Source organism: Neofelis nebulosa, chromosome 5 (genome assembly GCF_028018385.1).
Source record: "Neofelis nebulosa isolate mNeoNeb1 chromosome 5, mNeoNeb1.pri, whole genome shotgun sequence".
Taxonomy (NCBI): domain Eukaryota; kingdom Metazoa; phylum Chordata; class Mammalia; order Carnivora; family Felidae; genus Neofelis; species Neofelis nebulosa.
Genome location: NC_080786.1, coordinates 8,111,936 through 8,170,233, shown reverse-complemented (window position 1 = coordinate 8,170,233; position 58,298 = coordinate 8,111,936). Strand labels below are relative to the sequence as shown.

At 47.2% G+C, this 58,298-nt stretch overlaps 1 protein-coding gene across 6 annotated transcripts; it reads right to left on the bottom strand.

The window, feature by feature from the left end:
* Positions 1–328: 328 nt before the first annotated feature.
* ENTPD3 (ectonucleoside triphosphate diphosphohydrolase 3) lies at positions 329–39,299 on the bottom strand. Of its 6 annotated transcripts, none has more exons than XM_058729492.1 (12): positions 39,202–39,278; positions 38,194–38,245; positions 37,625–37,824; positions 32,633–32,760; positions 24,814–24,931; positions 16,409–16,559; positions 13,685–13,844; positions 12,463–12,696; positions 5,972–6,244; positions 5,687–5,797; positions 4,139–4,276; positions 329–1,655 (listed from the first exon to the last, which is right to left on the bottom strand). In XM_058729492.1, the coding sequence occupies exons 3-12, from the start codon at positions 37,737–37,739 to the stop codon at positions 1,419–1,421; spliced, it is 1,665 nt and encodes a 554-aa protein (XP_058585475.1). In that variant the 5' UTR covers positions 37,740–37,824; positions 38,194–38,245; positions 39,202–39,278; the 3' UTR covers positions 329–1,418. The 6 variants fall into 6 exon arrangements, with proteins under 6 accessions (XP_058585475.1, XP_058585473.1, XP_058585477.1 ...); XM_058729490.1 differs by lacking the exon at positions 39,202–39,278 and adding an exon at positions 38,740–38,755; XM_058729494.1 differs by lacking the exon at positions 37,625–37,824 and having other exon boundaries at positions 39,202–39,299.
* Between the last annotated feature and the right edge of the window lie 18,999 nt (positions 39,300–58,298).

The window sequence follows — 58,298 nt, the reverse complement described above, 5'->3', positions numbered from 1 at the left end:
GGGGCACAGGCAAAGGTGCACTTTAGGAAGGGAGCAGCCATTCTGGGTAGGCGTCAAGAACTGAGTGACAGGTTCTAACTTCCCCACTTTTGAGTGTCAAATAAGGTACAGAAATGTGTGACTCAAATATCTCAAGGAGCCAACGGCTTTTATCAAAGGGAAGCACTTTGACTTCTCGCGAATGAAGGTGACATTAAGGCATAATTTTCTTAGCTCAGGAAAGTCTATTCTTAAGAAAATTTTCCTCACTTTAAGAACTTCCTCTCATAAATGCCACCTTGGGTCCTTAGGAGAAAACAAAATACTGTTTGCAAGGTCACACACACGCTGCCAATAAAGAGTCCTTTATTCCACATGCAGCTAACAAACAATAATCTGGAATAATGTTGATTTTCAGTTTGTAGCCACTTGCTGGATTCTTTCTCATCCTCTATCGGAAGGAGATGTCCCTGCAGTCTCCTCTTCTTTCCCCAAAGTGAAGAAGGATGATGCTGTCGCACAGAGGCCCTGCCATCTAGGAAGGCGGTAAGCAAGGGGATCTTGGGACAGCGGCAAGTACCCGTGCCGGAATGGCATATTGTAGCATACACACCATGACCCAGTGAGAAAACAGCCCGAAGCGAAAGCCTAGCAAAGGCAAAAAGATCTGGAACATGGTAGCCTCGCTAGGAATAAATGTTTTATAGGAGGACACAGCAACGTGAAGGGGAGGTGAGAATGAAGACACACACAGGCTGCAATCTACCAACCAGAGCCCTGAATGGGACTCCCACTGCAGTATCCTGGGAGACCTTCCGTGCGTCTCTGTCCTTTGGGTTCTGCCTGAATGACAGGGCCTGGCCATGGCCACTGTCCTCGGGGGAATGGAGTCTTCTCCCCCAGATGCTATTATGCTAGTAGACTGAGGGAGCTCAATGCTTATGGGATTGCTACGTTTTAGTTAAGAATCAATTGGAGGAAACCATAAAGCGTGTGAAATGCTATATGGTCAAATATCTATCTGTGTCAAATGCTTCATGGGTGCCTGCCAGCTTCCAAACTTGCCGGGAGGAATATGGCGTTTCTGTGGAAGGAGAAATGCAAACTGAGCCCTGAGGTCAATTCTTCAACATTAAACTGTCATAGTCTCAATGCACTGTTCCTCTAGGGCACTTGGAATAAAGAGCCTGACTTTGATGGCCTGTCTCTCCTCTGTTCCTCAGTAGGTCAACAAGTGCGTGGTAGGGTCTTTGGAGGAATAAACAGTTGAGAGACTCCCCAAGAGGTGCTTTGGCATAAATTAGTTATCGGAGAGGCACGTAACCTAGGTATTTGACTTGAGTCGCATTTCCCGAAGATGGACATTTCGCCCACGTTATCTGTTGCTACCCAGGCTGGTTCCGGGCAGCCCTCAGGCTCCAGGAGCTGCTTCAAGAGGCTCACTCAGAATCCACTGTGTGGTCGAAGGCATGCTGGGAGCGCCTCTGCTTCCCGGATGAAGCGCACAGGTACACGAGGAACGCCAGACACAGCAAGGCCACTGCCGTGAAGAAGGCGAGGGTGCCCACAAAGGCAGGTGGGTCCATGGGCAGGCGGATCAGGGGGCTTTCGGCTGGGATCTGGTTGGTCAGGCTAAGCATGTAGCCCAAAGACCAGGCTATGCTGCTGTTCCCCACCTGTATGATAGAAAGATGGCTTCGTTCTCAGGACGGGGCTCGAGGCAGAAGTTACACACATACACCACTGTCATCCTCGTGAACCGCCCACCCGAAGCTGTGGCCTAGGGTCAAGGGACTTGCCCAAGTTCAGACACTGCAGAGACTGGGCTAGAACGCAGGTCACTGAGACCACAAAGGCTCAGGGCCCTACCCTCTCTGCACCGTGGAGAAAAGCCGTCAGCATCCTCCCAGCCTCGTCACAGCCAAGTGGAATGTCGGCACAGTTAATAACAGCAAGAGTGTTTCTACTGTTGGGTCCACAAGTGTCTGTGGCTAAAGAAAGAGGGTAATGAGCAGCTTACATAAATCTAGAACCAGTTTCTAAGCCCAGGGGGTCAGTTTAAACAAGCAGCACAGACTCTGGCCATTTCTTACGTTAGTTCCATCAGTTTTCATTTCCATGTCTTCAGGCTGTTTTATTAGATACAAAAAAAGTCTAGAATTTACAGTCTTCAGAATGGACTCTGTATCATTATGTTGGAATCCTCTGTATCTTTTTTTTTTTTTTTTAAATTTTTTTTTTTCCAACGTTTTTTATTTATTTTTGGGACAGAGAGACAGAGCATGAACGGGGGAGGGGCAGAGAGAGAGGGAGACACAGAATCGGAAACAGGCTCCAGGCTCCGAGCCATCGGCCCAGAGCCCGACGCGGGGCTCGAACTCACAGACCGCGAGATCGTGACCTGGCTGAAGTCGGACGCTTAACCGACTGCGCCACCCAGGCGCCCCATGTATCTTGAATGATCCTCTTAAAGACTATTTGGTCAGGTATTACAGAGCTCCACTGAAATTTGAAACAGTCAGTTCCACCCCTTTTCTTGGGGTAGTGTTTGCCTGATAGTTAAAGAAAACTTTTTAACTTTGAATCTTTCCATGTCCTTATGCTTAACGCCTAAGGGTTTTTCTTACAAACAACATATGCTTGATTTTTAAAAATCTGATCTGACAATATCTGTCTTTTCACCGGTAGGTTTAGTCCATTTATACTTATTTTGGTTATTGATATATTTGGGCTTCCGTCTAATGTCTTAGTTTTAAATTTTCAATCAGTGCTATTTTCCTATATTTATTTTTTCCATTCTTGCCTTAAAAATGTTATATATCTAAAGGCCTCCTTTACAAGATGAGCATTTTAGGCCACTGTTATGACCCCTGACCCTGCTCCCTTCACACTGGATATTAGCTATACTTGAATTTTGGGTTGTTATGGATGGTTACTTCTCTTTTACTTTCCTTTGATGTAAGTTTTCTTTTTTTAAAAAAACTTCAGGGCACCATATCACTTATTCTGACTGCCTATATTTTTATAACATCCTCCTGGATTTATTTCTCTCCGTATTTATTTCCTCCACAAATATTTTGGATGTCTTTGTGTGGCAAATCTTCTAAGTCTTTTTTATGCCTTTACATTTGAATGCTAATTTAACTATATATAAACTTCTTTATGAATAAAGGAAAGGGACTTGAAAGCTGGGATTCTGTATCCATCCAAACTGGTATTCAAGAGGAAGTCACTTTCCGTTCTCTTAATGTACTTTCCTGCTAATTAGATTCATTACAGGCAAAGCTTAGAGAGTGCATGCCATCAACAGTCCCTGTGTCTCCAGACAGCCTCATCTTTTGTGGGATGACTCAATTTTATTTATGTAAAAGTAGACAATCACAGGCCTCATGCTGGATATTGATTGGTTTATCCTAATTATCGCTAAAGCTAATATTGAACATACTGGCTTCAGGCTTTATATCAGCTATTCCTGAAATGAGAATATTTTCCCCAAACCTGAACATAGTGCTGCGTGGACATGTCAGCAAGGCTGAGTCCTGCCTGGAAACAAGGCCCGGAGGGTGACAGACCGAACAGTCACCTGGTAGCAGCTATGACTGCAGCTTCAGACCGTCCCCGGACACTTGACGTACATACGGTGACCTCAGGCACATTCCAAGAGAAATTCTTACTTACTGCTGCTATGAATCCCTAATACCCTCCGTTACCCTGACATCTGTGTAGAATGGAGAGCAGTTAGTTACTATCCTCTTTAAAAATTACTGTTATGTTTAAAGTTTCTTTTCAGTATGAAAGGTCTAATCCTTAACATATTTATTTATACACTCGCCAAACATTTAAGGAAACACCTTCTAGGTTCTCAGTCCCGTGCTGAAGGGTAGGAGTATGAAAAGAATGAAACAAGTCCTGCGCTCGGGGAGCTCAGGGTCCGTGGGCACCTGGCCTCTGACCGCTGCCTCGTCTGGAAGGGTCTCCAGCGACACCTCCTCTGAGTTCACCACTGTCGTTTCTTTGGTCACGAGGGACCGAAGTCTCCTCAGCTTCCCTTCAGCAAACTGAAATCACCACTCCCCCTGTCAAGTCTACATTTCTTTCGCACGTCTACACACAAACCTTTTGAGAGCAAGGGGAGGAAGCAACCCGTGCCTTGACTTACTTCTTTTTTAAAGTATATTTGGGGCCAGGTCTCCTCGGTGAATCTGTATCCATTCACCAGCAAGTGGTAGATATAGTGGGCGGAGAAGCAGTAGGAGCGGGCGTACACCTCGTCAAACCTGGGCAGCAGCAGCGGGAGCTGAAAAGGAGGTTCCAAACAGATGAGGCAGGCATGCTTGGAAAATGCACGCTCCAGAACACCGCGTTTTATTTAAAAAAAAAAAAAAATTTTTTTTTAACGTTTATTTATTTTTGAGACAGAGAGAGACACAGCATGAACGGGGGAGGGGCAGAGAGAGAGGGAGACACAGAATCGGAAGCAGGCTCCAGGCTCTGCGCCATCAGCCCAGAGCCTGACGCGGGGCTCGAACTCACGGACCGCGAGATCGTGACCTGAGCCGAAGTCGGACGCTTAACCGACTGAGCCACCCAGGCGCCCCGAACACCGCGTTTTAAAGAACCTCACCACCTAGAACTTCATAAGACAATCACCACGAAATAATCGAATTGTATCATATCGTACAGCATCACGCGATAACCATCTCTAAGTTTACCGAGTGCTGCGTCTGTTACCACACGCTGTTCTCACCATCGTGTCTGTGGCTGGAACGTTAATCCACAATGCAGGTGTGAGGTGGGTTCCCTTATTACCCCATTTTATGGATGTGGGGAAGGTAGAATGGCATGAAATCCAAATTCGGAACACACACGTGCTCACAAATGGAACATACTCGGATCTACTCCGTGTTTTGTACTGGTGTTGCCCTTTTCTCTTTATTTTATTTGTTAATTAATTAACTAATTAATTAATGTATTTATTTTAATTAAAAAAGATTTTTTTAAACGTTTATTTATTTTTGAGAGACAGAGCATGAATGCGGGAGGGGCAGAGAGAGAGGGAGACCCAGAATCAGAAGCAGGCTCCAGGCTCCGAGCCATCAGCCCAGAGCCCGACGCGGGGCTCGAACTCACAGACTGTGAGATCGTGACCTGAGCCGAAGTCGGATGCTCAACCGACTGAGCCACCCAGGCGCCCCTATTTTATTTGTTAATTAATTAATTAATGTATTTATTTTAATTAAAAAAGATTTTTTTTTAACGTTTATTTATTTTTGAGAGACAGAGCATGAATGCGGGAGGGGCAGAGAGACAGGGAGACCCAGAATCGGAAGCAGGCTCCAGGCTCCGAGCTGCCCGCACAGAGCCCGACGCGGGGCTTGAACTCACTATCAGTGAGATCATGACCTGAACTGAAGTCGGACACTCAACCGACTGAGCCACCCGGGCGCCCCTCTCTTTCCTTTTTTTTAATGTTTATTTATTTATTTTTGAGAGAGAGACTGAGCGAGTAGGGGAGGGACAGAGAGGGGGGATAGGCAATCTGAAGCAGGCTCTGCGGAGCTGGAGAATCTGTGCTGTCAGCAGCAGAGCCTGAAGCAGGGCTCGAACTCGTGAACCGTGGGATCCTGACCTGAGCCAAAACCCAGAGTCTGGCACTTAACCGACAGAGCCACCCGGGCACCCTGCCCCTTTCTCTTTAAATACTGACCTGGCTCCAGCTCTCTGAGCAGAAATCCCAGCTGCTTGAGTTGAAGGCACTGAGGGAGAAGCTCCCTGAGAGATTGAAAGCGCTGGCTGTGTAGTAGAACCCTGCAAATGCCTGGAAGGATGTAACACAGAAGGAAGTTAGTTCTCAGAATGGGACACACCATGGAGCTTTCAGGCTAGGGGAATAAGAGAGGGGGAAGCAGGTCAACAGAAGAGAAACAGAAAGGTGAGAAGTAAATACTCACTGGGGGGAAAAAGGACGCTTTTGGGCAGGTTTTGCTCTTACCACAAATGTCCCTTTAACTTTTGGCTGATAGACCCCATCAAAGGAACAGGCTTCCTGGTCACGGCAAGCTGTGAAGTCAAACAGGGAAGCCACCTTTTCCCTACACAGCGATGGGTCCCCGGTTCCTCCAACAGTGATGATGTCGTCAGGGTTGTAACTGACAGGCCTCAGGTCTGCTGTGCACAGGCTGTCAAATATGTAGCTCCCGGTGAAGGTGGTGAGATAATTCCGAGGGTAGCAGGGGTTGATGAGATTGGTTTTGGTGGGAGAATCCTGCAGGTACAAGAGTGAGGTGTCAGAAACCACTTTTTGGTGGGGGGGGGGGGTGGGGGGGGGCAAGTGTTCCCCTCTTGCAAATTCTCACTATTGTTACCCTCCAGTGCCAAGAGAGAAATGGATGAAAACATGCCATTCTGGGTCAGCCCGTGCCTGAAGGCAGCTCCCAGGTTGCCTCGATACGTCCAGTGGGGGTGGGTGAACAGTTAGCCCTGCACCAGCCACCACGCTGGGCTCTCGCTCACGTTACCGGACCCACGCCCCACGACAGTCCTGTGAAGCAGGTTTTAGGAAATCCATTTTGAGGAGAACACAAGACATGTTGAGATTAATTGATCATTTGGAACAGAATATTATCTATCCACCTGACAAAATGACCCAGAAGTTTGCAAATAAGTATATTGTGAAAATGAGGGCTCCCTCCCCACCATGTCTAGCCACGAGATCCCCTCCTTAGAAGTAACCACTCTTGCCAGTTTTCGTGATTTCCTACCAGAGATTTTGTGTATACTTCTTGTATGCATACACAAATATCTTTTCTTCTCCTCCCTCTTCCTTCTTCTAAAAACTATAAATGGTAGTACTCTATACACAATTACACCCGTTGCTTTTCTTACTGAAAAACGTATCTTCAGATCTTTCCGTTCACTGTACATATAGAATGGCCTCTTCTTTTTAGTAGCTGCATAGCCCTCCGCTGTACAAATTAACTACAATTTGTTTAAGGTATCTCCTCTATGTGAACATTTAGATGGTTTCCGATCATTCTGCCATTATAAACAACGCTGCAACAAATATCCTTATTCATAAAAATCTTTGATCCACTTGTAATTTATTTGGCATAAAGACTGTTGTAGAGACCTGACTTTACTTTTTCCAAATGACTATCCAATATTTTACTTACTGGTGAAAAATGCTCCGTTTTATCTTATGCTAAATTCCAAAATGTGTAGGGTTCTATTTATGGACTCTCTTTTCTAAGGAATTGTATTTGAACTTTGCCCAATTTCAAAACCACTCATTTTGACTCAGTCACATTTTGGCTTCAGACAATGTTTATTCCAACTCCTTTAATTTACTGATGAGTAAATTGAGGTACGTATCAAGGTAATGCAATCATTTAACAAAGGTCAGCGACAGGAATTCACACAAAATCCTACAGAAGTCCAACACTCATCCAGTATAACTCTAATGAGTGTCCTCCAGAAAGATCTTACTATGACTGAATCTGTGAAGGCAGCAAATAGGTTCCTCTCTGCTTCAATGGTATGAAAAAAAATCCATGGTTTCCAAAAATTGTTATGTGTAATTTGTAACATGTCGCACCAGGGTCACCCTGTGGTGGAAATACTATTTTAAAGGGAAAAAGAAAAGAAAAGAAACTAATACCTGGTTATTTAATTTCCCCCTCCAAATCTGACATGCTTTTAAGATACTTAAAATAAAATACATTATTTCTGGCGTGGCCTGGACAAGAAGCAAGATATAAATTGTTTCTGGCTTGGAACATAGAAGCAGCTCAGGAAAGATGATTTCTGTGCTCTTTTTGGAGTTTGAATTATTTGTTATGCCTTCTTCAAATATAATTTGCCAATGGGCCAAGCTGTTCAGGCCCTCAACATGGAACAAATCTCGCCTGAACTTAGTATTTGCAGGACATTGGCACTAAAGGGTCAACCATTAGGCTTGAGAGCAAAAAAGGCCACTGGAAAACTATAGCATAACTTGATCTTAGGGTAAATCCTATGAAAAGTGGAAAAACAGTGATAGGAACTATTCTTAATATTGATAGAAACTATTAAAAAACACATAGGAAACTAATTTAAAAGAAAGGTACAGGACCCATAATGAAAACGATAAGTTTTACTGAAGGATGCAAACCAAGAACTAAATAATTGGAACAATATTTTATAATTCTACACAGAAATTCCTAATATCATTAATAAGCCAGTATTTTACCAAACTAATTTGCAGTCAATGCAACTGCAATCATAATCTCAATGAAAAAAAAGTTCCTCTTTGTTGCCACTTTAAACGATTTTGAAGCTTAAAATAAATGTCTGAGGGGCGCCTGGGTGGCTCAGTCGGTTGGGTGGCCGACTTCGGCTCAGGTCACGATCTCACGGTCCGTGAGTTCGAGCCCCGCGTCCGGCTCTGGGCTGATGGCTTAGAGCCTGGAACCTGCTTCCGATTCTGTGTCTCCCTCTCTCTCTGCCCCTTCCCCGTTCATGCTCTGTCTCTCTCTGTCTCAAAAATAAACGTTAAAAAAGAAATTAAAAAAAAAATAATAAAATAAAATAAATGTCTGAGAGTAGAAAAACAAACTTTTGCAACTAGAATAACATGATACTGGCTCAAGAATGGAAAAACGGGTGACTATACTAGGGAGTTCAGAAGCAGATCCTCATTATCCAAGGACTTATTAATGGAATGGCTCAGGATCCCTAAAATTCTCAGATTGCAAAAGGTCATCACAACATTGTTGGTGGGAATCTGGATGGTTTTGTGTTGGAAGATTGCCTATTTACCCACTTATATGAGAAATATACCTATCCTTCGATTTTATCCTCTGGAAGTAAAGTCAGTAGTTCCTAAGGTTACGTGCACAAGAAGGTTTACGGTGTTATTGTGGCTGCAGCAAAACAGGACATAGCCTGTTGTCCATCAGGATCGGAATGGTTGACAAATTGTGAAATCTTAAAGGATCAAGAAAACCAGTTAGATATTGATCTGGAAAGTCTAGAATAACAATGTATCAAGCTGTGAACAGTGAAGACATTAGGTGACCAGCATTGGAAAGTCATTTTGACTTCAATGCGTTTTTTGCATGCTTTGACAGTTTCACAATAAAAATGCACTTTCTTTTATAAGAAAATGACCTATCTCGTTTTTCTTTTTAAATAATGGTGCCTGGAATATTATGCGTCCATAAAAATAGTAAGTTCAGAGGCTACTGAGCAACACAGGCGATTGCTCATGATATATTGTTAGGTAAAAGAAAAAGCCGGAGGGGCGCCTGGTGGCTCAGTCGGTTAAGCGTCTGACCCGATTTCGGCCCAGGTCATGATCTCATGGTTTGTGAGATCAAGCCCCGTGTCGGGCTCTGTGCTGACAGTGTGGAGCCTGCTTGGAATTCTCTCTCCCTCTCTGCCCCTCCCCTGCTCATGCTCGCTCTCTCTCTCTCTCTCTCTCTCTCAAAATAAATATATAAACATTAGGAAAAAAAAGGCTAGATATGAAACTATATATAGCATATGAAGCCAAATTTGTAAATATACATATTCATGCATGAAAAAAAAAACTGCAAGAAAATGCAACAGTATGTTTATGGTGATTAATTCTAGGGTTCTTTGGTTTTATTATTTATATTTTTGTGTGTCTTTGTCTGCATTTTCTAATTTTTTTTTTTTTTCACTGAACATGTTTTACTTTAAAAATAGAAGAGGGGCGCCTGGGTGGCTCAGTCAGTTAAGCGGCCGACTTCGGCTCAGGTCACGATCTCGCGGTCCGTGAGTTCGAGCCCCGCGTCGGGCTCTGGGCTGATGGCTCGGAGCCTGAAGCCTGTTTCAGATTCTGTGTCTCCCTCTCTCTGACCCTCCCCCGTTCATGCTCTGTCTCTCTCTGTCTCAAAAATAAATAAACGTTAAAAAAATTGTTTTTTAAAAACAGAAGAAAACGTCTTAAAGAGGGGAAGAAAGAAAGCGAATGCGCGTCCTTAGCATCTACAAATGCTGTCACCCTGGGGCCACTGGAGGCTTGTTCATATGACAACAGGCTGCAAAGTATGGCTCCAGGTACCATCCACACCAGACTGGGACACATGAGGAAACCAGATCCAGACCTGGTGGAATTTACTCAGCCAGTGTTCATGATGTAATCATCTTTGTGAACCTTCTAGGCCGGGGCTTGGCAACATGTATTTGGCACATGGAAGTACTGGCCAGGCAGGTCGGGACGTGCGTTTGTGGGTGATCGTCAGCACACTTGGATCCTTTCCCTCACCTGAGTCAGAGGGCTTTGCGGGCAGAGCCACCTTCTCAGGCATCTGGAGCCTACCAGGCAAGTTGGAGAGCTGCCCCTGTCCCTCTGAACGGACTGTCCACATTACTGCCTGAGCCACACGGGTACCCCGACATAGATAATCATTCTTTTTTTTTTTTTTTTTTTTTTAATTTTTAATGTTTATTTATTTTTGAGAAAGAGAGAATGAGCAGGGGGAGGGGCAGAGAGAGAAGGAGACACAGAATCCGAAGCAGGCTCCAGGCTCTGAGCTGTCGGCACGGAACCCGATGCAGGGCTCGAACCCATGAGCAGCGAGATCATGACCTGAGCCGAAGTGGGACGTTCAACCGACTGAGCCACCCGGGCGCTCCAATAATCCCTCTTTAATAAACTTTGTAAAAATAAACACATGCACACATTTTCCTCAGGGCCAGTCGAATTTAAGAGGTTAGCTTCTCTGGCCTTCACTCCCGCTGGGAAAAGGATGATTTCACCTGCCCCCTCTCCTGTTTCGAGTTCAGAGGAGCCCCCTGCCCTCTGCCCCCACTAGGGTCAGAACTGGAGGGAGAGGCATTAAGCACTGCCAGAAATAAAAGGAGATGGAGAAAAGAGGTGTTTCCAGAGTCTCTCTCCTGGACAGAAGAGCATGTTGACTGAAGTATGTTAGCAAGCGATCAGGGATGAGTAGAGGTCATGGAGACCTTGCTAGGGAGGATCGATCCGGTTCCCTGTGGGGCTCCCTTTGGCCAAGTGGGGGTGGTGTGAGTCTGGGGTGGGCACTGGGTCTCCCGAGCCCCAAGGGCTGCCTGCAGGGTCCCCCACTCTGTCCTCCCCAGGCAGTGTGCAGCCTCTCCCAACAAGGCCTGTCACATTCACGTGTACCGGGGCTCCAGCCTTTCCTGCGAGGCTCAAAGTTTTGGGGGGCAGCCGGATCTGGAGGTGAATTCTCACGCACATCCCTGCATGACTACTCAGTAAATGCAGGGTCTGAAGATGTCAGTTTTGCCGATGGCACTTTGCTGAGCCAGCCCATTGTTCCCTCAGGCTAGTGGCGGGGGGGGGGGGGGGGGCACTGCTTCCTTCCTCAGCTGCCCAAGTAGGCGGGAGGGGTGGGGATTAACCAATGGTGCTGTGTCCACTATGTTCACAGGCTGACCCAGCCCGTGTCCCCTGCCCCTGGGTCTCACCAGAAGCCAGGATCTGTGGCCTCTGGCTGGCCTCATGCCCCTCTAGGTGGTCAAAGTCCCTTTCTTTCATTTTCATTTTCCCTGCTCAGCCATGCATGGTTGAGACTGATGTCCCCCGGGCACTGGAATTTGGGGTCTAGGGTATCCCTGGAGTCAGTGCTGACTGACACACACACTACACTAACACTGAGTTTATATTAACGGCAACCTCGGGGCGCCTGGGTGGCTCCGTCGGTTGGGGTCCGACTTCGGCTCAGGTCATGATCTCACCATCCGTGGGTTCGAGCCCCGCGTCGGGCTCTGTGCTGACAGCTCAGAGCCTGGAGCTTGCTTCGGATTCTGTGTCTCCCTCTCTCTCTTCCCCTCCCCCGCTCAAGCTCTGTCTCTGTCTCTCTCAAAAAAATAAACATTAAAAAAATAATAATTATATATTAATGACAAGCTTCCAGTTGATGCCTGAAAAAGCCGTCTGGGCCAAGGGACAGTTACTGTGTCAATTACTGACCAATGTGATGGCATTCAGTTACTCCCAAATCCCACCATACAAAGGGCATCAAACCTACCTAATATAGGCCCATCTAAAAGGAGGCCGCACCCGGGGAGGGCTCAGTCCTCTCCCCTGTCAGCAAGTATTTCTCTTGGGACCATTTTCATTATCTTGTCAGCACTCGGGGGAGTCACAAGATTCTCAGGTTTATTTAGCTGTTGGTTTCAAGCCGCTTGTGTCCGTAAAGGGATCCCCAGGTCTTGCATCGTTTGCCAAACATCTGGTGCCCTGTAATTTCCCTAGACTTCGGACTCAAATACACTGGAAGTGATCAGTACAACACAGGGAGCGAGCGAGCAAGCTTGGACCCCCGTGAGTGAACTGGCAAACTGGTCTTGTTTCCGATCCCATCAGAAGATGGATGGGCAGACCCCAGAAGGCGCCCTCCCCTCCAGACCCCCAAAGGAACGCCTGCTGCCCGCCCCTCCCCTTCCCCTCCCCCTGCCCTCCCCCCCTCCCCACCCCCCCGGCTCAGGTACCTGAAGAAGTATGGCCAGAAACCTCTTCTCAGCCTCATTGCGGCCGTAGCACTGGAAGCTATGTGTGTAGAGCGAGTACACATAGCCGTAGAGGGACACTTTCATGATATGGCTGCTGTTCAGCCCCACCTTGTCTCCGGCCGCGAAGGATATTTGGGTAGAGGCACCGCCTAAATCCAGGGCACCTGTGGTCTCCACTCCATTTGGATGCACCCACATATGCCACAGGTTCTTCTGCACGGTGGGGAAAGGAAACAAGAGAAAAGGCCAGAGGCACCATCTCTGTTTGCCCGGGACTCTCCACCCAAGGCCCAGCTCTTTTTGCTAAGAAGTCTGACATGAGCATCTGGAGGCCAAAACGCTCTTTTATTTCAAGGGTGGCGAACTCAAATGCCTCCAGGGGCTAGACAGGCAACATGAACGAATGAGGTAGGTTAGGTGGGGACGAAAGGGAAGGTTAGGTGGGGGACTGTGGCAAACTGGGGACCGCACGAGCCACGTTCTGTTCCGGTCTAGCCACACTCTTCCGGTTGGTTATTGCCAACGTGAGCCCACTGGGACCAGTGCTTCCAGCTTTTGCAGGTTGTGGGGGTCAGGGAAAGCTAGAAATGTGCATTTGTATGTGACATTTCTTTGTGTGTGTGTGTGTGTGTGTGTGTGACATTTCTAAAATATGAACTGTTGGCAATTAACTAAAATTTAAGAATATATCTGAGGGGGAACAAGATAGGTGTTGGGCTGGATAAGGCTCATGTCCTCTGTAACACGGTGACTGTCCCTTGGGGTCGGCTTTCCTTTGCACAAGGGGCAGGGCAGGGTAAGGGACCCGGGGACACAGGATGGTTTGGGAAGCAGACTGCCTGAGGGCTCTGGAAGTTCCAGAGGGCTGTGGAGCTTCTTAGAAGAGTCATTCTCCAGCTACCCTTCAAAAAACCCATAGCCTTTAGATTTAGATCCCCCCACCTCCAATTTCTTATCAGCTAGTAAAGTGATGATATTCCCTCTCCCCTGTGCATTTGGTCCTATTTACGATGCAGTGTTTTTGCCCCAGCTCTATGTGTATTTTCTTAACTATTGTCTCATCGTTGTTTCCTCAATGCAGTAGATGATAGGGATGACACAGGACAGATGCCCCTGTCAGCATGCACCTCTGCTTAAGTGACCACCCACAGGGGACGGGATAGATAGCAAAATTAAAAACCATGCATTTGTTTTCACACACCTCCAGGAAATTTCCCATTAAATAGTTGGCTGTAATCCATCCATATATCCCTTCCTCTTGCCCAGAAATGATTTGAGCACCCCTAAAATCAAAGGGCTGGGACTTGAAGTAGTTTTGGATGCTGGCAAGGACTTCATTAGCTGCTGTTTCATTTTGTAACCTATGCAAGGCACAGAACACAAAAGGCTGAGTGCCTGGACAAGAGAGTCTTCAAATAATGTCACTCAGGTGAAAAGGCAAACCTCCCCACCCCTCTGCTGGCAGGGATGATTTTCCAGATGTGTGCAAAACTGGCAACGTTTCGCAAGTCAAAACCTCCCAGGCAACCAAGGAAGATGCCCTTGTTACCTGTCACACCGCCAAGCAGACAGCTTTACGTAAAAACACCCCTTGTTCTCTCCTCCCCTACCTGTTCCTATCTCGTTCGCTAGCAACCCGCTGGTCAAAAGGGCCTTCTGCTTAATCACCATTGCTCTGTCTCAGATCAGCACAGGAAAGGGGGTTGGTGAAGGCATAGGGGTGGCATAAGGAATCCGCTGGGGGCATCATATAGAGGAGCCCTCATCAGGCCAGAAGGAAGGGGGATCTTTAGGAGGAGGGGGGAAAGAAAGAGGGTTAGGCGTTCAGCAGTCTCTGCTTTGCTCTCAGGGAAGGCTTCATCATGAGGGTATATAACGGCTATCATGGCCGTCATTGGATTGGAATCCATCAGTGCGCTGACCCACGGGAAAGTGGAAACATAGTATTCTAATATCACCCATGACAGGGCATTATACTATTGTTCATTGGCTGCCATTTTACCTTATGGAAGCACATTCACTTGGGAGGGTACCTCCCCTTTCATCACGGTGTTAAGAAAACCGGGGCACTGGCTCACTATTGGCTCAAGGAGGAGAAAGAGCCACGCCACAAGCTGAGGTCCATTCTAATTCAGCCACAAGCGATCACTGTTTGGAAAATAATCCAAGAGTCTTCCTAGTTTTATCAGTTCCCCTCCCAGAGGATTCTCATTAAATGCTTTTTTTTTTCTTTTTTAATAGTTGACTTTTCTCTCAATGGAAACATCAGCTAGATCCTCAGAAGGAATGGATTACCATCAGAAAGTTTTACAAGGAGGAGTTAATATTTAATTTATTCAAATGGGACATTCACTGTTTTCCCAAGTGGCGAACTTCCTATTCCATGGTTTTTGTCATGGCCTGTAAGTCACAGAGTCTTCTAATTATTCCTCACTGAGAGGAGTGGGAGAAAAAGCAACTAAGAGAAAGTCGGATGCTTTGTTTCCATAAAAAAGGAAAAGGCAGAAGGAAGGCATTTCTGTATCATTTCTTTCAGGTAAACGCAATCATTTTGAAACACCCTGCAGATTCCAAGCGGGGCAAAGACATGCAACTTTTTCCCACGTTCTGTTCGGTCAACGAGGATAGAGGGATAGAAACAAGGAGAGGAAAACCTCAAGGAACAGGCCCAATCCAACCGAGTGATTTCTTTTAATCATCATGTTAAAGTGGCCCTGTTTGTTTCGGTGTATCTTCTTTATGCCCACACATATAATTTTATGTTACTGACACCACAGACAAAGTGGCTTTGAAGCAATATGAGTGTCATCTTTGGGGGATAAAGCCTTATTTTCAAAGTTCAGAGCAGGCTTTACCCTGGGTAGATTTAAGTTTGATTTTTAAAAAAAAAAAAACTATTTTTCTTGGGGCGCCTGGGTGGCTCAGTCGCTTGAGTGTCTGGGTCTTAATTTCGGCTCAGGTCATGATCTCAAGGTTCGTGAGTTTGAGCCCCACATCAGGCTCTGTGCTGACCATGCAGAGCCTACTTGAGATCCTCTGTCTCCCTCTCTCTCTGCCTTTCCCCTGTGAGCTCTCTCTCTCAAAAATAAATAGACATTAAAGAAAAAGAAATATATTCTCTTAAAAAATAAAAATAAAAACTATTTTTCCTTTATTTCAAGGTCAAGGAGCTATAATAATGGGGGAAAAAAAGAGAGATCGAAAGGGCACTTGAACACAGTGCAACTGGGCTAAAAGTCATGGCTACAAATCTAGAAGGAACTGCTAAATTGAATGAAATGAGCTGTTTGTTTCCTAATAGCTGCAAAGGCTTTGCCTGAGGTGAAGTGCAGAAATTCCACTAATTTTTTTAGAGGGAGGAGAGGGGCAGAGAATCCTAAGCAGACTCCACATCAGTGTGGAGCCTGACATGGGGCTCGATCTCACAACCGTGAGATCGTGAGCGGAGCTGAAATCAAGAGTCGGACGCTTAACTGACTGAACCACCCAGGCGCCCCAGTGAAAAACCACTCTTGTAAAGCAGATTGCAGTGAGATCGTGTACGCGAGTAGACGCCACGTAACTGTGGGTCGCACTCAGGGTGGCTGCTAGCACACCGGGGTCAGAAGACCAGGCATCCAAAACAGTTTTTACTTTTCTAAAAAACTAGAGGTATACCCCACGGGATTTCACGTCACCTGCCTTTTTTTTCCCCAGAGTTCTCGGGAAAATCACCAAGGTGGAGGGAATCCATTTTAGAGCAGTTTCTTTCTGGGTATTAAAATAAAGACTAAAAGCGTCCCAACTTTTAAAGCCTAAATTTATGGCAGAATATGGGCTTCTTTCTTTCGGATCTGTCCCCAGGCAGAGAGTTACATTCTTGGCAAGGCTCCACACATTCTTGATTTCGGTCAGATGGGCTCCGTGGGGCCACCCCAGCCCTTACCTCAGCAAGCGCATCCCCGCCGTGGCCCCCAGGTAAATGCGGGTGGATCTATGGAGGTGGGCTGGAATCTGCCCCTGGACTTTTTGCATGCAGTCCTCAAAGGCTTTGGGCACATCTTGGGGGCGTTTCCCATAGCTGGAGATCCCAGAGCCTGAGGAGCAAGCAGTCAGCACTTCTTAGCATTCCCAGGAACCAACAAGAGCAACACAACTTCGAAATAAACACCAAATCGGCTTTGGGAATCAGTGGGCTCGAGTGGGGGGATGAAAACAGGTGGATGTGCTGAGTCCCGTGTGGTCACACTGAAGTGTCAACTCCCCAAATACGGAAGGAAGGAATTACAAAAGTGAAAAAATGAAACAGGAGCCGCTTAAGAAAAAGGTCTCATTACGGAAATTTCAAGCATCAATAAAAGTAGGGAAGAAGGTATAATGGACCCCCTTGTACCCACCTCCCAGCTCGCACAATGATCACCTCTGGTGTCGTCTGTTCTCTCTCCCCACAGAGCGAACTGCAGAGATGGTATCATTTCATTCTTTTTTTTTAAATTTTTTTTTAACGTTTATTTATTCTTGAGACAGAGAGAGACAGAGCATGAACGGGGAAGGGGCAGAGAGAGAGGGAGACACAGAATCGGAAGCAGGCTCCGGGCTCTGAGCCATCAGCCCAGAGCCCGACGCGGGGCTCGAACTCACGGCCCGTGAGATCGTGACCTGAGCTGAAGTCGGACGCTTAACTGACTGAGCCACCCAGGCGCCCCTCATTTCATTCTTGAAATACTTCACTATGTTTCACTAAAATATACAAATAATTCTTCTTCTTCTTTTTGTTCAGCAATAATCATATCTGCTTTTTGCCTCTCTAGTCTCCTTTCACACGACCTGCCTTTTGGAAAGTGTACTTGTGTTTTGGTTTAAGATTTTATTTAAAAAAAATTTTTTTTTTAACGTTTATTTATTCTTGAGACAGAGAGAGACACAGCATGAACGGGGGAGGGGCAGAGAGAGAGGGAGACCCAGAATCGGAAGCAGGCTCCAGGCTCTGAGCCATCAGCCCAGAGCCCGACGCGGGGCTCGAACCCGCGGACCGCGAGATCGTGACCTGAGCCGAAGTCGGAAGCCTAACCGACTGAGCCACCCAGGCGCCCCAATTTAAAAAATTTTTAATGTGTATTTGTTTTTGAGGGAGAGACAGAGCATGAGTGGGGGAAGGGCAGAGAGAGAGGGAGACACAGAATGTGAACCAGGGTCCAGGCTCTGAGCCGTCAGCTGTCAAACTTGGGAACAGAGAGATCATGACCTGAGCCAATGTCAGATGCTCAAACTGACTGAGCTACCCAGGCGCCCCTAAAGATTTCATTTTTAAGTGATCTCTACATACAACACAGCGCTCGAACCTACAACTCCAAGATCAAGAGTCACACGCTCCACTGACTGAGCCAGCCAGGTGCTCTAGTAAATTCACTTCTTCACAGAACTTCCACCCGATGGGTTTTGAGACACAGTAAAAGGTGGGACAGGAAAAATGAAACAAAAATTCAAATCTATTCCATGTGTGCAAACATAGAGGGGAAAAAAGGAATCTTGTCATGATTTATCTTCAGGAAACGTTGTGGCATAACGATATGTGATTTAAGATGTTATCCTAAACATTAAATATGAAAGAGTACCAAAAAGTCCACATTTATCGATGTCGACAAGAAATAACACAGCTAGAGAGACCTATAACTCAAACAAACCCATGACAGGGTTCCTCGGCTTGGTCAGAAATCTCCATGAAGCTGAAATGAACGATCACAGAAAGAATTGAAAGTAGAGTTAGGCAAGAATTCTTTTAAAGCAGCGTGAGCCCCTGCCTGCTATGACGCCTGTAGAAATGAACAGAACCAAATTCTAGTTAAGGTGCCCATTTTCTCCTTTTCCCTCCCTCTCTCCCTCCCCCCACCTCTCTCTTTTTCTCTCCCAGTTTGTTTGAATTAGAGTCCAAATAAATTCCATCCATTCCAGTTGGCTTGTGTGTCTCTTGAGTCTCTCTTTTTTAAAAGATTATTTATTTTGAGAGAGAGAGAGAGAGAGAGAGAGAGTGCACGCATGCACAAATGGAGGAGGGGAAGAGAGAGGGAGAGAGAGAGAGAGAGAGAGAGAGAGAGAGAGAGAGAGAGAGAATCCCAAGCAGGCTCTGCACAGCCAGGGCACAGCCCCATGCAGGGCTCAAACCCATGAACCCCGAGATCATGACCTGAGCCGCAATCAGACGCTTAACCGACCGAGCCGCCCAAGGTGCCTGGGCTCTACTTTCAAAATACCTCTCAGATCTGAGCACTTCCTCCCCTCCCTCCAGAGCACTGTTCTAGATCCGTTTCTGCACACTGCCACTACCCCCGTTTGGGGCCGGACAGTTCTTCGCTGTGGGGCCGTCCTGCGCACTGCGCAATGTTTAGCTGCATCCCTGGCCACCACTAGATGCCAGCAGTATCCCCAACCCCAGTGGGGACAACCAAAAATGTCCCCAGACATTGTTAAATGTTCTCTGGGGAGCAAACTCACCCCACGCTGACAAGTACAGTCTCTGCCAGACCACCATCACGTCACAACTTCATGACATCATAACTTCATGACGTCATAATAGCCCTGGTGACCCTGCTTCCGGTCGCAGCCTCTGACTCCATGTTCTACATCCAGAATGCTCCGTGAAACGTAGAGGTCATATCCGTGTTAGTCCCCTGACCAGAATCTCCTAGTGGCCTCCCAGGATACTCCGAGGAAGCCGCATCTGAGCGCAAGTCAGACGCCTCACTGCAGCTCAGGGCCTCCACGAGCTGGCCTTGGCCGAAGTTCTGGCCTCATTTCTCACCTTTCGTCCTCCTATTCATCCTGCCCCAGCCACACTGGCCCCTCTGCCTTTCCTAGAAAATGCCGAGCGGCTTCCACCCCTGGCCTTCTCCCTTGCCGGGCCCTCTGTTGAGCACATTCTTCCCTCAAAAATGTGTACGGCTCACACTTTGCCTCTGCGTAACTGTCCCCTCCTTTGTCCTTCCCTGATGATCCTGTCAAAAACAGCAGGACCGCTCTCTGTCCGCCTACCTCGCTGCTTTCTCCGTACAGCACTTCTCCCTGACGTGTTTCATACCCATTTATTTCTGATCTATTGCCTCGATTCGAATGCAAGTTCCACAACAGCACAGACTGTATATTTTATTTACCTATTTATTTATCTTTTATTTTTAATTTATTGTTATCTATTTTTTTAAAGTTTTTATGTTTATTTTTGAGAGACAGAGAGTGCGTGAGCAGGGGAGGGGGAGAGAAAGGGAGACACAGAATCGGAAGCAGCCTCCAGGCTCTGAGCTGTCAGCACAGAACCCGACGCGGGGCGTGAACTCATGAACGGTGAGATCATGACTTGAGCCGAAGTTGGATGCTTAACCGACTGAGCCGCCCAGGCGCCCCTATTTTTTATTTACTTTTAAATAAGCTCTGTGCCCAACGTGGGGCTTGAACTCATGACCCCAAGATCAAGAGTCAGATGCTCCACCGACTGAGCCAGCCCGGTGCTCCTGTATATTTCAGTTTGGAATCCCCAGTGTCAAGAACAGTTACCAGCAAACAGTTGGCACTCAATACATATTTATGAAATAAATGAATCAATCAATCAGTCAATGAGATTTTCAAACCAGTATGAAACTCTATACTAAGGGGATCATGCAGTTCAATCTGGATCAGCCAGAGCTAGTCTCTGGAAAGGGACTGGTTAGGAACCTTGCTGGAATGTCAAAACTTGGGGTATCTGAGCATGTCACCTGAGACCTATTTGCATAAGGTCCCATAAGCCTCCTAGAGGGAAGACGGGATTGGGCTCATGGGCTCATGGGCTCATGGGATCCTGGGATTCACAACCCTAAGAAAGGAGGGTTGGAACTGCTATTCCAATCTGGAGAAAGGCGGCTGGACAGATGACACAAAATTTACTCGAGGATATGTACCCAAGCAAAGGATGCTTTCAAAACTGTAATGGCCAGGTCCCCAAAGGAACTCCTTAAGGCATTTCAATGGAGGAGATGGCTATACTTAGGCCCCAGTAGAGTTCAAGCACTGGTTTAAAGGGAACACGTGAATGTCCTTTGTGGGAGGAGATAGCAGCAGGCTTGAGAACCGCACACCGAGAAAGACAGGAGGGGCGTGTAGGGGACCGGTGCCCTCCAGGGAATGGCTTTACGACAAGCAGCCAGAGCTTCAGACACCAGCATGGGGACCAGCAGCTAAGGCAGCACCTGGTGAACTCAGGAAAAGAGCGGCAAGTGAGGAGTGATGATACTCACCAGGTCCCTCCTCGCCCACAAGAAAAAAATCTCCAAGAGCCTGGGTATCCGGGAAACACTGCAGGGCAAGCAAGCGTTCACCACCCCCTCAGACTGGCCAAGGCAGGGGAGCCCTGGGAAATTTGCAACTGGGAAACCAGAAACCCAAATTATCCTTGGAGAAGCCACGTGTCTTCAAGGCGATGGCACTTGCCAAACTTCAACTCTGTATTTTGCGATTTAGTTTGTGGTCTTCTGGTCATTTGGAGTATATATATGGATCCCCGAGGCTACTACGATCAAAGGGAAGACTCATTTATGGATATGGTGTGGGCTCCATGACCCTGCCCCTCCCCTAAATCACATCCTGGGTGGCCAAGGGCCCCTCCCATGAAGGTCACATCTCCCCCTACAGCCAGAAGATCATCAGGACTGACCTGGCTGAATTGCTCTCCGGGTCTAAAGACAGATCTGGGACAGACTAACTTCGTGGCAAGAATATCCAGGAGCTCTAAACCGTGCCATGAATAATAACAGCTATCACTTACTAAGTGCTTACCACGTGCCACACATTTGCTACCTGCTTTGCACATATCACGTCATTGAATCTTCAAATGATTCCCAGGGGATGGGCGTTACTATTCTCATGCTTTGTATTTTAGAGATGAAGAGGTCAAAACTCAGAGAGGTCAGAAACATCCCAGAACTCACACAGGAGGGATGAGGTGAAGTCTTAACGACTACCCTACACGACCCTCTCTTGTCTGGAAGTGGCTGGTCTCACCTTTCAAAATGAACATCTGGCTGCCCTCTTTCACGCTTGAAGGGGAGGAGATGGCTCAGAAGTGAGGACAGCAGAGAGGGGATCTCCGGCTGAGCTCCGAGCAAGGCCGTGGCCACCCGTGTCTTGTGGAAAACAACGCAATCGGTACTCAGAAAACATCCGAGTGCCCCGTTGCGAGAGAGGCCAGGCAGACGCCCCTTCAAATAAAGGCTTAGGGTCTCCGCTGTCAGCTCCTTCATGGTTTGCCTTAGCTGCAGACAGCTGCCTGGCTCAACGTCTTGCTCTTCCCAGGATGCCGCCATCCAACAACTGAGGGCAACGGGGGTGTCGCAGCCCAGCCAATTTGGGCCATGCAAGATAACTGATCGCCCGGAGGTCCGTCAGGCCCACGTGGCAGTACGACTTCTCTTTCTGGCCAGTCCTCCTCCTTCCCCCTTCCCCCCACAGGTATGGATCTCTCACAATTACCTTGCAACCCAAACTCTGTCTCAATATCCGCTCATCGACAACCTAACCTGGACACCTAGGTACCGGGGTAGGTGAGCTCCTGGCTGCCCTCCATCGAAAGGCAGATGATCAGAATTCACCCTGTTATTCAAAGATCTCTGTTAGTCTCCCTGTGGGAAAGGCTAATTCTGCTTCCCAGCTTTTTCAATGCCATGACCCCCAGAGATGATTATCTTTGGGCAGATCATGGAGGCAAATGAAGGAGGCTGCTTGGGGCCGGGGGAACCGGTCCAGGGTCTCTAACCTGTTGTCCGTGGGCTGAGGGTATACCTCAGTAACACATTCAGGATGTGTTAACATCCTGGTCAGGAAGCTCCAGGCCAAGTCAGAGATCATGATGCTCTGAAGAGGGTGGTTTTTAGAAAGGCACACACATAAGGGATGGATCACTGGGTTCTACTCCTGAAACCAATACTACACTGTGTTTGAATTTAAATACATAATTTATTTAAACAATAAGTTATTTAAATAAATACATTTAAAAGAATAAAAAGGCACACACAGACACACACTCACTAACTGGGGTTGGTTATGTGTACCAAAGACTTAATTGTGGGGTACGTGAGTGGCTCAGTCGGTTAAGTGTCTGACTCTGGGTTTCAGCTCAACTCACGATCTCACGGTTTGTGGGTTCGAGCCCCACACTGGGCTCTGCACTGACAGTGTGGAGCCTGCTCAGGTTTCTCTGTCTCCCTCTCTCCCTGCCCCTCCCCCCACTCGTTCTCTCTTTCTCCCCCCCCTTCTCAAAAATAAATAAGCCTTGGGCGCCTGGGTGGCTCAGTCGGTTAAGCAGCCGACTTCGGCTCAGGTCATGATCTCGCGGTCCGTGAGTTCGAGCCCCGCGTCGGGCTCTGTGCTGACAGCTCAGAGCCTGGAGCCTGTTTCGGATTCTGTATCTCCCTCTCTCTGACCCTCCCCCGTTCATGCTTTGTCTCTCTCTGTCTCAAAAATAAATAAATGTTAAAAAAAAAAATTTTTTTTTAAATAAATAAATAAACCTTAAATATAAAAGACAAGATTATAAAACTTTCACTGAAGGATATCTTTATGATCTCAGGCTAAAGGATTTCTTAAATACACAAGAGCAAAACCATAAAAGAGAAGACTGATAATTGTGCCTACATAAAAAGAACTCCTATTCACCAAAAGACACAATGAAGAGACTGAAAAAGACAAATCATTAGCTGTGAGGAAATATGAGAACAAGATAATAATGATGCTAGCTGGGCACTCATATTCACAATATGTATAAAGAACTCCGGGGGTGCCTGGGTGGCTCAGTTGGTTAAGGGACCGACTTTAGCTCAGGTCATGGTCTTACAGTTCATGGCTTCGAGCCCCACGATGGGCTCTGCGCTGACAGCTCAGAGCCTGGATCCTGCTTCGGATTCTGTGTCTCCCTCTCTCTACGCCCCTCCCCCACTCACACTCTGTCTCTCTCAAAATAAATAAACCTTAAAAAAAAAAAAGAACCCCAATAAGTCAATGAGAAAAAGTCAATAGGAATTTCACAAAACCAGAAATGGTCATGTGACATATAAATATAAAATACATAAACATATTTATAACTTATAATGTTATAAGTAAATTAAAATATAAACATACTCAACCTTATCCCTTCCATAATCATGGAAACACAAATGCCCATCAATAGGGAAGAACGTATGAGCTTCCTCTCCTCCCTATTAACACACATGGATCTTAAAAACCCGACGTCCATAAACGAAACAAATTACAGAAGAATAAATGTTGACTCCATTTATGTGTATACGTGTTTGATCCCGCTTTCAAAAACAGGAAAAACTAAACGCATAAGGATGAAACTGTAAGAAGGACCAAGGAAACAGTGAATGTAAAATTCAGGCTATGTTGTGGAGGGTCATTGAAGATGCCGAGAATGTTCTGTCTCAAGGGTGGGCATCTCTCAGGCCAAATCCAGGTCATCACCTTTTATTTTTTTTTTTGTACAGCCCGTGGGCTAAGACCGTTTTTACAATTTTAAATACTAGGGAAAAAATTAAACGACTATGTTGTGACACTTGAAAACTATATGAAATTCAGAATTTCAGGGTCTATAAATCAAGCTTTACTGGACCCGAGCCATGGCCGTCTGGTTATGCCTTGTCCATCTATCTCTACCACCGCCAACCCCACCCTGACATACACGGCCAATTAGAATACAATTCCCCTACTGGAATACAATTTTCCACGACTCCCTCATGTTTCTGCATGTCCTACGAGCAGAAGCCCCGACTGCCTTTGCTCTGGATTATACTTTCAAGGCTCAGAAGATAGAGACAGTGTTTGCCCCCAGATCAAGAGGCAGGCATTATAAATGTCTCAGATTCCCTAATCTCGGGGTTCCTCTTCTGTAATACGACCCACCGTGCGAGCAGATACTATCTGGCCCTCCTTACATCACCTGGTGCAAAGTGAAACTCAGAGAACCAGCACAAGAAAATGCTGATACTCTGCCTACTGCTATTACTGTGAGTAAGAAACCATCCTTTGTTCTGACCCAGGAGACTCGTGCCTTCCGTCAGCATTCAAGCAAGTGTGGCAGGGTAAAATCTCACACCACGCACCGCCATGTTTTAGACACGAGAAAACTGAAGCCCAGAGGAAGGGGGTGACTGGCCCAAGGTCACTGCATGGATGGGGAGTGCCACTACCATTGGATGACATATGTTCCTGACGCCCAGTGCAGTGCTCATTCCTGCCTCCAGGCAGCTTCTTGGGATCCCTCCAGGCCTCCGAAGGCCCTTAGGACTCTCCCTTGCTTCCCTTTGGGCCTCCCGCACACAGTCCGGGCCTTACCTTTCACACTACACTTGAAGGTTTGACTGACCACTCCAGTATTATTCTCTTTCTCCGCTGGCCACTGATAGACGTAGACGGTGGTTCTGGAAGACCCGGCATCGAGCACGATTCCATACTGAACAAAAGGGGGAAGGGAGAGTCAGAAATGGGCTGGGCCTCTCTGAGGACTCTTTTCCAATGGGCCACCGAGAACCCCGAATACTCTCCAGAGGGTAATCCACACTGCTTCATTTGGGGAGGGGCTGACCAAGGGGAAAAACCGAGTTTCTCCAAACCAACTTTGTCTCCTTGGGCTGTGGGGGAAGGGGATGGGGGTGGGGTGGGTCAGGTGTTCTGGGGCATGGTTCTCACTCTTGGCCCACATTAGAATCACTTGGGGAGTTTTGGAAACTCCCAGGGCCAAGGCCACATCCCAGACCCATTAAATCAGAATCTCCGGGAGTGGACCCAGGCATCCGCAGTTTCTAAAGCTCCCTTGGTGATTCCAATATGCAGCCAAGGTTGAAAATTAATACTCCGAGGATCTTACTTGTTCCCTGATTCTTCCTCTTCCAGACCTCTGAGGTGGGGGACAGAAGCCACCTGGGCCTCAGGAGGGAAATGAAAATAGTCACCTGCTGCCCTCTGTTCTTCAAACTTCCAGGCCAATAAGCCTGAAGTAACTATAGGAAATTCTCACAAGGGTGACACACGTCAATACCCGCACTGGCCTGCAGAATGAAGGTATTCACAATTAAGGAGGAAAAACCCCAAAATGCCAACTAACGCTGACATACTGTCCCCCTTTGGTAACACGGTACATGGACAGACAGGGGGGTCTGCCAGAGCAGTGCCAGGACTAGCTGTGCTCAGGAGAGCAGGCTAGGAGTCCTGGGCCATGTCCCCACCTTGAGGCAGGCACCAGGAAGCTTCCTCCCCTGAGGGTGTGGCCCAGCCCAGGCCCTGGACCAAGCCTGAGCAGGAAAGGGCATGCGTTAGCAGCCTACGGGGATTGGAATGAGTAATGCTGACCTAGGTCAGTATGTGCGTGGGCCCGGAGTCAGCCCAGGGCAGTGGAGGCTTCTGGAGCTTTTCTCCAATTCCACTGCTGTTGGGTTAAGCTAGCTGGTCTCAGGGGGGAAGATGAATTTGGGTTCTGGAAGCAGGTTGAACTCAGACGGATGCTTGCTTGCTTTGCGACCCTAGGTAGCAAGAGGCCTAACGTCTCTGGGTTTCCTCGTGGGCAGACAACTTAACTTGCAGAAGTAAACAGACCCTATGCCTAACACTCGTGGCTGCTCAATAAACACAGGCGATATGGAAAGATCAACAAAGCAAAATAAACAAAACCACAAAGACCAGAGGAAAGAGAAGTAAATAACACCCCTCAAATCCCACCATTGTTATAACACCTTGTTATATATCTTTTCTAATGGCCGCCTGTGCATACAGCTGCATATATGAAAATGCGGTCAGACATATGTTTTCAATTCAACCCAGGATTACACTGCACGTAGACTTTTCCAACGCTCTGTTCTTACATAAAAAGTGTATCATGTACATCTCTCGCCGCCAATAAAAACACTGATATCGCTTTCAATACATTCCCCACCTCTTCCGTGAGATGTACAATAATCCATTTAACCAATTCCCTGATGCTAGCCATTTGGGAGGGCTCCAGCTTTCCACTGTCCACAAACGCTTGTTTCATTTGAAACAAGGGGACCGAATAAAAACGGGTGGCCCTAGCTCCTCAATCGCAGCTTTCCCATTATATTGAGACGGAACATCCTGCGTCTGTCGGTATTTGAACTTAGACACGCTGCTAATCTCAGCCTTCAGTCTGACGAATGCTGACGGGGATCCTGACATGACGCCCCCCCCGGGGGGACAAGGAAGGCATTGTTCACAGCCTGCTCACCCGGAGATAACGCACAGGTGGCACTGAAGGAAACCGGGCACTCAAGCGATCTGAGCCTCCCTACCAGTCCGCTTTCTCTCCTCCCTCCTGCTGCCGACCCCCCACCAGCCCAGCACCGGCCCCTGGCCCCTCCACACCGGGTCCTGACTACAGGAGGGAGCACACGTGAGCAACCACTCCGCAGGGTCCCCACCCTTCCCAGATCTGCTGGATCCCAGCTCTTCACAAAGAGTGCGTTTTCCCTGTGAAGGAGGCTTGGGGCTGCTGTGCCAAGCTCAGGAAGGAGGAAGAAGGGCCACTTTCACGTTCATCGTCATCCCAGCTGGCATCCAGTGTTCACCAAGGTGGGAGCAGCTGGCCCTCCCCTCGGGCACCTGCCGGATGCGCCGACAGGGACCAGCCCTGAGCCCGGGGCTACTCCTGAGGACTAGGTATCCACCCCACCACTGTTCGCTGACGTTTTCCAAAGTGGAAAAGTTGGTCTTTTCGAGAGCTCCCTTACCTAAATCAGCGGAACTCAATGTGGTTTGATGGAGTGGGTGGGATGGGGACTGATTTCATTCAGCTCAGCTGGGCAGCGAGTAACCCCCTGTCCAACGCAGTGTCAGAAAAGAACGTGGCTTGAACGTAGAACCGGAGACACACGCAGTGGGTTAACCGAAAGGAAACGGTCTTCCGGGAGAAGCCCATGATCCAAAACTTGAGGGATGTGTGAGCTTCTAACAAAAGCAAAAGTCGTAAGGACAGTTTTCTTAGATTTGTTATTGGCACTGTGTCATCATCATCCATGGCCATCACTATCATCATCCCTCTTGGCATAACAAGAGGGATCCTAGCAGGAATACACATTTGTGGAGCACTTCTAATATGCCAGGCATTGCCCAAAGTGCTTTAGCGTTGCATCTACAGGGCAGGTGTGGTCATCCTTCCCACTTGACACATGGGGAAACTGAGGCTCACAGAGGTAAATCATTGCCCACAGTCACAGACTTGGGCCCGAGCTTGGTTCTAACTGGCCGTCAGACCTCTACACACAGCCCCCATGCTTGCACTGAGTTCCAAGGAAACCAGGTCCAACAGGGTTGACTGTTTAGTAACGAGGTGCCGAGGGTGCCTCAGCAGGGAGTCGGTCGAGCACCCAGTTTTGGCCCAGGTCCTGATCTCACAGTCTGTGAGCTCGGGCCCCGCCTTGGACTCTCTGCCGTCAGCTCGGAGCCTGCTTCAGATCCTCTTCCCCCCTCCTCTCTCTGCCCCTCTCCCACTCACATGCACACTCTCTCTCTCTCTGTCTCTCAAAAAAAAAAAAAAAAAAAAAAAAAAAAGATGCCTGGTGCGTAGAGCAGACTTTCTTTGTTCAGACAAAAAGTCCCTCAAAAGCAAGCCTGTAGCTAAGTAGTAGGCAGATCTGACTACAGAGGAGGTGGACCGATGTGATGAAGAAGCCACATCTGTCTGGAAAGGAAGAAACTAATTATCCAACTTTCGCTCTCTAAGGGGTAACCAGGGAGGGCCACAAGGCACCAGAGATCCCGGCTGATGACTGATAACCAATGAGGGTTACAAGGGAATGTTTGTTTGTTTGTTTTTGAGAGACAGACCGAGAATGCAAGTGGTGAAGGACAGAGAGAGAGAGGGAGAGAGAGAATCCCAAGCGGATTCTGCACTGTCAGCGCAGAGCCCAAGGCGGGGCTTACACCCACGCAGCATGAGATCATGACCTAAGCCAAAATCAAGAGTCGGACGCTTAACCGACGGAGCCACACAGGTGCCCCTACAAGGGAATGGTTTTAGCACAGCCTGGTCTCGTGGTTGTGCTTTGGAGAATAACGGCCAAGCACGGGAGCGTGACTCAATACGGCGATCTCATGGGACCTGAGCGGGACTACGTAGGCCCCTCTTGGACACTGATGTCCTGTGGCTGCACGGGGCAGTGGCAATGGGGTACTGATCATCCTGGACTGAGAAACTCCAGGGCTTCTAGACAGTTGTGATTGGGGCTGGGGAGGGAGAAGTCTCGAGAGGAAGAGATTGGACTTCATGAGAAGGAAGCAGGTGGGGGGCCGAGTGAAAAACAGAAGTGATGCCACCATGTTTACCCTTCAGGCTGGTGGAGCAGGTTGGACCAGCAACAATGAAAATGGCACTGGGCACGCATTGACCCTTGACTGAGTTTTGATACTTCTGCTCTTAAACTCCGATAGACCACGGTTAGGTAAGCCAAGGTTGCATGTAATAGCCAGCTATCATGACCTTTCATTAGGGTCTTAAGGAAAATTCCAGCCCCCCCCACCCCACCCCCCACAGGCCATTGTGGAGCCGGCGCTCGTAACCAACTGTCATTTTTACACAGAGGCAAAACAACGTTCAAGGTTATAAAAACACAAACATAACAACGTAAAAGCCCTTGAATTCATTCAGCTTCACTTCCACAACTGCCCTTCCCACCCCTGGCACACACCGAAGAGCCAAACACAAGAGGCTTGTCCTCAACCTGAGAAGGGCTGCATGTGGAATGTTCTTTCAAGAGGCCGTTCCGCTCCCGGTACCCCCGGCTCAGAACATCTGTCTTTTCTCACATTTAATCCACCCAGCTAAGCAGAAGGAGTCCTCTGAGTCAACATTCCAGGGTTATACAACCTCTTGTCCCCTGCAACTGTGACTGGGGCCTGGCAGCGAGATTCTGAGCAGATTACAGATCCCCTCTTTGAACGAACTGTCTGCTAATCGGTAAGCGTGGTGCTTCTGGTCCTTCTAAACCCTCGTTCGAGGCCCTATTTTCTGTTCTCTTCTGTTTCTTAGGTCCCACGTCTGCCGTTTCCAGTGCGAGCAACGGTGAGAAGCGACCCACCCTCTCTGCTCCTCTGTTCTCACCCGTGAGTAATCATATCCACGTGCAATAGTCCTGGAGGGTTCCCTGCCCACACTCCTCAGGCCTTACCGCTGTGCTGTCCAACCATGCGCTTTCCACGCGCCTAAAGCCTTTCTCTAGTGGCCGAACCCACCTGAGCATACAGCGTGCCAGAAATACGAGGGGGTTAGCGTCTCCCAGGGAGCAGCCACTCCGCCAATGACTAGTGGAAGTTGGTCGTGTAAGTATGTCCTTGAGTGGGATACCTGTGAAGCGGGTGTTCCAGATGCCCTTTGGTAGAAGACTCACCTGAGGATGTTTTACACTGGCTCCCAGACTGAGAGTCCTCCCCAGGACTGAGCCCCCACTGCCCACGGTGGTAACCTGCTGGGTGGCAGGCCCTCCAGGGGCTGCCTTCCCTCCTGTCTCACCTCCCACCCCCTACCTGTGTTTCCTCGGGTCATTCCCAGATGGCCTGCTTTTACTCACATCTTTGATCAGGGGAACCCACCTGACCCAGGAGCCTGAGACATGTGTGGTCCTCTCTTTCAATGGTAGCCTCCTTACTGCCCTGGGGTCTACTTTTCTCTATTCAGTTTACTCTTCTAGTCTTCTAATCCCTCCACGCCCCTCCAGTATGAACAGAGGACTTACCTCTTACCTCCTAGAACAAGTGGAAGCTAGTGGCTGTCAACTGCCTTAACCAACCCATCCCAAACTTCTGCAGGGCCTGAGGGAAAATTTTTTAAATGAAGACTTTTACTCTCCCTCCAAACTTCCACCCGTCCTCACCCCACACCCCTGGCAAATCCACAGAGCAAAGAGCCTCACGCATCTGTATGCTGACTATAGAAGGTGGGACAGCTCCGACCCCATATCCACGCCCTGTCTACACTTCCTGCAAATGGCTGCCCCTTTGCCACCCCTCAGATCACCGGTGAGGCCGGTCCTCAGGAGGAGGTCCACACAGACCCTGGCTTCTGGAGTCTCAGGCACCACAGCACATTCTAGAAGGGGACGCATGACTCTGGGTGGGCACATTCCCTTGCGCCATGGAGAGAGATAAACCTGGAATACAGCTAGAGCTGGTTCCTCTGAAATATGGGGTGTAAGAGTGGTTCCTGGGGTTTAAGAGTGGCATTAGTCTTGCCCCCAATGGGGGGGTACTTCCATCCCCCCGTTCAGCAAGCCTTCCTGCATCTGCACCCACCCTCCCCCCACCCATCCCTCCTGTGCAAAGGAGGATAAGTTCTCTAGTCAAGGTCAGTACCTCCTCCTGGGTCCCTCATTCTGAACTTAGGATCAGGGAGAGGAGGGAGGTAGTGAAGAAAGCCCTGGCCTTGGGAACAGGAGGGACAAGGTTTCAGTTCCTGTCCTGCCATCCACTGGCCAAACCCATGGTTCCTCACTTGCAAAGTGGGGGTGACAATGCTTGCTTTGTCCCCCTGCTATCGCTGCCACAAGGGTTACATGAGATAATTCAGGGAAAAGTGCTCACCAAGCTGAAAAGTTTACAAAGCATAAGGAGATGGTGATTCTCCTGGTTGCAATCCTGATGTTATGCAGTTTAGAGAAGAAGACAGTGCCCGGAAGTTGGGAAAATGGCTTCTCTTGGCCTTGGCTATTGTCTTTAGACAACCAGATAATTTGGTTTTCTCTCGTCACTGGACAGTTGCATAAGGTTTTTTTGTTTTTTTTTTTTTTCTTCATGTTATTCATGGGGGCCTGAGATCTTTTTAAGTTTATTTATTTTGAGAGAGAGAGAGAGAGAATGAGCACGGGAGAAGCAGAGAGAATCCCAAGCAGGCTTCATGCTGTCAGCGCAGAGCCCAACTCGGGGCTTGATCTCATGAACCGTGAGATCATGACCTGAGCTGAAATCAAGAGTCGGTTGCTTAACCGACTGAGCCACCCAGGCACCCCTGGAGTGTGGGGGGGGGGGGGGCTGAGATTCTTAAGTAAAATGTCTTATAAAAGAACCAAATGCCATCATCTAATGGAGTTTTACTTTGATCCTTCAGAAGAGCAGCCTCAGAATGGTGGGTCTAACTCACCCACACAGCCGAGGCAATATTACTTTCTTTTTTATCTTGTAAAATTAAAAAAAAAACCTTCTATTTCAAATACAGCCTTTGAATAGTCACTAAGAGCAGGAAGATGTAGACAGGATTCTTGAGATCAAGGGTAAAGGCTAAATGAGATTCAAATAACAGTTGGTTTTCTTGACAGCTATGGCCCTATAGCTAAGAAGGGTTTGTACATTTTTAAAGAGTCATAGGAAAGAAACAAACAAAAAAAGATACATGACAGGGACTATAATGACCTTTAAAGTCTAAATATGTAGTACTTAGCTCTTTACAGAAAAATTTTGCCAACCTCTACCCAAAATGACTGAAGGACTCTTTTCCCCTTCGTCTGACAGTCTTGCACAGGATCACCTCCCATCACCCTTACATCCAAGGCTGGGGTGATGTATATGGTTCTCAGACTGTCAGACATCATTTGAGAGGTCATTTGGGCACTTATCAAAAGGGCTAAGAGTAGCCTCTGAAACTGAGCATGGGTCCTGAGTAATTTTTCAAGGGGAAGAGTCAGAGGGATCATGGCACACTTTTAGACTCAAGAGAGGTTGCACAAATACAGCTCAAGGGGACCTTTTCAAGTCATTGATGTCTTGTTTACCAGATCAGGCCAGAAGAGGAGGCTGGGTGTCCCTGTCTTCACTCGTGGTCAGGGTTGTGTGGTCTTGGGAAATGTACAAGCTGCTAGATCTCTGGCAGCCTTCTGGAATCCTTGACTACAAGGTCTAGCTTGGGCTCCAACAGTCAGGAGTCAAAGCAAGGCCACACGGTCCTTGGAGAAGGGTCACCATTATCAATCTGTAGTGTCAAACAGCACAAAGCCAGTATGTCCAGAGCTTCTCCCCTGGGTCTTATGTCAAGGATCCTTGGGTTCTTCCTTGGGTCTTCCCCCACTGGAGATGGGGTAAAGGGTTTTCTTCTAACTCATGGCCTTAGAATACCTGACGTCATAGCCCATCCCTTCAGTGCCAATCCCTTCACACTTACCTTCAGTCCTGGAAGGAGGACCTCTTTCTGGTGAAACTGGATGAGTGTGATGGTCACAAGCACCACAACACTCAAAATCAAGACCACCAAGGCGATGATGGCTGGGGTTCGGGAGAGGGCCTTGAGGCCTAAAATGGAAAGACCCAGAAGACACATGAGGGGAAAGTAGGAACAAGGCACTGGCCTTCTTTGTAGAATCCAAGGACTGGGTGCACGACTGCATGCCTACAGCACTTCCTCTGGCTTTAGTAAGGCCAAGACTTTTTAAGGCAGAGGAGTGATTGGGCTCCAAAGCCCATTTATCTTTTCTCCAGAGAGGGAACTAAAACGGCATTCGCAGAGAAGGGGTGTGTGGTTTAGTTTCCTGGTATCTCCCGAAACGTGTTATGCATATTATCGGTCAGCCCTGAGATGCTTTACAAATAACATTTACTTCAACGTAGATGAAAAAATATGGGTTTTCTATTAATGCCAGCGGTATAATATTTCATTTAAAAATAACATCAGGCAAAGAGAAATGAATACTACGCTTCAGATATAGTCAGTGATTATCAGGCTCAGTACTCAGTGACATACTGTCAAGGAAACAGTAACATGTATGAATTTCTGAAATATTTGAGTTTCCAGTAAGACGTCAACCTCAGCCATTTTTCCTGTGTCTGCAGTGAAGGTATAGGGTCTCCCCTACATTCACAAACAAAGAATCACTAGACCCACGTGTTCACTCCCAAAGGGGTCATGTCATCTCTGGTACTCGTAGTTTAATCACAACATGGAAACTATACTCATTTAAAAGCAAAACAAAACAAAACAAAACAAAAAGAAGCATATGAATCATCTTCATCTAAATACATAGCCTCTGAATAAAGATAATTATATCTGTATTGTATAAAGGTACATGATTACCATAATGGACTAATGATTAACTAATATTGCTTAACTAGATCACTTAAAAAATGTTTTTCATGCTTTATTTATTTTTGAGGCAGATCGTGAGCTGGGCAGGGGCAGAGAGATGGGGGAGACACAGAATCCAAAGCCAGCTCCAGCACAGAGCCTGACGCGGGGCTCGAACCCACAAACCATGAGATCATGACCTGAGCTGAAATTGGATGCTTAACCAACTGAGCCAACCAGGCGCCCCACTTAACTAGATCATGTTGAGCAGATATTTACTTGGGTCGTAAGAAACCAGTATGGGCTAATGGAAATTTCATAAACGCAGGAGCAACAGATTTTTTTTTTTTTTAAAGAAAGAAACAAATACTGTTCTGTACCAAAATGATTCCATTCACGTGAAGTTCTAAAACAGGCAGGTGACTAAGATGAGAACAGTGACAGTCTAGAGGGCTGGGGCAGGGGTTCCCCGGGAAGGAACACAGGGGCACTGTCTGGGGTAATAGAAATGCCCCATATCTTCACAAAATTGTGGAGTATATGGGTGCGTGCTTTTGTCAAAATTCATCAAAACTTTCAAAGTCCTTTGAGGAAAATGTGAAAATTAAAGTAACCAGCTCCACACTTTACACACTGTATGTCAGCCAATTTGACAATAAGTTATATTAAATAAATAAATAAATAAATAAATAAATAAATAAATAAATAAGTAAGTAAACCCTTCTGGGGGGAAATTTAAAAAAAAAGGTTTAAGAAAAATAAAAGACTGACAGAATTCCCCAGGGCAGAAAATAAACAAACAAACAAACAAATAAATAAAGTAAACCACTCCTTAGGTATAATTTCCCTTAAAAAATTTTTTTTTTCAATAAATTGCCCCATCCTGGGGTGCCTGGGAGTCTCAATTGGTTTGATTCTTGATTTTGGCTCAGGTCACGATCTCACGGTTCATGGGTTCGAACCCTGTGTCAGACTCTGTGCTGACAATGTGGAGTCTGCTTGGGATTCTCCCTCTCTCTCTCTCTCTCTCTCTCTCTCTTCCCCCCCCCTCTCTCTCTCCCTCTCCCCTGCTTGTGTTCTTTCTCTCTCTCAAAATAAATAAATAAACATGACAAAAATTAAAAAAAGAAATTGTCCCATCCTAAAAACATCCCCTTTTGGAAGACAAGGGTACCCAATTTAGGGGCACAATTTAAGATCTATCCATTTCACTGTATATAAATTATACTTAAATTTTTTAAACATAAAAAGGCATTCAATTAAAATATTGACTTGGGGATGCAAGCTGGTGCAGCCACTCTGGAAAACAGTATGGAGGTTCCTCAAAAAATTAAAAAAAGAACTACCCTACGACCCAGCAATTGCACTACTAGGCATTTATCCAAGGGATCCAGGTGTGCTGTTTCAAAGGGGCACATGCACCCCCATGTTTATAGCAGCACTATCGACAACAGCCAAAGTATGGAAAGAGCCCAAATGTCCATCGATGGATGAAAGGATAAAGAAGATGTGGCATATATATATACAGTGGAGTATTACTCAGCGATCAGAATGAAATCTTGCCATTTGCAACTACGTGGATGGAACTGGAGGGTATTATGCTAAGCGAAATTAGTCAGAGAAAGACAAATATCATATGACTTCACATATATGAGGACTTTAAGAGACAAAATAGATGAACATAAGGGAAGGGAAGCAAAAATAATATAAAAACAGGGAGGGGGACAAAACAGAGGAGACTCTTCAATATGGAGAACAAACAGAGGGCTACTGGAGGGGTTGTGGGAGGGGGGATGGGCTAAATGGGTCAGGGACATTAAGGAATCCACTCCTGAAATCACTGTTGCACTATATGCTAACTAATTTGGATGTAAATTAAAAAAAATATTAAATTAAAAAAATATTCACTAAATAATAGTCTTGGTAAAACTATGACATAAATGTAAATGGTGATACCCAATTGGCTGAAATATGATAAACACTAGCATCACAGAAGGATCACTGGATTCAGATAATCCCAATATGTCTCTTATCAATTGGGCATTCTATTTATTTATTTATTTATTTAATTTTTATTTTTTTTCACATTGTCAAGTTAGCTAACATACAGTGTATACAGTGTGCTCTTGGTTTTGGGGGTAGAGTCCCATGATTCATCGCTACATACAACACCCAGTGCTCATCCCAACAAGTGCCCTCCTCAATGCCCAACCCCCATTTTCCCCTCTCCCTGACCCCCCATCAACCCTCAGTTTGTTCTCTGTATTTAAGAGTCTCTTATGGTTTGCCTCCCTCCCTCTCTGTGTGTAACTATTTTTACCCTTTCCCATCCCCTGTGGTCTTAAGTTTCTCAAGTTCCCCATGAGTGAAAATATATGGTATCTGTCGTTCTCTGACTGACTTATTTCACTTAGCATAACACCCTCCAGTTGCATCCATGTTGTTGCAAATGGCCAGATTTCATTCTTTCTCATTGCCAAGCAGTATTCCATTGTATATATAAACCACATCTTCTTTATCCATCCATGTGTTGATAGACGTTTGGGCTCTTTCTGTAATCTGGCTATTGTTGAAAGTGCTGCTGTAAACATCACCAATTGGGCATTTAAACGTAGATGAATTAATCGGGGCACCTGGGTGGCTCAGTCGGTTAAGCATCCAACTTTGGTTCATGTCATGATCTCACGGTTCCTGGGTTCGAGCCTCGTGTGGAGCTCTGTGCTGACAGCTGCTTCGGCTGCTTCGGATTCTGTGTCTCCCTCTCTCTCTGCCCCTCCCCTGTCCGTGCTCTGTCTCTCTCTGTCTCTCAAAAATAAATAACCATTAAAAAAAAAATAAATGTAGACGAATTAAAATAAAATTAAAAACTCAGTTCCTCTGTCTCACTAGCTACATTTCAAGTGTTCTATAGCCACATGTGTTCCTATTCTAGAACATTTACTTGTAGATCATATAACCTAGGCTTTGCTTCTTCGTTGTTTCTAGGAGACATTTTTCTGGAAAGAAAAAAGGGCATGTGTATAAAACTGTATAGAATTAGGTTCGGTCTCAATATCCGATTATATCACAGTACTGAGTAGCTGGCAAGGCCAGTCACGTAGTGCATCTCTGTAGCTCAGAACAGCCAACTCTCTTCGCCCATTCTGATTTCCCTGAGGTACAGACACTTGCTGTTACTCAAGATGGTCACCCAACACCTAATTCTCCCACCTTGTCACTGGGAGTGTAGACCGGCACACCATCAACGGAGAGTGGTTTGTCAATGTTTATCAAAGTTCCAGAGGTGTGTGCCATCTGACTTGCCATCCCACTGCTGGGAATTTATGCCACGGAACTAGCCCCGTGCATGCAAAACGACTTATACCTAAAGTTACTCACTGCAGAATTGTATGTGACAGCAACTGGAGGGAGGCCAGCCACTGTGAAGTTGACCTTCAGAGCCTCTAAATGGGTCCCAGATCACTTTTCTGTGATTCCAGATAAAAGTACATGAACTAGCCAGAAACCAGTTTATCCGCGGACATGAGTCTGCATCGACATTTAAAGAATATGTCACATGTCAGTGTCAGCTTTACAGGTTTAAGGCACTTTCCGGCCCCCTAACAAGACACGGGAGAACTTTAATTTGCTAAATTAAACAGTGTAACAAGTTAGCCTGATGTGTGGTATTACAGCATATGTGTTAAAATTTCAAAGCATTTTGGGGGAAAACCTGGAAATCAAAGTAAATTAGCTCTTTAGGTACAATCTCCCTCTACAGAAAAAGATTTGTATAAACTGCTTCTACTATCCTAAAATCATATCGTTTTGGAAGACAAGAATGCCCAGTCTCGGGACACAACTACGGATAATCTGTCCAGGGCAGGGAGGGGGGTGATACGTGAGCAGTGGCTGACCACACTGGACTCCCCAGTCCTTCGCCTCAGCAGTTTTCAGGTAAAAAGCTATGATTACCCTTAAGCAGACCTTTGCCCCAGCAGAAAAGCGTATCACAAAGCAAAATGGACCAGACCAGGTCTCATTCATTTAGGGGATACAGCCCAGAGCTGTGCTGTCATTAGGAGTGAACAAACCCCGTAATTACAAGGTGTCTACCTGAGAGTAGAGAGGCCAGACCCTTCTGGGCTTCTACACGAACAACCGCAAAACATACTCCAGAGGCAGGCAGGCAGGGCAAGCTTGGAAGCGGGTGTGTGAGAGTTCTGCACATGTGCCTCCGGTGTCAGGGGTAACAACGCTGACCTAGGGTGGGGTGGGGAGCGCCGGGTGCCGTAGGTGCTGTGCCAGCAGCAACACTTGGGTGAAAGTAGCGGAGTGATCTGAGTACCTCGCAACTCATCACAAAATCAACAATACTCTCAGGCAAACCTTCACACACAGGTTGGTAAGGGAAACCACAAAGGGCCAAATTAGTGGATTATGCAACCCGGAAACACCATTTAAGCAAAACATGCACGTTACGTTAGTCCTCGTTTTGTGTAACTTTGATGGAAAGCCTTACTTCCACCTGAGGCATGCCTGGTGGTGAAAGCCTGGCGAGCAACTGAGGCTCAAACCAAAGACCTTAAAGTCATTGGCAGGGGACAGGCGTTAAAACACTGGGGGCTGAAGCGGGGATTGGGCCTTGTCAATATCACACTTGCTGCCTGTTCGGAGATACTAACCTGCTTGCTCACAGGGTTGGCGGGTCAGCACAGTGAACATCTTTCCTCCCAACTGTAGGTGAGAGAACACAGAATGACAGTGTGTCCGTGGACCCTGACTTCAGTTCCCCAAAAGTGCAGTGTCAAACCCAATTTGGGGGCGCCACTAAAGAACATCTGTCCGGGGGGCGGGAGGGGGGTGATGTGGAAGCCACGCAGCTGCCTCTTAATCCTATTTTTCAGACAGAAAGGCTATGATTACCTTTAGCAAAGGAATCTCACTGGTCCCAGCAGAAAAGCCCATCACTTTTCCATCAAAGCAAAACCCGCTTTCCAACCCACTTCATTTCTTCCAAATCAAAACCTTCCGGGGGACACATACACCTAAGATCTTCGGCCCCAGACCCAAAGCTCGGCTGAAATTCTAGCGTCCCCTCCCCAGACGCGAGGAAAAGAACGGGTCTGCCCAAATTTTAAACTGAAAATCTTCAGAGAAGAAGTCAATCACTTCCTGCAGATTTTTCCACCTGTGCACACCGCCCTGGGCAGAACGAATCTTCCACCTACTGGTAACATTCACAGGGCTGAGGCAGGGCTCTCCAACTCACAGCAGCAGGGCAGGTTCCTGTGGGGGTCGGCGACCCGTGAACTTGGAGTCGCCCCTGGAAGCCCCGGGAGGTTTATCTTTAGCTGCCGGCTAGAACCAACTGCAAGGGGATCCAGGGCCCCCCGGATCCGGCGCCCCAGGATCTGGGAGGCCCCGCTCTGGAACTGCGTCTCCGCGCAGCCAGGCTCTCTGCGCGCCGGCGCATCTCCGGGCCCACAGATGCGCTCGGGGAAGACGCGGCCACCTCTCCCCGCTTGGCTCGGACCCCTCCCCGCCGCCCGAAGGTTGGGGCGCGCGTCCTTCGGTCCCTCCCTCCCTGCCTCTGCGGAATCCGATTTCGCCTCCTTCCCTCCCAGCGCCCAGCGCCACGAAGCTTCCAGCGCCTCCCTCGGCGGCGGGGGCGCGGGGTCCCCGGTCCTCACCTGCGCGCGGACGCTCGGCGGAGGGCGAGCTGCGCTGCCGCAGTGGCCGCCGGCCGCCAGCTCGCGGGAGGCTCTGCGGCGGCGGGGGAGGCGGGGGAGGCGGGGCTGCGCGGGCCGGGGGCGGGGCCGCCGCGGCCCGGCGCCGCCCCCTCGGCGGGGTCAAGGCCCAGCACCTTTCGTACACACTTCTTCCAGTGCCCTCCGTCCCCGCCCCGCCAGCGCTACCTGGAGAAGGTGAGGAGGGTGTCGACTGCCCGACTCCCTCTTCCGTCAACGTCAAGGCCAAGAACGCTTGCACCTCTCTTTCGGTTTCCTCCACCCTCACCCCAAGCCCAAGTGGAGGGGGAGTGGGGCCACGGAAAGCGCCTCGCGGGTGCGCACAGGTGAGCCCGGTGCCCCATCTCTCCGTGCAGTGGAAGCCGGTAAACACCCGTAGTGTTGAGCGTGAGGCCAGCAGGCACCCCGGTCCCTGAGTCACTTGGGCCAGGAGAGGAAAGTAATACAGAGACGTTTCCTGGCATGTATTTTAGAAGAACTAGGGTGACCCTGCCCAAGGATTCCCCTCACAGGTTACTCAGCAATGCTCTACCCCACCGCAGTTCATTTCTTCCTTTCTTATCTATCTGTTTTTCCTACCTCATTTTATATGGGTATCATTAGGTTATGATTCAGGGCAAGCTCTTCCTGGAAGAGGCCAAACAGGACAGAAATGCAGCGATTCAAATGTCCCAGGAGTCTGTTTTTAATGCAGCAGCAGGCAGACTTTTGGCTCTACTCAGCGACCTCAAGGACTCTTGGAATGATCCAGCAAAAGGGTTAAGTGGGCTTCTGTTTGACCACCCCTCCTAGTGGCTCCAGACTACCTGGAAGGAAGAGCTAAGGTCTGGGCTGTGTCTGCCTGTTCTCCTGGAGAGCTAGACCCTATGTGCCACTAGGTTTCCTGTCCTGTGCAGATGGGGCCAAACCCACTATTATGGGGCCCTTTAGAGAAGAATGCCCTCATTTGAGACCTCTGAGCCCAGAGACAAGGGCTCCAAGCTAGGCGTGTGCATTTGTGTGTGTGTGTGTGTGTGTGTGTGTGTGTGTGTGTGTGTGTAGGAGCATCCGTCACTCTGAGTTGTTTGAAATGGGCCCTTCTGGGAGATTTGTAGAGGGTCTTCGAGGAGGATGTCAGACAATCAGTGAATGCTTGTTGAATTACAAGACTTACTTTCTTTGAAAGCTTTGTGCCAATGAGAGACAAGACACACGACTGAGAGCTGATCTCTGCACCCGGGGGCCGTAAACCCACAAACAGCTGCTGATGCTGCACTGACACCTGAGGTCAGTGACTTCGGGCTATGGAGTGAATGACTGACCTTAAGATAGTCAGTCATTCCTCAGTGATTCCCCAGGAGCTGAGAGAAGGTTCCTGGGCCTAAGGGGCTTTGAAATACAGTTGGTGCTCGTTCTAAAGATAACAGAGACCTGTCCGTGTTGCCAGCTTTCCTCTTTGCTTCCCTCAATTTAGAGGCTTTGGAAATGTGAGCACCAACCTCCTTTGAGGGCCCAATGGTCTCCTTTATTTTCCAAATGTCCCTGGAAACTCTGCTCCTGGCACTGTCTCAAATTCCTTTGCAGGTCCCGAACTACTCCTAGTCATTCAGAGGCACTTCTCCACCAACCTTCCATGTGTAAGAACACACACACACACACACACACACACACACACACACTTCCCTATCAACCCTCCACAGGTGCATACACATTCATACATATGTAAACCGTTATGGGTTTTCCTGATTATAAAGTAATACAGATGTGCACTACCAGATATCAAACCATAACATAAAGCTACAGTAATTAAAGCAGGTGGTTTGGGTACAAGAATATATCAAGAGATCTAAAGAACAAAAGAGATAGGCTGATATTGGGGCGCCTGGGTGGCTCGGTCGGTTAAGCGGCCGACTTCGGCTCAGGTCACGATCTCACGGTCCGTGGGTTCGAGCCCCGCGTCAGGCTCTGTGCTGACCGCTCAGAGCCTGGAGCCTGTTTCGGATTCTGTGTCTCCCTCTCTCTGACCCTCCCCCGTTCATGCTCTGTCTCTCTCTGTCTCAAAAATAAATAAATGTTAAAAAAAAAATTTAAGAGATAGGCTGATATCAGATTAATGGCGTACGGGATTTAGTTTAACATAAAGAGGGGATTGAAAGATGACATTTCTCAACTGAATTGAGAAAAAAAAATCCCAATTACTCATCACAGACAAAACTAGATTTTAGTCAGATTAAAGGTTTAAATGTAAAAAAGGATTTACTATCCTAAGAAAATAGAAGAGAACATTTTTATGATCCTTGGAAAGGAACAGCGTCCTCCAGCATGAAACCAAAGCAAGAAGACAAAGTTAACAATCTTGCAAAAACCACAAACCAAAAAACAACCCCCCCCCCAAAAAACGTGAAACAACTGCGTGGAAAAAGACATCTTAAAAGAGAAAAGAGGGGCACCGGGGTGGCTCAGTCAGTTAACCATCTGGCTCTTGATTTGGGCTCAAGTCATGATCTCACGGTTGTGAGCTCAGTTAAAAAAAAAAATTGTGTAGCAATATATGAGAATGTGACAGCAAAGAGTGAAAAATCAAAATATATAATGAGGTCATACCCATCTAGAAAAATAGGAGTATCTAGAAAAGGAAAATGGACAAACGACATACACTGGCCAATTCACAAAAGAAGTATAAATGGCCAGTAAATATGGCAAAGGTGTTTAATCTCATTACTTACCCCCAAATTGCCAATTAAAATTTTGACATCTTTGGGGCATCTGGGTGGCTCAGTCACTTGAACGTCTGACTCTCGATTTCAGCTGAGGCCAAGATCCCAGGGTCGTGGGATTGAGCCCCATGTGGGGCTCTGCACTGAGCGTGGAGACTGATTGGGAGTCTCTCTCTCTCTCTCTCTCCCTCTCTCTCTCTCTCTCTCTCTCTCTGCCTTTCTCCCTCCCCCCCACTTACACACACACTCTCTCTCTAAAAAGAAAAAACAAAAACAAAAAACAAAAAAACCTTGACATCTTTAAACAAGATTTTTCTTGACTTATCAGTTTAGAAAAGCTTTAAAAAAAACTCTGTAGGTGCTCTGTGTTGGAGAAGGTGTGGGGGAAACACTTCTTGAAGTTTCTGGGAGGTGACATGCCCCTAGTTTTCTTCCCGCCTCCCCAGATTCTCTCTAGATGCTTTTTGCTGGTTTGTGCTCCTCTCCCAAGAGTTTCTCAAGACTCTGCCCCGGGCCCTCTTTCTTCCAAACCCTGTACCCCCTTTCTTGGTAATCTCATCCATGCCTGTGGCTCCCGTTTTATTCACAGAAGCCTCTTTTTTTAAAGCTTATTTATTTATCTTGAGAGAGAGAGCACGCGCGGGAGAGTAGTGGAGGGGCAGAGAGAGAGGGAGAGAGAGAATCCCGAGCAGGCTCCTCACTCTCAGCACAGAGCCCAGTGCTGGGCTCGAACTCACAAACCTTGAGATGGTGACCTGAGGTGAAATCAAGTCAGTCGCTCAATCGCCCCACCAAGGCGCACGGAAGCCTCTTAAATGCACGTGTCCTGCTCAGGCTTTTCCTCTTGAGCCGTGGACCCAGGGAATGGCCTGTCTGATTTCTTCCGGATGGCTCAGGGGCGTCTCAGTTTTGTCGGGCTCCAGCCGAGCGCCTCATCCTCCCCCAGCAAACCGTCAACTTCTCCTGCGTGTCTTGTCTCAGTGGATGGTAGCCTCACTCATTCAAGCGAGCAAGCCAGAAAGCGGAGGGTTCCCTTTGCTAATCGTTCCCTCTTCCCTCATCATCCACCAGTCACCGAGCACGGCTGACTTTCCCCTCCTAATTCTCCCCGCAGTGTGCGCCCCGTCTCCACCGCCACCACAGTCGGAGCCAGGGGTTCTCAGTCTAGGCACGATTTATATTTCCGGCCAGGTAGTTCTTTGTTGCAGGAACAATCGTGTGTACTATAGGGTGTTTATTTAGTAGCAACCCTGACCTTTAGCTGCTAAATGCCAGTAACATCCTCACGCACGGTGTGACTATCGAAAATGTTTCTAGAGATTGCCAGGTGTCTTCCGAGGGGGCAACATGTCCCTGGTTGAGAACCTCTGGCCTGAGCAACCATTCTCTTTCTCCTGGATGCTGGCAACGGTCCCACCTAGTTCTCGGTGTCTACTTTCTCCCCTTCAGATCCATTTTTCCCACCACCGCCGGCTTCCTCTCGTCAAAACACAAATCTCGCTGTGTCAGCGCCTCCTTAACAATCGCTCCTGTGCTGTCCATTCCTCAGTCGATGCAGGTTTCAATCCTTAATGTGACCTAGAAGGCCCTGCACTGTCTGGTGCCTGCTTCCCTCTCCAATCTCTTTGAGCCACATCCTTCTTCCCACTTTATACCCGGAGGGGATAGCAGCCTTCTTTCAGTTTTTCAAATATGCCACAGGGCCTTTGCACGTAATTTCCTTGGCCTGTGGTGTCTGCCCCTTCTTCCACCCTTCCTTAATTCGTGCTTGTGTAGGCTTTCATTCTCGGCTCAGAACTTCATTCATAGCCCCCGACACTCCCCAGTCTGGGTCACACATCCAGCATGGGTCAGGCCCTCCATGACATGTGTCCTCGGCAGGCATTCCTTTCCTCCAGTTCGTGTTTCATTATGATAATTGTCGGGGGAGTGGCACCTGTGGCCTAACAGCAGGGACAGGAGTCCCAGGATGTCAAACCACTGCCTAGTTTGCAGGTGTCGAGGTTGCCAGGAAAGACATGACTCACGCGGGCCCTGGGTGGAAGGACACTTCACTCACGTAGAGAAGAGACAGAGGAAGATGGGCTTCAATAGCCGTGTTTGTCTCCCACGCACGGCCAGCGGGTCTTTACCTCACAGCCCACACGGGGAGATGGTCCGCACGCACCCCCTTTGCACTGCAGGCCGAGGACCCCATGCCCTCCCCCTTGGGGTCTGAAATCCAGAAAGCCGAAGTCAGGCCCGAGGGCCTTTGACCACGCTTAAATAGAACAAAGAACTACGTCTGTTGAAACGTGGGATGGGAAAAGATATTCCAGAGCCCAGAGCTATACCCAGCACAGGTCATAAGGGCCCTTTATCACTTTGTAAGAGAATGTTCCAGGCCCAGGGCCGCCCTCCGATGCAGGAGCCTAGAAGCTGCACGTGGCTGCCTTTCCCAATGGCGATTTCAGATTCATTTGTTTCTGCCCACTAGACAGTGAACTCCACGCATGGAGAAACCGTGCTATTCTTACTCACCATTGTGTTCTTAATGTCTAGCACACTGCACCTGCTGAGCACTGAATAAACGTGTTGAATGAACAGGACGCTCTTTTACAAATTAAGGATATTAACCCTGTGACTCTCCGACGGGACAAATACTTGCCCCTAGCTTTCTATTTAAGACTCAATGTTTTTTCCTTCCCCTCCCCCGTGGTCTTGTGTTAAGTTTCTCAGGATCCACATAAGAGTGGAAACATATGGTATCTGTCTTTCTCTGCCTGACTTATTTCACTTAGCATAATACCCTCCAGGTCCATCCGCGTTGCTACGAAAGGCCAGATTTCATTCTTTCTCATTGCCACGTAGTATAAAAAAAGGTTAGAGAGGGAGGGAGCCAAAACATAAGAGACTCTTAAAAACTGAGAACAAACTGAGGGTTGATGGGGGGTGGGAGGGAGGGGAGGGTGGGTGAGGGGTATTGAGGAGGGCACCTGTTGGGATGAGCACTGTTATTTGACAATAAATTTCATATTAAAATTTTTTTTTTTGAATTTAAAAAAGACTCAACGTTTTTACGGGTGACTGCTGTATGTTGAGGAATTGTAGTATCTGAGGTGAACAGAGCATATCTAATTGAAGACAGCAGATAGCTAACAAGGATATAGACCAGAGGGAAAACCAGGTTATCCGAGAGAGTGCTAGAGTTCTATTGGGGAAATCTGGCTTCTAGTCTCAACTCTGCTAAATTACCAGCAGATACACGTCCCTGGACACATCTCTAGGTTTCTAAGCTCTTCAATGTTATGATCTGTGAAATGAAGGCACTGGGTGGCATCATACTATCTATGTTTCCATTATTTTTGAAAGCTCAAGGCTAGGGATATACATCATTAGCACACTGGGAAGGGCTGGAGTTTGGAGACTAGAGGCGACCAAGGGTAAAGATCTAAGAGTGGAGTCTCGGGGTGGAAGTCATGTTGCCAGAGATCATGAAGAATGCACGAGGAGGATGTGAAGCAGGTGTGTGTGTGTGTGTGTGTGTGTGTGTCCATGTGTCCCCGACAACCCAAATTCCTGCCCCCCTCCAAAGCAGTCCTCACCTCCACCATTTGAGCCAAACTTAAGTTCTACTGAAATTCATTACCTCGTTTTCCCTGATGTTCTTTTGTTGATTTAGCAAATTTAATAAAGCACGAGAAGCATGTATTCTCTGAATTTACGACATTGGTCACATCTGTACCACTTTCGTAGGTGAAAGGCCATGGACAAAGATCATTTCTACTGCTGTGGAATCAGCAACAGAATCAATAGGGGATAGAGAGATCGATAGATCAATCAATCAATTGTGTGGTTATGGAGGTTGAGAAGTCCCAGGATCCACACTGGACAAGCTGGAAACCCAGGAGAGCCAATGGTGTATTTCTAGCCTGAGTCAAAGGCCTGAGAACCAGGAAAGCCGATGCTGTGAGTTTCAATTTGAGTCCAAGTCTGGAGACCGGAGAAAACCAAGTCCTACCTCCAAAACAGGCACAGTGAGTTTGCCTTTCTCTGTTAAACCAGATATCTGAGCATGGGATGATACAGTCAGGTTGACATATAAAATTAACTCTTCTGAAATCCAGTTGCCTTTTCTTGCATGTCGATCCTGGCCCCGGATCCACGTCTTGCCTGGGTGGTGTCACATAGGCAAGCCATTCTTTGCAATAGAAGTTCTGGGCCAGGAAAAGCTTTGTCCCAACCTGCTTCTGTGGAGACGTTCAGGAAGACTGACAGATGTGCTTTGTGGCAATGGCTCAAGAGTCCCATCTAGAAAGGAGAAAAGGCAAATCTGGAACAAGATCAGTGAAATTGAAAAGTGAGACCATTGCGCACTTCTGGGCTATTCTTGCCCTTTAGTAGGGGCTCCCTGCACGTTTCCATCCTTCTAGACCTGCCCCCGGGGCCAGACCCCACTGGAATGCAGCCGGGTTTGATGCAACAGCTTCTATCCCCCTTGATCCTCCCTTCCTTCCTTCTTTCTTTCTTTCTTTTTTTTTTTTTAAATATTTATTTATTTGAGAGAGAGAGAGAGAGAGAGAGAGAGAGATTACAAGTGAGGGAGGGGCAGAGAGAGACACACACACACAGAACCCGAAGCAGGCTCCAGGCTCTGAGCTGTCAGCACAGAGCCCGACGCGGGGCTCAAACTCACAAATGGCGAGATCACGACCTGAGTCAAAGTCAGACGATTAACCGACTGAGCCCCCCGGGGACCAGGATCCTTCCTTCTTTCTAACCTCATAAGCCCACTTACTGGACCAGCCCAGTATATCCCACTTCACTGCTGCTTCCCACGCCAGTTCCATTTTCCATTCATTTAACAAATTAGACTTGGTGGCCTCTGTATTCCAGGCACTGTGCTAGGGGCTGGGGCTGGGCAGGAAATGAGTCAGATCCGGTTGTAGGGCTGAGCTTCCCCTCTGTCCTTCACACCCTCATTCCAGCCCCGCTATCATTGGATCAGACTGCTGCAGCCTTCAGACATCTTCCCTCCTCTTCCCACTCTTAGCCGTCTTATTTTTCACTTTTCTTTTTCCTTGGGGCCTTGGACCCCTTTGCCAGTCCAGTGAACCTTATGAACATTCTCAGAATCATTTTTTTAAACGTATAAAATGAAACACAGAATTACAAAGGAAACCTTCATATTAAAATGCACTTTTGAAATGTTTTAAAAATCAATTTTGAGATGTAATATATATGTGTGTTTTAAATTTTTTTTTAATGTTTATTTCTGAGACAGAGAGAGAGAGAGAGAGAGCGTGAGCAGGCAAGGGGCAGAGAGGGAGACACAGAATCCAAAGCAGGCTCCAGGCTCTGAGCTGTCAGCACAGAACCTGCTCTGGGGCTCGAACCCACAAACCAGGAGATCATGACCGGAGCCAAAGTCAGATGCTTAACCTACTGAGCCAGCCAGGTGCCCCTATGTGTGTTTTTTAAATCAATTTACTAAGTAATGAGATCCAGCAGCAGATCTAAAGCCTACTCTAATTTCCAAGGGTGATGAGTAGAAGGGTATTTAAAGAAATCTACCGCAACTATAATGTGATAGGAAAATATCTGCGGTTTCTGTTAGGGCCAAGGTCACAGTTCCTGCCAATAGCACTGTGTTTTGTTGACTACACTTAATGGAAGGAAACGTCCCATTTCCTGAAAACAAAGATAAATTTCCCCCCAGGCAAGGACACAAGCCCCCCGACTTCTGTCTGTGGACCTCAGGTTAAGAAACTGCCAGACTGATCTTATAGCAGAAGTGTGGGTTTCCTGCTCAAAATCTTTTGATGGTTCATTCATTCAACAGTGAGCTCTCACTGCCTGCTAAAGGAAGTCCAAATTCAGCCCGGCATTCAGAGATTTGCTTCTACCAATTAATTTCTTTTCTAACTTGAAAAATTATGTAAATGGTATTGTATATGGCTCCTCTTCTGCCAACCTGCCTTTCCCATTCAATTCAAGAGTTTTTTTTTTTTCCCCTGAGACTTACCCGTCATCTATAGATTTAGTTACAAGTAAGCTGTATACTATTTTATTAAACAAATAAAGCACAGTTCACTCATGGTTTTCCACAGCTATGGATATTTGCCTTGTTATCATTTCGCATTGTCTGTGAATGATGTATTGAATTTATTATTGTTATTTTTAAGTGAATAAAAATTTTTTAAATTTGAATACAGTGAATATCGGTAGCTAAAATCCATGGAAATAAAAGCCGTTTGGGGTCCTGAGGACTATTCTAGGCCAATTCTGCCTGCGCCACAGATCGGCACATACTCAGCCCTTTCTTAGGATGGGGCCCTGTCTGTGCCCAGGACCAGGTGGGCATGGGCGGACCTGGCCAAAACCTTTCAGGTGGACTGAGATCTAGAAACAAGTTTGGGGTGCCTGGGTGGCTCAGTCAGTTAAGCATCTGACTTCGACTCAAGTCATGATCTCGTGGTCCGTGAGCTCGAGCCCCGCGTTGGGCTCTGTGCTGACAGCTCAGATCCTGGAGGCTGCTTCGGATTCTGTGTCTCCCTCTCTCTTGGCCCCTCCCCTGCTCATACTCTGTCTCCCTGTCTCTCTCTCTCTCTCTCAAAAATAAACATTTTAAAAAATTTTAAAAAAAAGAAAGAAAGAAACCAGTGTTTCTCCTGGGGAACCAATAATTGCAATCTTTCTCCATCACTTGATTTCAGGGAATGAACTTCTGCACTCCGAGCTGGAATATGCCTGATTTCCTTTTCCACGTGACTGGCTTCAGTGTATCTTTTTTTCTGCCTGATTGGATTCAGCATTCTTTCAACAGCTTTCTTGGCTGGCTGGCAGTCGCAATTCCATTGTCATTTTATTACTGTCCTCTCTGCAGTGTGCCTTACTTGCCATCACAGCTAGTTTTGTTCTTATTTTTATTACTTCCTTCTTTCCACTTTTTAAATTGTCATTGTCCATTTTGTAACTCCTTGAGCCAAAGGGTTACTTTATTATTAAAAAAGTTGTTTTCTGGGGCTCCTGGGTGGCTCAGTAGGTTAAGCATCTGACTCTTGATTTCGGCTCATGTCATGATCTCATGGAGATCAAGCTCTGGGTCCGACTCCACAGTGAGAGCAGGGAGCCTGCTTGGGATTCTCTCTCTCTCTCCCTCCCTCCCTCTCTCTCTCTCTCTCAAAATAAATACACAAACAAAAAAAATTCCTGTCTTCTCTGATTATGCTCTTTACTCCAAAGGCCACTTGGGCTGTGTTCTACACGTTTTCACATTTAATGCTTCTGTTATTATTCTGCTTGAAATATTTTATGGGTTCTATCATGCTATTCTTTTCCCCATTGATTTTTTTTTTTTTTTAACATGCATCTTCTTAGTTTCCAGAAGGATAACGTCTGGGAGCTAAATTTTTATAACTGATTTAGAGTTTTATTGGACTGTAGTTAGAAGATCTGTGTGTGTAATATGGATCTTTCCTGGTTCTTAAGATTCCTTCTGTGACCAGGCACTTGGTCAAGTATATATTTTATTGAACTTCAATAGACTATGTTCTTAAAATTCAATTTAAAAGTTTGTTTGTAGGCAGTAACATTCCTGGTTTTGGTGGTCGGTTCAGTGAGTTTTCGCGGATGCATCGAGTCAAGTAACTACCTACCATGATGGGACTAGAATGGTTGTCATCCTCCACTGCCCCCCTGCCCCCCCAGCTCCTGGCCATCTCTAACCTCTTTTCTGTTCCTTTAATTTTGCCTCTTGTAGTCATATTAATGGACACGTAGGTATGTGACCTCTTGAGTCTGGCTTCTTTTATTCAGCATACTGTGTTTGAAATTCAGCCACATTGTTACAAGTAACAGAATTTCATTTCTTTTTATTGTTGAACAATATTCCCCTGTGTGGATATACTGCCATTCCTTTATCCATCCACCAGCTGAAAGGAATTGGTATGGTTTTCAGGAACACTGTATATTTTATTTTATGTTTTTTTTTTTAAGTTTATTTATTTGTTTTGAGAGGGGGGCAGAGGGTCAAAGAGAGAGGGAGAGAGAGAATCCCAAGCAGGCTCTGCACTGTCAGCGGGGCTCGAACTCATGAACCGTGAGATCATGACAGGATCTGAAACCGAGAGCCAGATGCTTAACCGACTGAGCCACGCAGGCGCCCCATAGCCCTTTGTACTGAGCGTGAAAACTGCCATAGCTTTTGCCGCCCTTCTCTTCTCTGCCTGGCGCACAAACTGTCCCCCCACCCCACCCCAGACTCTCTTGCTAGCTGCCTGTGGTTAGGCTGCCAATGGGAGGCAGGAGAGGTAAGAATGGAGAAGAGAGGTCAGGTATTCCTTCCCTCTTCTTCCTCACTCCAAACTGCATTATATGGCAGAAACGACATCCTTCCACGACTGTAGGGCATGGAGACCCCTCCTCCAGGACTCTGACATCCTCTGAAGTCTAGCAAAACTGTCTTCCCCAGGTCACTTGTCACCTGAGAGTATCAACAATTTCTCTCTGCTTCTCATCCCTGTTGTATTTCCTGACTCTTCCTCTACCTCCCTCGGTGGGCTGTCCCTCTGTGGGTTGTCCCTAAAGTCTTTTGAACTGTCTGATTTGGATTCTACTGGAACCCAGACTGATTCACCTGGTAGATTTTTTTCCATCCTTCGACTTGTTGTGTCCCTAGATTTCATGTGTCTCTTAAAACCTTTCCATTTTGGAGGGGCACCTGGGTGGCTCAGTCGGTTAAGCGTCTGACTCCTGATTTTGGCTCAGGTCATGATCTCACAGTGTGTGAGTTCGACTCCCACGTCAGGCTCTACACTGACGGCACAGAGCCTGCTTGGGATTCTCTCTCTTCCTCTCTCTCTCTCTCTGTTCCTCTCCTGCTCAGGCTTGCCCTCTCTCTCTCTCTCTCTCTCTCTCTCACAATAAATGAATATACTGAAAAAAAAACCACTCCATTTTTTTAAGATGAATTGGTGATTACTAATATATTTTCATTCATTTTTCTACCATCTTATTTAACGACCTTTATGCACTGTGCTTTAACTCTCTCTCCTCCCTCCTTTCCTTCCTGCCTTCCACTAGAATTTATTGAGCTTTCTTTATTCCCTTATTTTCCATCCACCAGTTTTGATTTTTTTAAATGTTTATTTGCTTTTGAGAGAGAGAGAGAGACAGGGCATGAGCAGGGGAGGGGCAGAGAAAGAGGGAGACACAGAATCCAAAGCAGGCTCCGGGCTCTGAGCTGTCAGCACAGAGGCCGACACGGGGCTCGAACCCACGACCCGTGAGATTGTGACCTGAGCCCAAGTCGGATGCTTATCTGACAGAGCCACCCAGGCACCCCATCCATCCGCCATTTTTTAATGCATACATCCTATTTTTATTCTTTTGTTAGTTGCTATGACAGCAAGATACACATATTTGGTTTCTAACCCTGGTTTGTGACCCAGAGCTCCCAAATGTCTTGGAATTTCTTAGGCGATAGAAGCATACTTTGTTCTAATGAGACAATCCTCAGTGGGCTCCTGGATGGGGCCTGCTCACCAGAAAGACCAAGCATTGTTAGAAGCTTGAAGCTTTCAGCCACAACCCCCATCCTCCTAGGAGGGGAAAGGTGCTGGAGACTGAGTTAAAAATCAATCACGCTATGTGATGAAACCTCTATAAAAATCCCTAACCTATGGGCTTCAGACAGCTTCTGGGCGAACCTGGCCATGTGCCAGGAGGGTGGCTTATCCCAAGTTCACTACACGTAGAACACTTCTGGGTCTTGCCCTATGTATCTCTCCCTCTGTATCCTTTCTCCCTTCGTTCTCTCCTTTATAATGAATCGATAAACGTGTTTCCCTGAGTTCTAGGAGCAGTTGTAGCAAACTATTGAACTTGAGTAGGGGCTTGTGGGAACCCCCAATTTGTAGCCAAGTAGTCACAAGTGTAAGCGACAGCCAGACACCTGCGACTGGCCGCGGAAACAGGGGGACAGTCTTGTAGGACGAAGCCCTTCGCCTGTGGGGACTGCACTCACCCCAGGTAGTTAATGTCACATTTGGATTCTAGGACACCCAGTTAGTGTCTGGAGAGTTGGAAAGTTAGTGCGGGGGGAAAGCTGTCCCACATCTGGTGTCAGAGGTTAAGAGTAGAGCAAAACAGGTGGGGTTTTTTCCTTTCAGTGACTCTTCAACATGTGCACTTGTTACAACAAAGATGTAGAATGCATGCTTGATGAAGGTAATCGGTAACTTTATTATCTTAGCCCCAAACAATGCACAATCCGTAGATGGCAATCACTCTGTTCCCAACTTCTGACTTCCGCTTGCCACTTCTGTTGCCATTATTGGGTCAGCTCGGATCACCATAACAAAATACCACAGACTGGGTGGCTTAAACACCAGGTATTTATTTTCTCACAATTCCGGACGCCAGAAGTCCCAGATCCAGGGGCTGTCAGGCTTGGTTTCCGGTGAAATCTCTCTCTCTGGCTTCTACACAGTCAGCTCATCACTATGTCCTCACATGGCCTTTCCTCTGTGCATAGGCAGAGAGACAGAGAGAGAGAAAGAGACGGGGGTGTGTGGGGGGGGTATCTATCTGGTTTGTTCTTTAAAAACAAAATCTTTCTTTTTAGTTTATTTATTTTGAGAGAGAGAGAGAGCAAGATCAGGGGAATGGCAGAGAGAGAGAGGGCGAGAGAGAATCCTAAGCAGACTCTACACTGTCCGTGTAGAGGCTTGAACTCACGAACTGTGAGAGATCATGACCTGACCCGAAATAAAGAATCAGACACTGAGCCTCCAGGCACCCCATCTGGTCTCTTCTTATAAGGACATCAGTCCCATTGGATTATGGTCCCACCCTATGACGTCATTTAACCTTAATTACTTCTCTAAAGGCCCTATCTCCAAATATAGTCACATTTAGAGATAGAGCCTCGGGGCACCTGGGTGGTTCAGTCGGTTAAGCATCCGACTCCGGCTCAGGTCAGGATCTCATGGTTTGGAGCCTGGAGCCTGGAGCCTGCTTCGGATTCTGTGTCTCCCTCTCTTTCTGCCCCTCCCCCACTCATGCTCTGTCTCTCTCTGTCTCTCAATAAATAAATAAACGTTAAAAAAAACAACAACAACAACCCTAACTATGCCTGATATTGATTTAAATGAACTGGAGTCAGTATTACTATGACATTACCTTTACGTCTGTATTTTTCACTTCCTCAGAAGTAGTGATTTTTCTAAAATAAGCTTTTTATTTTAGAATGGTTTTAGTTTTACAGAAAAGTTGCCAAAATATCACAGCGTTTCTGTATTCCTCATACCCAGTCTTCCCTAACATTAACAATACTATGGTACATTTCTCAGAACTAATACATTGATACGGATCATGAATTCAAGCCCATATTTATTCAGATTTACAGTTTTTACCTACTGTCCTTTTTCTGACCCAGGATCCCATCCGGGATGCCATATTACATGTGGTCATCTTGTTCCTTTTAGGCTCTTCTAGACTGTGACCGGGTCTCAGATTTTCCTTATTTTTGATGAGCTTGACAAATTGGAGAAGCACTGGGCAAGAATTTTGTAGATTGTCCTTCAGTTTGGGTTTGCGTGACATTCTCAGGGTCAGAGAGGAATTACAGGTTTGGGAGAGGAAGAACACAGAGGTGAAGCGCCCTTCTCATCACTTCCTATCAGGGGTACCAGCTGTCAACATGACCGTCACTGATGATGTTGACCTTGAACACCTGGCCAGAGCATGTTCATTAGTTCTATCCAAACATACTCTTCTTTTCTTCTTTTCCATTGTGTACTTCTGAGAAGGAAGCCTTAAGGGGTGGGGAGTTATTTCCACATCCTGGAGGGCGAAGCGTCTACATAAATTATTTCGAATTCTTCTGTACGAGAGATTTCGTGGCTTATTTTTTCATTCAATTGTTATGTTCACCAGTTTCTTTGTGCTCCATTGCTTCTTTTTAAGTAGTTTTTATTATGGAAATTTTAACCATATACAGAAACGAAGAAAATAGTGTCATGAACTCCTATAAGCTAGTTTCGATAATTAACACTTTGCTGCTTATTTTTTAATAAGTGTGTGGTTCTCCGGCCAACACTTTTTGCTGCTGTATTTTTTAAATTAGTATGTGTTGTACCATACCCATGATCTCTCTTATTTGATTTTTTAAAATGTTTTTTATTTTATTTCTTTTTGAGAGAGAGAGAGAGAGAGAGCGTGAGGGTGAGCAGGGGAGAGGCAGAGAGAGAGGGAGACAGAGAATCCCAAGCAGGCTGCACACCTAGTGCAGAGCCCAACACAGGGCCCGATGTCACCACCCTGGGACTATGACCAGAACCAAAGTCAAGCGATGGATGCTCTACTGACTGAGCCACCCAGGTGCCCCTGTTTTCTCTGTTTCTAAAATTAACACGTTTTTATAAGATAGAAAGCAGATTATAATGGAAGAAGAAAGCATCCCTCTTCTTAGCCCAGCAAAGCCTTGGGTCCCCACCTTGCACTCCCCAAAGATCTAAGTGTCCCCTCAGGAGGGCTGTTAGCCCTTGAACCTGCCCACCAACCTCCCCACTCCCCCCACCCCGCCCCGCCCTGCCCCGCCCCACCCCGCCCCACCCCACCCCGCCACCCCTCTGTAACATTGGCGTGGACAATAAAACCCAGGATTGTAATTCTGGGAGAAAATGGTTCTGTTTTTTGGGTTTTTTTGGTTCACAATTTTTTTCTTTTTCTTTTTAATATTTTATTTACTTTTGAGAGAAAGACAGAGACAGAGAGAGAGGGCGAGCAGGGGAGAGAGGGAGACAGAATCTGAAGCAGGCTCCAGGCTCTGAACTGTCAGCACACAGCTTGATGTGAGGCTGGAACTCGAGAACTGTGAGATCATGACCTGAGCCCAAGTCTGATGCTTAACTGACTGAGCCACCCAGGTGTCCCTGTTTCACCATTTCTTAACTTCACCTGGCAGTCAGAGGATGGGAACATTTGCAAAAAGTTTGTATAAAGGATTTGTTTTTTATGAGGCTTTATAGTTAAAAAAAATGTACATATTGATGCTTTCTGGTATGATAAGACCCCAGTCCTATGTCCTGATTGTTTCTGGGCACCTAATGGTATTTTGCCTTATCAATGCCCCAAATAAGCCACATTTAGAGGCTTTATCATTCTTCCTACTACTTCTTCTATAGATGCAGTGGGTGTGTGTGTCACTTACATGACTCACCTCAGGGGTCCCCACCTCCCCAAGTCTAGTCGCAGGGTTTCACATCTCCACCCCTGTGGCTGTGTGGGGGCCTCCCCAGATTTAGGTGTTCTCGGGACAGTATAGGGTGGAGTTGACCGGAACAGGGATCTCCGACTGGAATGGAACGAAGTCCACTGCAGTGACGGTTTTTGCTTACTTGAGAAATCACCAGGTGAAGGTGGAGGCAGCCATGGTGAGATCCCGACCTGAGAGGTTCTCCTGGAGAAGGTGAGACATTCACCGGGTGAGACCTCAGCCCTCCGACAGGGCCTCCCGCAGTGATCCTGCACAGCACAACTGCAGGGCGTGCCCTTCACGTGGAGGGCCTTGTGCAGTGTGCAACCTACATAGCCGAGCATGTGGCCTGGATGTGCCTAGGTGCACAGGCTTCCAGGGCGTCAGGGCCCCCCTTCCTCCCCGCTTCTTGCTTTTTTGTCTCCATAACTTGCACAAGGTCAACTCCCAAGCTTGGGAGTTCCCGGCGAGTACCTCCCCTCTCCCCTCCACTCATCTCTGGGGCTGTTTGAGGATTAAGTTCTTCCTGCCTTTAGGAACTGTGAACCGGTTGTTGGATGTTAATGGTTCTGTTCCCCTACTGATGGGCCATGAAGGTTATCGCGCTGAAATACAGATAGAGAGCCACACACACACATATATAGGAATTAATGAATATAGTGTAGAGTTTTTTGTGTCCAAGGCTAAGGGAACACCGGAAGGTAGCAGGCTTGGTGACTATAGCCCCTTTTTACAGATGTGGAAGTCACAGTCTAGAGAGATTAAGTGATTTGACCAAGAACACCCAGCTTAAAGTGTGGTAAGGGTAACTCCTGGTTTGCGAGCCCATCGTGGTGGAATCATACATTACCCGACCAGTGGTTTCTAGTGAGGTACAGGAGTGAGGCACACTTTCGATACAGTAAACACACACATCTCAAGTGCTTAGCCGACCTTTCAATGTGCAGACGGCTTAGTTCAAGGTATAGAAAACATTTCCATCCCTTCAGAATGTCTCCTCGTGCCTCCTCCCAGGGGCAATCCCTATTCTGACATCTGCCACCATAAATAAGTTTTGCCGGTTCTTGAACTTTACCCAGATGGAATGGCGCGGTAACGGGCCGCCCTGTGTGGTTTCCTGCTCTAGGTAATGGGCGTGTGCGGGCTAGCACCGAGTCCTGTTTGCCCTTCTCGGCGACACGTTAAGTACAAACTCAGAAATAAACAACAGGCCCGGTGAACGGCTGAGCTGAGTCATGGCTGTGCTGTGGATCTCTAGTTGCTGGGTTTGGGGGAAGGCACCATGTCGGCGGAGGGCCTCCATGTAGGTTTGCTTCCGGCCCAGTGACGGAAATCATCGCCTCCGTGAACTTCACCTGTTGGCTTAACAACGTCCGTTCTCCAATCACATTAGCTGTTCATGGGAAAACAAAATTAACTCCGTCAGGGCTGCACCTGGTTGACTAAGTGCCCATTGTACCCGAATGTTGACTGGAGTGGGTATTGTGGTCTCAAGCTTTCGAAGGACGGGGACACCTCCTATCTCTCCCATTTCTTTGTAGCGCTGCGCTGGGTAAAAACACACCCGAAGGGAAATGAGAGCTGCTCACTGCTGGGCTGGCGTTGGGCAGGAAGGGTCTTGCTTTTCCGCTTCCTCTTCGCTCCGCTTTCATTATTGTTCCCGTGAGCGTTGGCACAGGCCGACCAGGTAACTACCGCACGTCCCACAGGCCGTCTTTGCTTCGTGTTCTTAAAGGCAGTGAAACTAGGTGGCACACACTCAGGCGTTGCCATTTGCTGGTTGTGTGCCTTTGGGCAGGTGACTCGTCCTTTCTGGGCCTCCATCCCCTCAGCTGCAGAACGGGGACAGGACGGGCACCCGTGTCACAGGGTTGTCGTGGAGAGTAGATGAGCTGCGCATTTATGCGTGCCAGCGCCGGGCACACGACAAGCCCTCAGTCAAATGCAAACTATTGCAAGAACAGCGCTGAGAGCCTCTGAAAGCACATGAGCATTTCGTGCAAATATCTGAGGCTTGAAATAACATTGACGGGCTCTATATTATAAAAGGAAAACTGCAAAATAAAATCAATAAATATTAGATAAGCTTTGTGGCAGGGACATTTACTGCTCGTGAATAACCCTGGGCTCCCCTGCGTTTCTCGGTTTCTTTGCAGTAAGCACTTTGTGGCTGGTTCTGGCCATTGGCTATGACTGGAAGTGGCCTCTGTCCCTTCTGGTAGGAAACACTTAAGAGCCACTTAAGACTCTCCAACTTACTCCTTCCCGGCTATAGAGGCTGAAGAGGTCGTATGTTTCCATTGGTGCAGCTACAAGACAATGATGCCTTCTGAGGTCGGGGTTCCCAGGGGAGCAGAGCAACTCCGACCTACACTGGACATGCAGTGAGCCAAAAATAAACTTGAGTTCTGTTAAGCCACTGAGATTTAGGGGATTGCTTGTTACCACTGCAGAGTCTAGTCTAACCTGACTAATGTAAGCGTCTACCTAACAGAACATGCCAACCATTCAACTATACTTAATTCAACCTCACTCCTCCATAGTCGTATTTAGATTGTGTAAAACAAAGGTTCTACAATGGTAGGGATCTTAGTTTTGTTCGCTACTGTATGCCAAGTTTCTAGAACAATGCCTAGGGCAATCAATCCTCAATAAATATTTATGACATGGATGGATTTTAAAGGATTTGATAAGAATATAGGTGGGGCTTTCAAAAGTAAGAATGCTCAGGACCTAGAAAGGTCTTAAGATAGCTCAGATGGTGTTGGATACAAAGGTCTTAAAACAACTCAGATCGCTATAGATGCCCTATAACCAGAGATGCTGTTTATGTTACATGTTGATGAGATAGAACTCTGATTCTTTGGGGTCCTACCCTAAAGTCCTGCTGCAGACATAAAGGAGATAAACTTCAGAGGTGGATGAACCACATTTCATCCTCAAGGCCTCTCTTGTGTTCTTCCATTTTTAAATTCCTGACTTCTATTGTTCTTTATTAAGAAGAGGACAGACCTGAATCCATCTTTACAAAAATTTTTTTTAATGTTTATTTATCGAGAGAGAGAGAGAGAGAGAGAGAGAGAGAAAGCACATGAGCAGGGGAG

What these genes read in the sequence shown, in the direction of transcription:
- ENTPD3 (XM_058729492.1), bottom strand. Translation starts at nt 37,739, where the DNA reads ATGTGCAGAACTCTCACACACCCGCTTCCAAGCTTGCCCTGCCTGCCT. An exon ending in GCGGGGATGCGCTTGCTGAG is followed by an intron (nt 13,845 to 16,408) that starts GTAAGGGCTGGG and finishes TGCCTTGCATAG; the next exon opens with GTTACAAAATGAAACAGCAG. An exon ending in AAGTTAAAGGGACATTTGTG is followed by an intron (nt 5,798 to 5,971) that starts GTAAGAGCAAAA and finishes ACATCCTTCCAG; the next exon opens with GCATTTGCAGGGTTCTACTA.